Source organism: Malaya genurostris, chromosome 3 (assembly GCF_030247185.1).
Source record: "Malaya genurostris strain Urasoe2022 chromosome 3, Malgen_1.1, whole genome shotgun sequence".
NCBI classification, from domain to species: Eukaryota; Metazoa; Arthropoda; class Insecta; order Diptera; family Culicidae; genus Malaya; species Malaya genurostris.
Window position 1 is genome coordinate 103,091,107 of NC_080572.1, and position 72,089 is coordinate 103,163,195.

The following is a 72,089-nucleotide window of genomic DNA, read 5'->3' on the forward strand; positions in this document are numbered from 1 at the left end:
TATGTAAGCCATATTGTAGTCTTTGATATATTTACTATAGTAATGATTATAAGTATATCATTTGGATGTAAATTATCTGTTAGTACAAAAGATGAGCAGGTTTTATAATTCTCAACTTCAGTAGGCTTTTCCCTGCTAGAAATAAATTAATAAATTGTCAAATAAATAAATAAAACATTACATGAATAAATATTTAAAAAAATAATGAATGCACTACAATTTTTGGTATTCTTATGCTAAAACTTAAGCCTCTACAATATTATAAGGGTAAAAAAAAGTCATCATTTTGTCAGTTGTTCCCACATCTATAAATGATACTGTAAACCAAATACAGAAAGAGTTTGAACATTAGAAGCAGAGCACACTTTCGATTGTAAAAATTTCAATTCATTTTTTCCTAATTAAAGTAGTCTGATATATAAAATCACATTTATGGCTTCATGCAAACTGTTTTTCACTCATTGGAGAGCTGTTTTACCTGAAGTCACATTTTGCCTCTGTCATAAAGAAAGGATATGCAATCACTCTGAAAACCGACTGTTGAGTATCAAACTATGTTTATTAAGGTGAGATAAGGATATGTGGGAAAAAGATGAAAAGGTTTATTTTCGTGCTCCACCAAACTTTTCGTGTTCCTTTTGGGTCCTATAAGAATTATGCAACTGGATCGGTGAAACTAAATTTTCACGCCCAAGGTTTGAAGTTTATATGCGGAAACCGACTTTTTACTAAAAAATCGACTAGAGATCAACATATAAACTCTAAAAGTCAGTGCATATGTTATTTTCGTAGGAAATTCAACGAGAAAGAAAACCTTCGCACACCGCAAAACAAAATGACATTTGTAGAAACAGTTATTAAAGGAAAACGGACACCGGGTCCGAACAAAGACTCATTCAATATATCTAGTACCACTGCTTCTAATGATCGTAGTATGGTTTGACTTATTTTACTATGCTATAACGGATGATCAGAGTTGTTTTCAGTAAAGTAACTCCGCTTGATATATTGATTCATTGTAAGTGACACATCATGCTCCAAAACTTACCTCAAAGCTACAAAAAAGACATGTAAATTATTTTTTTTGTTTGCATAAAATAGCATCGTATATATCTTCTTAACTATATGAGATAGGGAGTTTATGTTCTCGGCAAAGTAATTGGAATTTAGTTCATCTAAAACATCTAAAATGAATCTTGTTTGAGATTATAGCTCAACTAGTCTTTCGAAGTTAGTAATAACCCGGGGATTAGTACCTCACATCTTATTAGCAGTCGTAATGAAAGCTTCCAAAAGCGATCTTTCAATGGAAGAACTCCTGCCAGAACTTCAAGACTCATTGTATGTGTCGAATGCATGCAGCCTAAGGCAATTCGCAAACAACGTTACTGAATTCACTCTAATTTGATAATATGGGAGTTTGCAGCGGATCGAAAACAAACGCATCCATATTTCATCACTGAAATTATCGTTGTCTAAAACAATTTTATAAGATCTTCCGGGTGAGCACCCCACCACGATCCTGTTATTGTCCGAAGAAAATTTGTTGGAATTTTGTTATCAGATCCCCAATGTGTCCTCCTCACGTGCATTTGGAATCAAACCACACCCCGAGATATTCGAAAGTCAAAACCTGCGCGTTTCCTCCGCAGAGAATTCAATACCCAGATGAGCAGTCCAGACGGACAAGTTATCTAAGGTATCTTGCAATGGTTTTTGCAGATCAATAGCTCTGGGTCCAGTAACTGAAACTACGCCATCATCTGTCAATTGTCTTAGTATGCATGGGGTTACTAGACAGTTGTCAATGTCATTCACGTAAAAATTATAGAGGAGCAGTCTGAGGCATGAGCCTTGCGTGAGACCCATGTCGCTAATTCTGAATGTTGCCAAATCGCCATGTGAAAAATACCTACACTTCTCTAACAGAAGGTTGTGCAAATAAATATTTATAACCGCTGGAATTCCATGTTGATGGAGCTTGTCTGAAAGAACATCAATGGAAACTGAATCAAATGCTCCTTTTATGTATAAAAATACAGAAAATGTTTTCTAGGTGCAATCTAGTCGAATTGAAGTCGAGCAAAGAGATAAATCTAATGCACTTGGACGTGCAGGAGGTCTTGGAATCCGTGTCATGCTACCTATATTCAATATTGTCGTGTTGAAATTGTCGCAAATATTATATGTTAAGGATGATCTGTTATCATTGAAAACGGAACCCCACATAATTCCGTGAGAATTGAAATCTCTCAAGGGGACGGGTATAGCGTGATGGGTAAGTCGATGCCTTTCACGTACCCCACCGGGTTTCGATTCCCAACCACGCACATAGGGTCAAAAAGAGGCGAATGACCCTAAGGTTAAAACCCCTCTAATTGAAACAAAAAAAAATCTCCCAGAATCAATCGGGGCATATACCAAAAGTTTGGAAAGAATCGCTGGTGGTTCCTATCCCCAAGGTTACTGGAACGGATAAAGCCGAGGAGTACCGTCCCATTAACATGTTGCACACGATGGAAAAAAAATTGGAACTTGTTGTTGAAGATCAGGTGATTAACTATTTAAACTCTAACAGTTTGCTGATATCGGAATAATCGGGATGTCGGAAAAGTCACTCTTGCGAAACCGCTTTTAACCAAATTTTAGCAAAATGGACGGAGAAAATCGAATTTAAAGAGACTATTTTTGCAGTGTTCTTAGATCTCAAACGCGCTTTCGAAACAATTTCTAGACCTATACTGTTACAAACACTACAACGCTTTGGTATCGAAGGAGTGGCATATAAGTGGTTTGAAAGCTATTTGTTTGATAGAACCCAGAGAACTGTTTTCCACGATGTTGTGTCTAGTTTCCAGGGTAATTCACATGGTGTGCCAAAGGGTAGTGTTTTAGGACCGATTTTATTTATTATGTACATAAATGATATGAAGCGCGTTTTACGGTTTTGTGAAATAAATTTGTTTACTGACGATACTGTCCTGTTCATTACAACTAAGGATTTGGATGAAGCGGTTGCACATTTGAACGAACATTCTCTGGCTCAGTGGTTAAAATTCAAACAGTTAAAATTGAATGTCGCAAAAACTAAATATATGGTTATTTCTTCTTCAAGCACTGGACATGAGGCCAATATTGAAATTGATGGAGAGATTATTGATCGTGTTAGAGAGTTGAAGTATCTTGGAGTCATAATTGATGAAAAGCTAACATTCAAATCTCACGTTAAAAACGTCATCAAGAAGGTTGCCAAAAAGTACGGTGTATTATGCCGCCTAAAAAATGATTTAATGACCAGTAGTAAAATTCTCCTGTATAAATCAATAATCTCTCCTCACATTGACTTCTGCTAATAGATTCTGTTCCTTGCTAACAACACGCAAATATTGAGACTACAGCGATTGCAAAATAAGGTCATGCGATTGATTTTAAAATGTAATAGATATACTTCCTCTAATATTCTATTGAATGCATTACAATGGCTTTCAGTGAAACAGAGAGTATATTATTTAACAATGGTGTTCATTTTAACAGTCTAAAATGGAATGGTGCCTCGATATTTGTGTGATCGGATTGAAAGAGGAAGTGACTTGCATAGGTACAATACTAGAAATGCGTCTGATGCGAGAACACCAAGCTTTTTATCAGTCAGATCGCAAAACTCATTATTGTACAAAGGGATTAGCTTTTTCAATTCGGTGCCAGGACGAATCAAGCGGGCTGAAACATTGAGGGAGTTTAAAAAATTGTGTATTTCACACGTAAAATCGATTCAGTAATTAGATCTTAAATGAATTCGTGCAATTTGATATTTTCGAAAATTGTGTAAAATGACGAAGATTGTATTTATTTTATATATTTATTTTCATTTATTTTTTTTTTCAAATAAGATGCATTAGGTTGTTATGTTCTGTATGATGATGATGGATTTCTATTAGTTTGTTTCAGAGTGAAGAATGAGTGGTCTACAAAAATATGAGCCTCGCGCGCGCAAAGCAGGTAGAGGTAATCTGGAAAATGAATATGGCTGAAACTGGATATGTTCTCTTTTATTTCTGAGAGCTTTAGCATTCTACGTGTCAAGTTTGAATCGTTGTAAGAGTTGAGTATGAACGGGATGGCCTTCGTGGCTAGCTTTCCAGTCGGGAAACGACCCGAAAATTACCTTTGCTATTAGCACCAGCAGTTTAACTACCTGCAGCTTAGAGTAGCAGCCGTTAACTCACGAGCCAGTATAATCGAAACACAACCTCTTCGCTTGAATGGATTTTACTGAATGAGTGGTGCTAAATATATGAGAGGAATGAGCCATTTTTTGGACATTGTATCGGTTTTCATTAATTAATTAAATACTGAATCCCATACAATTTTCAAACCCCGGTGGCGAAAAGTTTCACCAATCGAGCTAAAGTTTTGCATACTTCTTAGGGGAACCCAAAACGAACACGAATAGCTTGGTGGATCTAAAATAAAACTTTTGTCCCACTCTAATGTATATGTTCCGGAATTATCTGTGATCTGTTCAAATAATATTCACCTAATTTTCTCAGAGATGATTCAGCCGATTTTGACCAACTGCATTTTAATGTAATACGACTTACGGTTCCAGAATAACAGGGAGACAAACAGAAAAATTTATTTTCTAGAGCATGTTTATGTATATGGCGATTATATTGCGCGTGTCTTGTCAGTTGATCGCAAAACATTTTGATTTCGGATTAAATTATTTCCAGTTTCCGGTTTCGGAAGTGCCGGAGAGCTCTGAATAGGAATTACTTCATTTCCTCAAATATTCTTAAACCGATTTCGCAAACGAAACACAAATAAATAGTTTTACGGTATTTTAGATAGCTGTTAAATTTCTTTCGAATCCGACAAATTGACAAATCTCACAAATTGAGTTTCATTGGAATCTTGGATAATAATGACTTTGAGTTTAGTTTAGTTCTCAATAAAATGACATTGAATAAAATATTCAAATTGGAAAAAAATGAGTATTTGTTTTTTTTTTCCTTAAAAGTGCTCATCTTGCAATGTAACTGACTGACTGACTGAAAAGTCCCGAGCCCTACACGTATATGGCGCTAGTTTTATTTCAGTCACTTTTTTCAGTTTATACTAACCTTTAAATGACAGCTGTTAAAATTTCATGATATTTTATTCATTAGTTTGTGAGTTATTGTGCTAAAAGTGATACTACTTTTGTTATTTTCAGAACAATGGATCAAAAACAATTTCGTGTTCTAATTTTACACTGGGAAAAATACCGTTCAGAATATGCCTATTATCTCCCGTCATCCGGACTCTTGTCCATCAAAAGTAACGATTTGTCGGTGGTTCGCCGAGTTTAAACGTGGTCGTACCGACACAAATGACGCGGAACGCTCGGGTAGACCTGTGGAAGCCGTTACACCGGAAAATGTGAGTGAAGTGACAAAAATTATAATGAAAGATCGTAAAGTGAAGCTCCGTGAGATTGCTGAGATGACACAAATATCATATGGAAGTGTATTTCCTATCCTTCATGAAAAATTGAGCATGAAAAAGGTTTTTTCCAAGTGGGTGCCGCGATTGCTTTCCATGGAACAAAAACAGCAACGAGTCGATGATTCAGAAAGCAGTTTATCGCTATTTACTCGCAACAAAAAAGATTTCTTGCGTCGTTACGTGACCATGGACGAAACATGGATACATCACTACACTCCAGAGTCGAAGCGGTAGTCATCTGAGTGGCGCACAGCTGACGAAAGCCGTCCGAAGCATCTGAAAACGCAGCAGTCAGCTGGCAAAGTCATGGTGTCAGTTTTTTGGGATACGCATGGCGTGATTTTCATTGACTACCTCGAAAAAGGTAAATCGATCAATAGTGATTTCTATATTGACTTACTGGTGCGTTTGAAGGAGGAAATCTCAAAAAAACGACCGCACATGCAGAGAAAAAAAATCCTTTTTCATTAAGACAATGCACCCTGCCACAAGTCGATGAAATCAATGGCGAAATTGAACGAATTGGGCTTTGATTTGCTTCCCCACACCCCATACTCGCCAGGTTTAGCCTCCAGTGACTACTGGCTCTTTGCTGATCTTAAAAAAATACTCCAGGGAAAAAGATTTGGCTCAAATGAGGAGGTCATCGCTGAAACTGAAGCTTATTTTGAAGCGAAAGATAAATTTTTTTATAAACATGGTATTGAAAAATTGGAAAAACGTTGGAACCATTGTATCACCCTAAAAGGTGATTATGTTGATGAATAAAAAAAAATTAGCAAAAAAAAAGTTGTTTCCATTGTTAGTCTCGGGACTTATTGATCCATGTGTTACAATATTTAACACACTTTTCCATATAACTCCGGGACCGGAAGTGGGATCCAGATGGAATTCAATAATTCCGTATGAGATCGTAAGACTTTTCATTTGTATCTAAGTTTGTGGAAATCGGATGTACTTGGGAAGTAGTAGTTGGTGTTATTAATAATGTTTTGTTTGTCGTTTAATTCGGTACAAGGGTTTAGCATCTTGCGTTAGTTGATGGAGGGAGTGCAAAAACAACGTCAAAATGCAACACAACGCAGCCAATTACAGTTATCTAGTATTTGAACAAATTTATACCTGGGTTGGCGGTTCAATGCATAGGGCACTGGTCTTATAAGCCAGCTGCCTATGTTCATGCCCCGACCTGGAAGGATTTTTAGTATCAGTAGGATCGTAGCATCAAATGGAATAGTTTTATATGCTATGAAATCTGTTGAAATAGAAGGTAAAATTCCACAAAAAGAATGTTATGTCATTTCTTTGCATTACAAAAAATGTAACATTTGTTTTGATAAGTCCTAACATTCTACTTGAAAATTCATAAATTACTTCTAATCCTTGCCGCAATTTTCGTTTACACCAGCTCAGTGTGAACAAGCTCATTTTCCCGCATTCCATAACGGACACAAAACAAACCGGTTATCAGTCATTATTATCGCCATCAACATATGAAAAATATCGCGCGTGGTTTTATTGTTTAAAGCTACTTCCAAGTTATCCTCCATGAATCACAATTGGTGATAGAAAAGAGAAATAACGCGCTGTTGAAGGTTTCACGGTACAATAATTATTCCACCTCTCAGCTGCACTGCAACAAATCGTATCGCAGCTCAAAACATGCGCCCAAGCTACGAGGGGAAACCGCTGAAATGAAAATAATTTCGGTACAAATTGTTATTCCTGTTTAATTCACCGGTGCCCATTCTCGGGTGTTTTGTTTAGTACCTCGTTTCGTGTGTGTGATAGAAAGTAAAGCACACTCGAAAACTAGCTACAATTCAGCAACGATCACACCAAGCCCATCGTCTGAGCTGACAGCTTTGACGAGGAGTGCGCTGTTGGCTTATTCTTTCCTGGATCATGCGTGCATAGGGGAAGCATAGGACAGGCCTGGGACGTGCACGCTGTTTAGGTAAGAAGAAAAGAACTAATTATTGTAATATTAGGGTGAATTACCGGAGCCGGTTGAGTTGTTGAGCATGGTTATGAGATAAATGTTGGTTTCGTTTCACCGCGCAGGACCCTGAAGAGCGCGATCGTAGAGGTGCGGTTGCGTAGCTGGACGTTCTATCATAATTGTACCCGTTGGTAATGGTGTGGTCGATCACCAGGTAAATTGGCTGGGTGTATGTACAAGCGAAAAGACCGAAATTGCGCCGGTTCGTGTCATTTAGACCAGGCTGATGTTCTAAGCGCGCGTGGGTCGGCAAGTTAATGGGTACGTTGTGGTTAACCTTTTATGCAGGCCTTTGTCAGTTGATTGATGCTTAAATTGTTCAAGTCACTGGATATGCCAGTTAATGATTGACCGGACATTCGTTTAAACCAATTTTTTTTTCTCATAACAATACGAGCTTGTTCAAATGTGATGTCCAACGCAGAATACTAACTAGTCTCATTTTCTTTAATGGGAAATTTCAACGGAGATCGATGCCTTGTTGTTTTATTTTATTTCTTCGAATTTCTTTCGAAGTTGAGTTTGACATATTGTTTTTAAAATTTTATCTACATTTTTCTTTTCACTGTTAATGACTGTTAATGTTTATGTTCATGTTAATCATAAGTTAATCACAACCAAAAATAAGTAGGGTGACATGTCGTTGGATTGATATTCATCGTCTAAAAAATCATTCGATCTGTAACGGTTTAAGTGCTCATTGTACAACACTGAAGGAGTTCAATACGCAGTGCGATAAAAACCGGTACAAAGTTGATCACGATAAACTAAACAGCGTCTTTAAAATTCACATATACAGGTATGCCAACTAAATATCATAATAAATTATAATTTCATAATGAAATGTATCACCGGATCAGTTTTAATGGCTCTGGATTTGTGAACTTGAGTATAAATAAAAACAATAATTACTAGAAATTTCATCGAGGTCCTAAATATATTCACAAAATTATGTCTCTGAAAAGGTGAACTTTTCTTAGAAGTAATCAAATAAAATATCCTTCAAAAGTATGTTACATAATACGCCACACTCGAATGTTTGGAGCAACATCAACCTAATACCTTGATTACCGATCGATTAAAATACTTTGTAAAACTTTTAACAAATAATTTACTGCTCTTGGCTCATTGCAACATATTGATCCAGTAGTAAATTAAGTCTTTCTGCAACCTTTTGGCATTTCTCATATAGAAGGACTGTGCAATAAGGCCCGTACCCAGGATTTCAATTCAAGAAGGACCAGTTGACTATACTAGTTCCGGAGGCACTGGAAAAAGTGGTCAGAAAGGTCGGAATGGAACTCACACCGATTTCTCAGATATTGATTGACCAATTTCACGAACTGATATTCAAATGAAAGGTGTTATCATCCCGTATGACATTTAATGTAATCAACATCCAACTTCTAGATCCGAAAATACAAGGTTTAAAATCTTCATAACGATTGAACAAAAACAGAAAAATCTTCTCCACCTAGTTCAAAGCTGTTTCAATTTCAGGGTCTTGTTAGTTGGTTTTTATACAAACTTTGCTTCGCCGGTTTCCGGTTTTCAGATCCGGAAGTAGCGGCCAAAAATTCCAATAGAATTCACATAAATGCACACCTGAAATGACTAGACCGATTTTTGCAAATGGTAGAATGAATTCAAATGAAAGATTTCGTTCGAATCAAGCTCAAGGTTCCAGAAATACAGAATTTCTCAAAATCTCAAATAGTTATACACGTTTATTTTATTCATTGACTTGCATTATAGTTGAAGAAGTATTCGTTTTTTTGTTGAGTCGGTAAGTTGATGAGAGCACAGTGATTCTCGTAACGTGACATTTGAAGAAAACTCGTTACGTGGCATTTGAACAAAACTACGTACTAGTGCAATGTAATGTTTCTCGAGACAATAAACATGGTAAAAACAGAGCTCGCGATCGAGAATGATGCTCACGTTTTTAGCAGACAAAATTTTTATAACTGGAAGTGTCATTAAGTTATTGTTTTACTTTTCTTACCGTTTACTGTCATGCCATTTCTGTCACACATATCTAAGACTTTCTAAATGTTCCTGATTGGCCAAGTGTCATGTATCATTCAAATCAATTAGCCCAGATCGCTAAATGGCTGTGTGTGTACCAGGTATACCGGAAGAAAATGAGCGATTTTTTGTTAAAATGAAACAGAACAGATCAAAATTATTCAATGTATAGGTAAACGGTATGCATTGTAGGGCATCAGGAGTTGATTCTAGAACAAACCATATGTTTGTTTTTCGATTGTTTTTGATTCACACACACACACATTTTGCAGTCTCTAATAAAGAATAATAACTACATAACAATTGAACATTAGGCAACCCATGGTTTTTTTTTGTAATCTTCGCTCGAAATGAAGGAACAAAAATCCTCGTTTACAGGAAAAGCTTTCCTTAATATACTGGTTATAATACATAAATTTTTACGAGATTTTAGCTTCGATTTGATTTTATTAGAAACTTTCAAACAGTTTCTCGGGTTGCATTTGAAAAGTGGTTTCTCCTTATCCCTAGGGTGGCGCTGTTTTAGAACTTGGAATAGATTATCATCCAGTCCCTAGAGAATGATGTTCCGCATTTTATTTTCGGGTTTTTATTCATCAATCGATTGAAATCTGTTTTTTCGGGTAAGAATATGGATATTAAAGGTTTTTTTGTACTAGATTTCGTGCCCGTGGCCCAAAGATACATAGGAAGCAAAATCTGTCACAGGTCCCCCGAGGTCCGGTAGGAGCTCCAGAGGATCCTTTGGCGGATCCATATGGTGATCCTAGCTATGATTTCCAATTCAAAACTCGAAACTACCAGCGTCGGGAAGGTGCCGATAGCAACGAACGGGTTAATGGCTTGTATACCTACGTTGATGACGTTGGGGAACAGCATTCTGTGCGGTATTCAGCTGGTTTTGGAACAGGTTTTGAAGTCGCGAATCCTTTACCGGATGCTCCTAATACCTTGGCATACGAAAGTCCATTGCGTTTTACTCATTTCTACCATCTTTACACCCAATCGTCGACTGCTTCGTAGGAGTTAAAGTGCAACTCAGTCAATGCGTGGTCCATTGATAAGGACAAATGATCGTCGGACGGGGTTTACTTTGCCGTATCTGCTGGCTCAATATTGTCGTTTTTCGATTAATTCATGGTTCAAATTGATTATTTGTTCTCTGTAGCGATTGGTTTTAACAGTTTCACCCGGTTTCGGAAGTTCATGACAGACTACACATAACACCATCAAATAATGAGCATCAATCGAATTTGCAGTCGATGTTAATGTTTGTCCGACGTGCAAAGAAACGGTACCATCATCAATAAGTCTCACATGCTTCTTGGTTTTGCGGACGACATTGATCGTAGAGCTGTGGAAGAGGCTTTTGTGCCCTTCAAGAAAGAAGCTGAAGTCTCGTAGCTTGCACACATGCACCAAACTTGCTCTACACAAATCGTTAATACTACCTGTTGTCCTATACGGCCACGAAGCATGGTCGTTGAAGAAAACAGATGTTCGAGTACTCGGCGTCTTTGAGAGAAAAATCCTGCGCTCAATACTCGGCGGCAAAGAAGAGAATGGAAAATGGCGCAGACGCATGAACCATGAGCTGTAGCAAGTATACAAAGATGCAGACATTGGAAGGCTTATAAAACACGGCAGACTACAGTGGGCCGGGCATGTAGCAAGAATGCCGGAAGAAAGAATGGCTACGTGATGTTCAGCAGAGAACCTGGTCGTCTTCTGGAAAACGGCGGCTCAAGATCGAGTATCCTGGAAATCTACAATTCGTTCGGTCATGTTTCGAAGACGGAATGTGCACAATTAAAGTTAGTAAAGTAAATTAGTCAATGTTTGTCCCGGATTAACCCATGTTTTTTTTCCGTTTAGGATTCTAAAAATAAATCTGTTTTCAATTTCCAGTAATAAATATCATGAGTGTTTTTTCGGTTTTCCTTCGATTTTCCATTCAATTTATGTGGCACCCAATTTCAACACTTTTGAACTTTTCTTATAGCTATTAAACGATCAGAAATTGTTTGTTGTGTCACGTTCAAAATTGCTGCCTTTCACTTTCGCCTACAAGTATCATCTGCATCCTAATTGCTTGCTATTTGGCATCTTCAAACTATTTTGATGATCTTTCATGTCATTATCTCAGAACCTTTTAAACCTTCTTTTCCATATTGCTTCTGATAGAGCATGATCGCCATATGTCTCAACAAGCATTCGATGCGTCTCTGTAGAACCTTTATTCAAATGAAAACAAAAAAAAAATGTTTTCCGCAAATCTTCACTTTCATTTACAAAATTCGACATTTTTAACACGATGAAAAAACATTATGTTATGTGTTCAATGACCTGATGTATATTGAATATTTTTCGCAGATGTCATATTAACCCAACAACAACAAAAATTTGAGCTCTTTCACAGTAAATGTTCATTATCGACACTTTTTTATCTCAACGCTCATTTCATACCGGTATACATGATATGCAACTAATAAAAAGACGGATGGGTAAGATCACAGACATAACTGGAAAACGCGAATACTAATAGAAATTATAATCGTTCGTACAAGTTGATTGTTCGCAACTTTTACTGCTTGGCTTCCAGAATTATAACAATGCATTTGTATTAAAGATTGACTTATTGACGAAAAATATTTTCTACCAAACAATTAAATAACGCGGAACAAATGAGAATAAAAAAAATAGTAACACACATAATGTTAATGTCGATTATTTTATATTGGATTTGCATATTTCAGTGAAAGAAAGTATCGAAATGCCGTACGGGATTAATTTCTGGCATTCAGAAGGGCCAACTGTGGAATTCTCTACGATATTGAATACTTTTCGGAGCAGACAAATGCGAACGATAAGCAGACAAATGCTGGCTTTATTCGCACTCGTTTGGTGCGATTTTGCACTGCGAATAGTACACAAAGCTAATCAGTTTATTCTTGATTTGTACTAATCTGATGTTTTTCATCTCCGATTTGCAAAGAAGCAATCTTTTTAGTGCTCTAAATAACATTTGGAAGGACTGATTTTGCATAATGTTCCCCATCGTTGTCCTCTTTTCATTGCATTTTGCTCCAATGCAGACGACCAGCAGCAGGATGACACCATCGATCTTTTTTTAAGGGAAACTGGCTCTGCGAATGTCCCACAATTGATTCAATACTGAACTAAATTCTTGATACTAGAACTGGAACTTAGCTCTGGACCTGAACCAACCGGAATGATGCACTTGCTACACTTCCTGCTCAGTCAACTGCAAGCTGCAACTGCGAATATTAAGTGTTAACCATACCAGGCATGAGAAAGACGTTAAGAGCTTTTTTCTTAGATACTTGTTAATACCTTAAGATAATACATTATTAATACATTTCAGAAAACTAATTATAAACTATTAGTGATTATGTCATACATCAGAAAATGATATCCTATATTGAAGGTCATATATCCGATGGCATGTAGCAAAAATTATGTTGATACGATAGATACAACAAGAGATATTCACGATCAAAAACTTATCACTCTCTAAGAGGGTAAATTAGGAAAAGGCGGCCCATAGTAAAGTAACTTGTATTCACGACAAAACACTGAATTTTATCGTGATAGTGAGACTGATTTACCGAAACTTAGATTCAAATAGAAGATCTCATAGTCCAATAGGTTGCCTTTGGAGTTCTATCCGGATTTGACTTTAGGTCCCGGAATTAAACAGTAAAAGTAGTGACAAAATGTAGCGTAATTTTTATTTTCCCTATAATAAAACATCCGATTTCGTAATCAATGGGTGATAAAAGCGACAAATATCAATTTTTAGGAAATGTGAGCAACACTATATGGAGTTTTCATTATTTTTACGTTTCGTCTTTGACTCATCAGTGCAGAGCAGTTCAAATTGAACTGCTTAGTGCTAAACTCGGCAGTTCAATTTGAACCGCTAAGCAGACGTAAAGTTTCTGCTATTTACGGAACACTTTTTGTTTTGCATCGAAGTGCAATGTCTTTTCTGACGTGCCGAACGAAAACGTGTTTTCGACTATTTCTGGCCGATGCAGGTATGGTCATTTAGGGGTTAGCCAAATTTTGTGCTAGGGCACAAAAAGTGTTCTGTAAATAGCAGAAACTTTACGTCTGCTTAGCGGTTCAAATTGAACTGCCGAGTTTAGCACTAAGCAGTTCAATTTGAACTGCTCTGCACTGATGAGTCAAAGACGAAACGTAAAAATAATGAAAACGGTTATGTGCCCTAGCACAAAATTTGGCTAACCCCTAAATGACTATATGGAGGATAACTGATTAATAAATCTCTTGATTTCACAAGATTCTTTAGTTAAAGGCCAAAAAAGTCCTTTCCATATATATGACTGTTAAAAACAAGTGACGCCTTCAATAAGAGATGGAATTTTCTATACTGGCTAAATAACTTAGATTTTTCAGTTTTTCTAGTTTATGGCCAAAGTTTATGGCTCTTCGGCTATACCGGTTCTCGATTTCCAGATCAGGAAGTTGTCAAAAGACTCCAGAAAGGACTCATTCCTTCGAGATGGCATAGAGGAATCAATTTACATAAACTTAGATTTAGAAAAAAGGTTGCCATCGGAAATCATTTGAATCCGACTAACTCACGGGCTAATTTGGAGAAACTAGGTCTGTAAAGGGTAAACTTCAACGCATTTTCGACTCTGAATTATCCCATTATAACCCAGGGGTTTTCAAATTTGAACCAAATGAATTGATATTATTCATATTTTGGGTTGTAGCTGCTGGGAAACGCCAAATCACTATTAGACATCTTTTGCAAACGAAATTATCTTTTGTATGATATATCATACGCTGGTTCCATACAGTTGCAAAAAAGTTAAAATAGATATGTCTATATTTTGAGAGAGGTTATTTCTTATTTGTTAAACTATTTTTGGTAAAAAAATGTATGACTCAATGCTATTTAGATAGTACCGGTACTATCAGAGATGAAGGCACAATATAAATAAAAATACTTGGTGCATATCATAAAAAATGTACACATTCGTTTAAGTGTTTATCGGGTTATTATTAATAATATGAATCATGAATAAATAACTTCATTTGGATCCATTTCTTATTTTTTTTTTGGAAAACGTGTTTCAGATATATTACAAATTTTAAAGAATTAACTGTTCAATTTGTCTCAAAATGTGTAGTAAATATATAGATATTGCGAAATAAGGTTATTTCCCGGTTCTACCTAAAGAATCAACTGTTTGAATTTTGTTTCCTTTAAAACACAATAGTCCTATTTACTAGAAACTTTAACATATCCGTTAATCTTGAATCCTTTCTTTGGATTGTGTAGTTATTCGTCTCTCCTATGAAATATACCACGGAATACTAGCGGAACATACTAACTGGAGACTATTAATTTTTATAGCAGGAATCACTTAGATTCGATTACTTTCGGAGGTATACTTTATTTTCGATACACTCCATATTCAAACAAAACAAAATCGCATGAAATTTTAACAAAATCAATTTTGTTTTCTGATGAGATTTTTGAAAGACTTCTTCTAATCGGGAAATTCAGGGTTTATTGGTTGAAGAGTTTCTATGGAAAACATACTATTGTATTATCCCACCGTATGATAACTCATATACTCAAATGCTAACAACAGTTTTTTTTTTATTTTTCCACATATGTTTTTTAATTATCGTAAGATAAATAATTAATTTGAATCGCTGACAATTTTGACAAAGGATGGAAGTATTACCAATGGTTTCAAATATAAGATTCTCAGAAATTTGTTAATTACTATTCCTAGGAAATTTGTGTGAACTATACAAACTATATAAGGTTAACAAAACAAAAGCACTGAGATCTCTTTTTACGCGGGGGGATTCGTAAAAAAAATCGCGTGACTTCAAAAATCCGCATAAAAAACCGCGTAACTTTAGAAATTTGCGTAAAAAAACGTTATACTGAAGAAATATTTTTCTTCTTGCAAAATATCTTGTAAACGTATGAAACTTCCAGATTGAAGTTATCCTAAAAACAATTTGTTTTAAAAATGAACTTGAGGAAAAGTTTTGAGATTTCCGAAACCGAAAATTATTTTTTGATGCCAAATGTCTTAGCAATGCATGAAACGTTGAGATGTGGTGTAATCTAAAAAAAAATATTGCGATAAGAACGTCTTTAGGACTTGAAAAAAATTTGAGATTTCCGAAATCGAAAATTGAAGAGAATTTTTGAGACGCAAATTTGCCTAGAAGTAAAAAGCAATGTTGGAGAAGTTTTTTTATGTCAAATGTCTTAGCAATGCATGAAATGTTCAGATCTGGTGTAATCTAAAAAAAAAAATTATTTGAAAAGTATCGACTCTGGGAATGAAAAAATTGTGAGATTTCCGAAATCGATTTTTTTTTATGCCAAATGTCTTAGAAATGCATGAAACGATGAGATATGATGTCATCTGAAAAAAAAAAGTTTTGGAAAAGAAACCGCCTCTGGAATTTGATACTGCTTAACTTCGGAAATTCGCGTAGAAAAAAACCGCAAAATTGACGAAATTTTGTTTGATGCCAAATGTCCTAGAAATGCATGACACATCCAGATCTGGTGTAAAAAAATTGTGTCAGAGAGTTGTATTAAAAAAATCGAGATAACATCAGAACTCGACGTTTCATGCATTTCTAAGCCAAAACAAGAAAACCGGATAACTTTAGAAATTCGCGTACAAAAATTGCGCAACTACGAAATTCCGCGAAAATCCACTTGAAAAAACCTTGTTACTTCGAGAATCCGCGTAAAAATTCTGCGTAAAAATACCCTATAAAAAAACTTCAGTGTAAAAGGTTGAACTGGAGAGAATTCGTAATACAAAAAAAAGTATAAACTATGGGCGAGTATTCTAGTAAAGCTGTTTGCTATTAAACTTCTATAGTAAGCATGTCTTGAAAGATAGGCAGTTTTGCGTATGATATATCATACGCTAGGGCATAATATGTTAATGATGGTAATCTTCGAATTTATGGATCCCAAATCAGATTTCAATAGCTTTGAAATAGAAAATTTCACATTCCTGGAACTGGGAGATTCTGATTTTTAAAAATCTATTAGTATACAGGGTGCTCCATCTTTTATGTCGGTATGTAAACGCAGGATAACTTTCACATTTACCAACCGAGCGATTGCATCAGATATGTTTTGGAGACGTCAATTCAGTACAATTTTAACTATGGATCGCTTCACACCGAAACAACGCGCTGAAATAGTGACACTTTATACTGAAAACAGTCGTTCCATTGTGTTATCTCAACGTGCATATCGGAAAAAATATCGCAGCAATCACTTTTTTTGTGGGATTATATGAAAAGCCAGGTTTACGCCAACCAGCCTCAAACTAACAACACCTGAGATGCTCGAAAAGATAATGGAAACCAAATTGAATAAAAATACATCACTTAAAGAAATCGGTTATCTTTTCTCAAAGTTATACAATGTTTACATACCGACATAAAAGATGGAGCACCCTGTACTATATTTTTGGTAAAAATTTTCTCAGATTTAAAAATAGTTCACATTTAGATAGGTAGGAAGTCAGTGAAAATTAAATTTCTGAATAAATTACTTTCAGCAAAACAATATTCTATTCTGAGAATTACATAGCACATCAATTCAAATGCTTATTTATTGATATGTTGCCTATAAAAGAGAAATAGAGTTCGTCCGGTAAGCCATTTTTCAAACCCGATCGTAAATAAAAACTGTCCCGGGTTGGCGGTTCAATGCATAGGACGCTGGTGTTACAAGCCAGTTGTCGTATGTTCGAGCCCTGACCTGGAAGGATTCTTAGTGTCAGTAGGATCCATAGTACTAGCCATGCAATGATTCTGTACACTAAGAATCGGCTGCAAAGTCTGTTGAAACAGAAAGGTAAAATTCCACAAAAGGAATGTAATGCCAGGACTTTGCTTTAAATAAAAACTTCCCAAACTCGACCCGTACCCGATCCGAATTTTTTTTCTATTCTCTAATTTGACCCGAGCCAGTCGGATTTATTTTTCGGTTCGGGTATCGTTCCCGAATACTCGAAACCCGATCCGTACCCGTTAGAAAAAATCGTCAGCCATAACTGACTCGAACCTGACAAAACACGAAAACCGACAATCTCTATTAAGAGTACTGCTCGTTACCAGGGATTCTTATCTAGCCGTTAGGTAAGGAGTCGCTCTGTACTCCCGCTGCACGCGCATCTTCTTCCAGCCAGTGCGAGTTCTGCCCCGTAGGTTTTCTGCTGATCATCGCGTAGGTAATTCTTGTTACATGTCCAGCCCACTAAAGTCTACCGTGCTTGACAAACCTCTCAATGTCCGCATGTTTGTATACTTTTTACAGCTCGTGATTCATGCACCTGTATCATTGTCCGTTCTCTCATTTACCTCTAAGTATTTTCCGCAGAATTTTTCTCTTAAAGATGCCGATCTCCTTGCTTCAACGACCAAGTCTCATAGCCGTATAGGGCAACGAGTAGTATAAACGACTTGTATAGAGTAAGTTTTGTACGTATCTGCAAGCTACGGGACCCTGTAATAAAATCTAAAAAGTTCCACAAAATTTGTATAAAGGAAACTTAGTTCTCAGATTGTATGTTCTCTAGAACAATTCACCCAAAATATAAAATTCAGATTTATGAAAGATTTCGACTATTCTAAAAACTCTTTATTTCAGGACAAAAATTTAAGTACATATTAAGCCTAATATCCCACAATATTAATTTTTCGTGATTCGCAGCCTACCGTAGGTATAACCGTCAGACGTCAACCAAATTGCTTCCAGATTACTGAAATCTCAATTTCATCTTATTTATTTCTTTTTCGAAAGCACTGAACACCGCACTTGCTGAGTCATAATTGTGCGCGGCATTGAGTAAAGCTGGTCAGTATGGTGAAGTACAATGAAACAATGAATCCCACTTCGGCCCGGCTCGAATCATCTTTCCCACAGTCGAATTCTCATAACTAGTAAATATCCGATTCCATACCATCCGCAAATTGTGCCGAAACGAGCAGCTAACCAAGAACATACACGCTACTGTTGCAGTAATCTGTCGGAAATTACACCTTTGAGAACAAGTGCTTCCGAATTCTCTCGCCGAAAATATAACGAGAATGAAGGAAAACGGCAAAGCCATTTGCGAGGGAAAAATCATCCACCGTTTCCCTATTTTCCTTGCTGCAACCAGCCAAGCATTGTGAACTAAGCCAACACACAATACAGTATCGCTAATTGCTTTAAAACGATCTTGATCCTCCGAATCAGATAGTGCCGAAATATAGTGGAGCAATTTTTATATTCGAGTGCGCCATCATAATGGAGTAATATACAATCCGCTGAATGGCGGTAACGGTGAAAGGAAGAGCAGGCGTAGGCAAAAGCTAAAAATCAACCACCCTCCGGAAGTGTACTTATGGGAACCATCCACAACAATTTCGCTATCTCTCCCACACTGCCGCGCAAAAAGTGAATTCAACTGTAGCATTCGGAAACATGCAAAACATGAATCAAAGCTGTTCATTCTTTAGCTAAGAGAGAGGATTCATCCGAATAGTTTTAGTAGAGAGGAATATCGGTTCATTCGGGTACTACAGAATGTAAGAGAGAGCGAATGAAGATGGGGAAAGTGTTCATCTGAAATATGCCTCTCAGAATGCAGAAAGACCGTTGGAGCATACTGAATTGAGCAGGTTTCATCAGAGTTTGTCTTCGCTTTGTTTGGGCCACGGAACATAAACAGAGAGTAACCCCCCCGAAAAGATAATTCGATACTCTCACGCTCTTGGAATGCATTTGAGCTTTCTCGCACCGCTGTAGGTTCGCATGTTGTAACGAGGCAACCAGTCACTACCGAACCGTGAACGTGAAAAGACGTTTATTTTTGCCGTGGAGGCGGTATCGAATGAGATACGTGCTACCAACACAGCGATAACTGGACGCTTTCGCTCCTGGGCAGCCAACGCGAGTGTTGTTATTGTGGCAGAGTTGTTGTTGGTGCTGTTATACTGTGTGATCACACTAGATAGAAAGCGAAGAATAAAACCATTATAAAATTAGCCATAAGAAAAGGCAGAACAGAAACAAGGGGTGGTCTGCCAAGCAGGAGGAAAAAAATAGCTATATAAAACAATCCCGTGTGTTAATGTGTTCTCCATCGGCTCCGATCTGTAGTATAGTGTGTAGTTTGATAGTGTGTGGTTATTTAAAAACGGATAGCATCGTCGTTGCCGACAAGAGGAGTGTTCGGTGGAGCCCCGAAAAGGGGATTGAGTTGGATTTGAGCGAAAACAGTAGAACGAGAGGAGAGAAAAAGTGGCAAAGAATTCGAACAACAACCGTCAGTTTTGTATGTTAAAGGTTTCCTCGGCCGACTCTACCTCCCGTCGAAATCCGTGTGTCCTTTCGTCTGATTTTGTATTAGCGGAAACTAACGGCTACTCAGTTGCCGAGTGAATTAGTTTCTTTTGCCGAAGTGGCAGAGAAGATACAACATACTGTTCAACTCCGAGAACTGTGAAGAAACGACAAACAAGTGACATGACCCCCGAGCCGGACGGTGAACGGTGAAATTCGGTGTGTTGAAGAAAAGAGTTAATATTGCAAGAGATGAGTTAATAAAGAAGGCATTTTTATGCTTTTCATTGCCACTTTTGAAACTAGATCAACTGCCAACGAAAGTGATTAATTGAATCAAATGCAGTGGAGCTGAAAAATTGAGTGAACCGTTGACAGTTGCGGTGGAAATGTCATACTGTGCGTTTCGTGGTGATGTGAAGAAAAGTTTCTGTTTCCGGTAGGTTTGTTTTTGTGATTCGAGTTTCGTCGGGCCGGTGCTACCCGGCTATCATAGAAAATCATCAATCTGGCTTCGGCACAAGAAAGTGGGGTTTTGATATTTTGCTTGACGCTAGTGCTTCTACGGCTTTGTGTTCCTGTCGGTGCGGCTCGAAACAACTTCCTTCGGCACGATGATGCTTTACCGAAGGGATGCACTTGGACCGGTGCGGTACTGGAAGTTTCGCAGGAGAAAAGGTCCGATGAGTTGCAATGCAAAATTAAAACCATAACCAAGACCGAAAGTCTGCTGACTAATATAAGTAGTTATCAAATTGATAGGATTAAATCACTGAAACTAGAATGTAACGACATAATGTTCTTTGAAAGTTCCTTAGAATCGACAACAACACCCGGAAACTTTTTGGGTAACCTAAACGGTTTGCTGAGGCTGTCGATTGATTATTGCAAAATTAAATACATCCCAGCAATGGCATTTTCTAACATGAAAGTACTGAAGAGTCTTACCCTAAGTACGCACAACGTGGATTGGTCTGTGATGAACCTAGAACTGCACCCGGAGAGTTTCCGAGGACTAACCGAGCTTAAAGAGATCCACTTGGCGGATAATAATATCTGGAGTCTGCCGAATGAAGTGTTTTGTCCACTGTACACCTTGAAAGTACTCAATTTGACGGGGAACAGGCTCAGCGATATTTCCCAGCTGGGTCTGTCTGACTGGGGCAAAGGACCCATTGCGCCAGGAAAAGCATGCAATACTGGTCTAGAAGTGCTTGATCTTTCCGGCAACGATATTACGTTGATGGCTGATAATGGCCTGTCAGCACTGCGGTCTTTGAACGCACTACATTTGCAGGACAACTTGCTGAAAGAAATAGCTGACCGAGCGTTTGTAGGCCTTGGGACGTTGGAGATTTTAAATCTTTCCAACAATAAACTGACCGCACTCACTCCGGAATTATTCCTATCGTCTAGAAAAATCCGACAAGTGCATCTGCAAAATAATTCTCTCTCAGTGCTAGCACCGGGCGTATTCGAAGGCTTAGACCGACTGGAAACGTTAGACCTTTCCCGGAATCAACTCACCTCGACGTGGATAAAGAGAGACACGTTTGCCGGCCAAGTGCGCCTAGTGGTACTCAATCTGGGTCACAATCACCTATCCAAAGTAGACCAGCACGTGTTTAAGGGTCTGTATAGCTTGCAAATACTGAACTTGGAACATAACGCCATAGAGCTCATAGCGGATGGTGCATTCAGTGATTTGAAAAATTTGCATGCCCTTTTTCTGTCGCACAACCGGTTGCGTCAGATTGAGCCGTACCATTTCAGTGAGCTTTATGTCCTCAACCAGCTCATACTGGAATCGAATCAGATAGCGTACATTCACGAACGTGCCTTCGAAAATCTGACCCACCTGCACGATCTCAGTCTGAACGATAACCGGCTCGAGGAAATACCTTCCGGGATGAAAAGTTTAAAATTTTTGCAATCATTGGATCTCGGAAAAAATCAGATAACGGAAATAAATAATTCCTCCTTCGAGGGTTTGGAGGAACTGATGGGACTGCGGCTGGTGGATAATCAAATAACGGAGATTTCGAGGGATACGTTCTTCGCATTGTCCACAATTCACGTGTTGAATCTCGCCAGCAATCGGATACGGCACGTGGACCAGTCGGCGTTCAGCTCTAATCCCACACTGCGGGCTATTCGGCTCGACAACAACGAACTGGAGGACGTTGCCGGAGTTTTCACATCGCTTACATCGCTGGTATATTTGAATATTTCCGACAACAACATTGGCTGGTTCGATTATTCACACTACCCACAGTCCCTGGAGTGGTTGGATATACACAAGAACAATATCTCGGAGCTGGGAAACCGATATGATGTGGGAAATTGGTTCCAGCTGAAAATGTTGGACGTCTCGCATAATCGCATAAAACACATCAACTCGAGTTCGTTCCCAAAAAACATTGAAACCCTTCTGCTGAACAACAATTTGATCGAAGAAATTACCCCCGAGACATTCGCCAACAAGGAGAACCTGGTGAAGGTGGTACTGTACGGTAATCACTTGCGTCGGCTGGAAATGTCCTCGTTGGCACTGACGCTCGTTCCGGACACACGGACAATGCCGGAGTTTTATATTGGCGATAATTTAGTACACTGCGATTGCAGCATGGAATGGTTACAACGTATCAACGAGTTGAGTTATCTTCGACAGTACCCGCAGGTGAAAGATTTGGACTCGGTTATGTGCACGATGGAACACGAAAGGGGAGAGCTGGTGCGGCCACTGATGGAAATGAAGGCCAGTGAGTTTCTATGCAAATATGAGAGCCATTGTTTTGCTACGTGCCATTGCTGTGATTTCGACGCCTGTGATTGCAAGATGACATGCCCGGATCGGTGCAGTTGCTACCATGACACGGCCTGGGAATCGAACATTGTAGATTGTGGCAGTGCTGGCCTGACATCGGTACCGGCGAAAATCCCTATGGATGCTACAGACATTTATCTTGATGGCAATAACTTTGGCCAACTGGAAAGCCATGTTTTCATTGGAAAGAAGAAGCTCAAGTCGCTTTACTTAAACAACAGCCACGTCGGTGCGGTGAATAATAAGACCTTTGGAGGGATCCCGGCACTTGCTGTGCTTCATCTGGAAAACAATGGGCTGGAGCAAATTAGTGGTGCCGAGTTCGAACAGTTGCGGGAATTGAAGGAGCTCTATCTGGACCATAACGCCATCAGTTCCATCGGTAACAAATCGTTCTATTATCAGAAATCGTTGGAAGTGCTCACGATTAGTGACAATAAACTCGGTGAATTCAAGCCCTGGGAATTGATGCCACTGGGCGGCACGTTCCGGCTAATCTCGTTAAGTGGCAATAAACTGAGCTGTGCTTGTGACTCGTTGGGAAAACTAGTGGAGTGGGCCGAGCGGCAGTTTAACGATACGAATGAGCTAAGTGAATTTCAGTGTTCGAATAATAAATTAGTAAAGGACGCGGCAAAGGAATGCGAGAGCCATAAGAGTGCCCCGATTGCGACACCGACCGTGCAAAGGACGATTATTGATAATGATTTTATAGACTACTTGCCACTGTTGATTGCCGTGCTAGCCGGACTAGTGCTGACGATTCTGATAGTGACGCTAGTGTTCATTTTTCGGAACGACGTTTGCTTGTGGGCACACTCCCGGTACGGGGTGAGAATTTGTAAGGATCCGCTCAGTGCAATGGAACGGTGTGAGGATAATGAGAAACTGTACGACGGCTATCTTATCTACAGCGCCGCCGATGCCGATGTGGTAACTAGTCAGATAGCACAAGAGCTGGAACATAATGGTCATGCCCTTTGTTTACATTATCGTGACATTCATTCTGCCGCATTTTTGGCCGATTCGCTGCAAGGTGCGGCGGATGCTTCTCGTAAACTGATTCTGTTTGTTAGTGTTAAATTTATGCAACTGGAGTGGTCTCAGCCAGAGTTCCGAGCCGGATTGCAAGCGGTTCTGGAACTGATTCGGCCATCTCGGCGGAAACAGAAGCTTATCCTGATCACATCGGTGCCTCAGTCGATGCTCTCGTTGGATCCCATTATGGACATTCTCACACGAACCTGCACCGTGATTGCGTGGGACGACCGTCGTTTCTGGGACAAACTTCGTTTTGCCATGCCGGACATAGGCAAAAATTCTTCTGTGAATAAGGCACCTCATCGCAAAGCCATCAATATCCGGTACACACCGGCACCAACGAATCCCTCAGCACCGATTCCGACGTGGCCGAAGAGGCTTAATTCGGAGGTATGCGTTCAATACCCTCCTCAGCCGCCACGTTCTCCAAACCAGAGTACTTACAACACAGAGGATGAACATTCAACTGCTTCGTCGCCGCAGTACGAGGCACCGTCGCTTCATCACGCAGGAGGTCACGCAATGACCACTCCATTTCACCATCACCATCACCACCACCATCCGGCAATGCCTCACCTGACGGGACCACTGCCGTCACATCACATTCCACTGCAGTCCACGCAGCCGAACCAATCGGCACACCTGCAAACCTATCCCCATCCCATGCATCATCATGGGGGTGGCACAGGAGGTGGCAGTACTACAGGAGCTCCCGTAGGGTACTACCGCACCAGTAAGTCCAACAATACCAACACATTGGGCCACGTGTACTCTACCATCCCGGAGTCCCAGTATAATACGCACCACTCCAACTCCAATCGTAGCGACAGTAATCGACCGTACTTTGTGTAATATTTAATCTACATTTAGCTCATTTCGAAATTTACTTTTTCGCTCTCTGTCTCACTCATTCGTACTCGCTTCAATAGAAATCACTATAAACGTGGAAAATGTGTATAAAAATTGTTCACTACTAGTAGGTTAGGTCAAACAAAACAGAACGAAACAAGAAAGACTTATTTGGTTAGGAACCTACTTCCTCTCGAGCTGCCTCTCTTTCTATTTGACGAATTCATTTGCCAATTTTGAAGTAACTATTTCTTCATCTGCTCGTACTGAAGCAAAACAAAAATTAAGTATAGTTAACCGGCGGCTCAAGTCACCACTAAATAATGCAGATTCTCAACATAATCGGACTGTTTGTTGATTTGTTTTAATTGAAAGTGACTGACCGGCTAGTTGGCTTTCTATCAACAGCACAGAACATCGAAAAGATGCAGGATGGAGCACGCTTCAATTACGCCCAATGCAAAAGGGTCGCGCTCCGAACAAAGGCCCCCATTATGCTGAGACGGCTGCCACTGCTTAAGGCGGCTAAAGTTATTTACTTATCAGCTCCAGCAGCAAACATCAACAGTCCATTGCGTGTAGCGCGGAAAGCACTTACGATTGATTGGGCGGCACTTCTATTTTTAGTTGTTGTTTTGTTTCTGGAGCTGAACATTGATGGGCTGCCAACATTGAGAACGTAAACAATGCTCTATGTAGGACAATAATTTTTGACAGGTTGCAATGAACTGTCATGTTCGGTAGGAAACCAACTGATTACAGTTGGTGATAACATGGACATTTTGATGTCCGAGCTGGTGAGACCTTGGACTCGAATGCGAGTTGATAGCCGATATGATAAGAAACGCGATGTCTTGAGAGCTGTTATGACACTATGGTTTAAGAAACGTACTGCGACAAATTACTGATACATGATGAATTGGTTATTGTTTAGTAGACAGTTATGTTTGTTTGAAGGTGAGGTTCAATTAGCTGCGTAAGGCGAGGTTTGGCAAGTGCGATAAGCTCTAATTGAGTGCAAAGAAATCATCATCGACTGAATACTGTAACTCGGCAAAACTATACTCGTCTGAAGTTGCGTTAATTGAATTTTTTGAAGCCGTTCTTAGTTTAATCAATCAACTACAGAATCATACCACAGAAAAACAAATTAGGATTGCATTATTATTAGGTAACCCAAAATAGTGTTGAACACAAAACGCAGCGTACTGTAAATTAAATTCGTGTGTTAATTTATCTATCAATGGAATTTTTTTTTAAATCAATACTATCGATGCAGGGTCTTTCCAACTGTCCTGAAAAAAGAATTTTTTTGTTTATGAGCCAATGCGACTTGTGGTTTGGGAACAGATAATAGTCCAAGGGAGCCAAATTTGGTGATTAAGGTGGATGGAGAAGATGAAGAAGTCTTGAATTTAGACAAGGTTGCGATGCCGACGAATTGTCTTGTAATAAACACTTTTTGTTCATTTCATGTCAGGTCATTACGCAGTGATTTCGGCTTCCAATCGCTCCAATAACTCGCAGTTAAACTAGCTCTCGATGTTTTCTTTTCTTTTGTGAGGAAGTGTTTATCTGTTACTGACAACGTACTAACGACAATTCCAATGCGAATCAAAATATTAATAAATGATTAACAACGAAAAAGAGTAAAATAAACCAAATTCGAATGCAAATCAAAATATCGGAATAAATCCTGTTCCCCGAGGATTCGTGCACTATTTCTGGCCTTTTTAATCGAAATGGATCTATGAACATAGCATTATTTTTCGTGGTTTTCAACGATTAACGAAAAAATAGACTGAAACAACAGATCGAAGGTTCTGCTAGCTTTGTCTGGAAAGATTCCGTTAGAAACAACGTTGAGTGAAATTTCGTACTGGTCACGGTTGTTACTTTATTTCTAGCCAAAATTTTGACAATCATCTACCCGGTAAAAGTCCAGAGCATCGATGAGTTTTCAACGTAGAATCCACTACAAGTGTTGAATGTTCGAAGTCATACTGGGGAGAGGATATCCCGCATGAAAAATATTGTGGAAAAATTGCAGTGTTTAATGATAAAAACCAACAATACATCGTATTGCATTTGAACCCAATAGTTCTGACAGTTAATCTATTGTATTGAGCTTCAAAAATGTATTACTGTGTATAAAATGTTTCTGCCTCAAAAAGAATAATTTATATTTCATGTTTTGATAACGAAAAAAAAATATTTTCGAAGCATTTTAGCAAAAAGAATTTATGTATTTGTGGTAATTGAAATTATATGTGAACTGCACACATGGCTATTTTCTAAACAAAATGTATTTTTAAGAGAAATAGATATTTACAATTCATTGACCATTTCATATTAATGCATTAAATATGTTTCTGTGTACACTGTGAAATTTTGAATGGTTTTACAATTAAAAAAAAAGCGCGTGAATGATGTCACAGACATAACTGGATGACGTCAATACGATAATCGTTCGTTCAGTTGATTGTGCGAATTTTGCAACTTTTACTTATTTGCTTCCGGAATTGTAACGGGGCAGTTACAATTAAAGATTAACTTATTGGCGACAAATATTTTCTACCACACAGTTAAATAACATGGAACAAATGAGAGCAAAATATAACAACATACAGAATTTGGATGTCGATTTTTTCATTTCGGATTTGCATATTTAAGTGAAAGAAAATGCTGTATGGGATTTATTTCTGGCATTCAGAAGGACCATATGTTCGGAGCATTTTTCTCGAACGCGATGCAAACAAATGCTGGCTTTATTCGCACACGTTTGGTGTGAATTTCGCACAGAGAAAATTGTACAAAGGTAAATATATTGTTCTAGATTTGCATTAATCTGATGGTTTTTACCTCCGATTTGCAAAGAAGCAATATTTATAGTTCTTTCAATAACATTTCGAACCATTAGAAGAGCTGATTTTGCATAACGTTCCCCGTCGTTGTTCAGCTTTTTTTTATTGTATTTTGCTCCAATGCAAAATACCAGCAGCAGAATGACGCAATCGGTCTCCTTTGAAGGGAAACTGTCTCTGCGAACGTCCCGCAATTGATTCAATAGGGAACTGAATTCTTGAAACTGGAACGCAAGTTCTGGACCAGAATCAACCGTTCAAAACATAAACAGGCTCAAAATTCATTTGTAATTTAGTTCTGGAACTGAACTCTCAACTGGAATTCCGAAACTGAATTTAGCTCCGAATTCCAGTTCCAGAATACTGGAACTAGCATGCATGTTCTGAATTGTGGAACTAAATTCTGTAGCAGAATTTTGAAACTGAACTCTAAGTTTGAAATTAAGTATAGAAAAAATTCAGGTGGACTAGATTAGATTCGGAATTCATTCATAGAAATCAATTCAAAATCTAGCTCCCAAATCCAGGTCCAGTATTCAGCAGCTGGGTGTTTGAGGTTTTGCACCACGCATTGCAGGCAAGCGTGATGAATTTTCCTCATCATTTTTTTTCCAAAGTTTTTGAGTTATTTATAGTTATCTCACGCTGTTGAAAATTGAATCACAAATTCCTGATCATATTTCCGATAGCTTGTAGAAAAAATTATGTTGTTGGGTTAGGCACAACCAGTGTTGGTGATTGCCGAAAAATTGACAGAAGCTGCTATATTGCTACACCCAAACCTCCGTTTACGAACACTTTTTATACGTAACCTCTTTTTACGTACCTCTTTTTACGAACCAAATCCCAAATAACGTAAACTTTTTTTACGAACCAAATCCCAAATAACGTAAACTTTTTTTACGAAAGTGATTTCCGACTCCATGGAAACTACTACAATATTGGTATTTTTGGAACGGGTTTAAGGAGTAGATTCCGGAAAATGATGTTTGACATATTTTGGAAATCCAAGATGGCGACTTCCGGTTGATTGATATTCCTTGAAAACCCATACAATATGGGTATTTTCGGAACGGAATTGATGAGTAGATGTCAGAAAACGATGTTTGAGGTAGTTTTGAAATTCAAGATGGCGACTTCCGGTTTGTTAATATTCCTCGAAAACCCTTACGATATGGGTATTTTCGGAACGGGGTTAATGAGTAGATGTCCGAAAATGATGTTTGAGGTGGTTCTGAAATCCAATATGGCGACTTCCGGTTTGTTGATATTCCTTGAAAACCCATACAATATAGGTATTTTCGGAACGGAATTGATGAGTAGATGTCAGAAAATAATGTTTGAGGTAGTTTTGAAATTCAAGATGGCGACTTCCGGTTTGTTAATATTCCTCGAAAACCCTTACGATATGGGTATTTTCGGAACGGGGTTAATGAGTAGATGTCCGAAAATGATGTTTGAGGTGGTTCTGAAATCCAATATGGCGACTTCCGTTTTTTTGATATTCCTTGAAAACCCATACAATATGGGTATTTTCGGAACGGTATAGTGTTTTAAAGGAATAAAGAGTTAAAGGAAAATGGCAAAAACTTTCAAAAGATAATCAACCGGAAGTCACTGTTTTGTATTTCAAGACCACCTCATATATAATTTTCCGACGTCTACTTTTAAATCTCTTTCCGAAAGTACCCATATTGTAAGGGGTTTCAGGGAATATCAACAAATCGGAAGTTACCATCTTGGATTCAAGAACCACCTCAAACATCGTGTTCTGACAACTAATCATCAATCCCGTTCCGAAAATACCCATATTGTATGGGTTTTCAAGGAATATCAAGAAACCGGAAGTTGCCATCTTGGAACTAAGAACCACCTCAAACATTGTTTTCTGACATCTACTCATCAATCCCGTTCTGAAAATACCCATTATGTAAGGGTTTTCAAGGAATATCAAGAAACCGGATGACACCATATTGGATGTCAGAACCACCTCAAACATCGTTTTCTGATATCTACTCATCAATCCCGTTCCGAAAATATCCATATTGTAAGGGTTTTCAAGGAATATCAACAAACCGGAAGTAGCAATCTTGGATTTCAGAACCACTTCAAACATCATTTTCCGACATCTACTCATTAAACCCGTTTAAAAAATACCCATATTGTAAGGGTTTTCAAGGAATATCAACAAACCGGAAGTAGCCATCTTGAATTTCAAAACTACTTCAAACATCGTTTTCTGACATCTACTCATCAATTCCGTTCCGAAAATACCCATAATGCAAGGGTTTTCAAGGAATATCAACAAACCGTCGCCATCTTGAATTTCAAAACTACCTCAAAAATTGTTTTCTGATATCTACTCATTAACCCCGTTCCGAAAATACCCATATTGCAAGTGTTTTGAAGGAATATCAACAAACCGGAAGTCGCCATCTTGAATTTCAAAACTACCTCAAAAATCGTTTTCTGATATCTACTCATTAACCCCGTTCCGAAAATACCCATATTTCAAGGGTTTTCAAGGAATATCAATAAACCGGAAGTCGCCATCTTGAATTTCAAAACCACCTCAAACAACGTTTTCTGACATCTACTCATCAATTCCGTTCCGAAAATACCCATATTGCAAGGGTTTTCAAGAAATATCAACAAACCGGAAGTCGCCATCTTGAATTTCAAAACTACCTCAAACATCGTTTTCAGACATCTACTCATCAATTCCGTTCCGAAAATACCCATATTGCAAGGGTTTTCAAGGAATATCAACAAACCGGAAGTCGCCATCTTGAATTTCAAAACTACCTCAAACATCGTTTTCTGATACATACTCATTAACCCCGTTCCGAAAATACCCATATTGCAAGGGTTTTCAAGGAATATCAATAAACCGGAAGTCGCCATCTTGAATTTCAAAACCACCTCAAACAACGTTTTCTGACATCTACTCATCAATTCCGTTCCGAAAATACCCATATTGCAAGGGTTTTCAAGAAATATCAACAAACCGGAAGTCGCCATCTTGAATTTCAAAACTACCTCAAACATCGTTTTCTGACATCTACTCATCAATTCCGTTCCGAAGATACCCATATTGTTAGGGGTTTTAGGCAATCTCAATAAACCGGAAGCCGCCATCTTGGATTTTGAAACGAACCCAAACATCATTTTCTTGCACTTACTCTTCACATCCGTTCCGAAAATAAACATATGATGCGCGGTTTCCACAATAATCACACAAAACTTTTTTTACGAACCAAATCCCAAATAAAGTAAACTTTTTGTACGAACCAAATCCCAAATAACGTAAACTTTTTTTACGAACCAAATCCCAAATAACGTAAACTTTTTTTACGAACCAAATCCCAAATAACGTAAACTTTTTTTACGAACTACCTCTTTTTACGAACCCCCGTTTAGTTCGTAAATGGAGGTTTCGGTGTATCTATATTGTATACAACATTTTCAATCCGGTAGAAGATGCTACAAGAACTCGAGTCTCTTAATGCATTAAACGGTGAGAGAATTTTGTTACATTTCTTCGCTCCACTTTATACTCTGAGTATTCCACGCCCTTAAAAGAAATTTGCAGTCTGATAATGATCGTTGCTGTGTGGAATTTCCCAAGAGAGTTGACAATTATCGCAGAAAATCGAATCGATAATTCAACTTGATGATTCTCATACTAGGTTGCAATATTTCAAAACCCTTGTGTGGAGCATTCACAGACATTTTCATAGACACAACTTATACAAAGGTTATATGCACACAGTTAGAATAAGCGGCAATAGTAAAATGATTCTATCGCAATTATCAACTGCCTATATAGAATCAGATCGCGAAACGAGAATAAGCGACCGTTTGTTGCTTCAGAGAGGATCCCCACAGCAGCGTGCTAACCTTCGATTCTCAGCCATGCCGGGTATCCGTCTCTCTTTGATGGCACTGATTCAATCATGTGAAGAGTTGCCAGTGAGCGCTCTTTGATACGACAAAAGCCATTCTTGGGCACAACGAAAGATTTTCACGTTTGATTTCTACCCATTCCCATTGTACAGAGTAAATTTTGGAAAGGCGCCTCATAGTAAAGTAAGTCGTATTCACGACAAAACATATTGTTTTTACATCATTTCATTGCTCGGGATGTCAGATACACTGTCTACTTGGATTCAATTTTTAAGCTCCGCTCGTAGGGTCAGGGAAGACAAAAATTTTAATTTTGAATTATTTGTGATTATGTCATACAACTGAAAATGTTCCAGATCGGGGTTCGAAAAAACGACAATTAGCTTGTTAGACCAACTCTCAGAAATGATACCCAAATAATTAATAATCATCACACCAATGTCATATATTTTATTTATATGCAGATAGAGAGTTGTAGCTGAAGACCCATTAGTCATACGTGCTACTATGAAGCTGCAAATTCAGCAGTAATAATGCAGAGACCAATCACTTGACTTCTACATTGATAATGTTAAAGTTTTCTTTCATTGCTTACAACAAATTTGGCTCAAATTCATCTTTTCTCATTTCTCATAACGGAACTGATATGGAAATAAAGGAAAATTAAAACAATTACTGTTCAGAACTGTTATTGTTTATCTGTAATGAGATGATGATTACCATTTGAAGGTATTTATTGCTGATTGTTGTTTTACCCGCGTTTTTTTTTTACGGGGGTAATGTACCTTATTATTTTTGTTGAAATGCTGCTTCTTCCATTTGAACCATACCATACATACCCAAGTGCCGTGAAACTTGTCCAATTTAAATCTCATGCACATTTTGTTCAGGGGCTGTCCATAAAAGACGTCACGTCGCAAGGGGGAGGGGGGTGTTTCATAAAACGTGACCTTTTGTGACAGGGGGGAGGGGGGGAGGTTTTTGGAATGTGACGTCCAATATTTTCAATGAGCGCATTTTTGAAATACCTGATTATATTACTACTTTGCCCTATTCCCTGAAAAAATCTCGACAATAAACGTTTACATTCTATAGGAAAACGTGTATTTGTTGATGTAAAAGCTTCTTCTTGTAAATTCGGAAATGAGTGATGCAGGAAATCATTTCTGTTGTGATCAGCAAAAGTGCACGGAGGAGCGAGTAAATTAGCGAAATTAATAAATTTTGCCAAATATGAGTAAAAAAGAAAAAGATGCCTTCAAACGGTTTAACTTAAGTTAGGCACGGACAATTTTTTCAGTAATTTGATTTTCTAGCATTGATAATAGTATATCATAAGAATTTCTCTTATCTGATTCTGATGCAGTTTATTCAATTGTACTCCATTTGAAAAAGGGCGGAAGATCAACGATTTCAGATGTAGATCATGTCATGTCTTATCTTGATCATATGTGATTTTCCTCCACCAACATCAAAGCTTATCGAATCATCCAATGATTGAACTTACATAAATCAAGAATCATTTTAGCTCAAAATCACTACCCATTGTGTGACGGAAGTAGTACCGATATTGATCGATGTGATTTAAATTTCACTGATCAACTGATAATGAAAAGATTCTCTGGCAGTGATCTCGTTTTGATGAGGTTTTGGTCTTTATTTTCTCAGCCCTGTATGCTACACTAAGGAAATATTATTCTTTACCTAAAACAATAATATATCTATATCGATTTTTCCCTCATATTTATATGGTTTGTCATACATATTGAATGTATTGAGATGAATTTTATTTATTTTGAATTCGTGACATGTGACATAGGGGGAGTGGGGGGTCTTGCAGCGCTGTATGTATCATATAAAGCTAAACTATAATGTTACGTAACGGCTGTGCTTTTTATGTACTCAAATATACGGCTTAAACTCAGCTAATAATCGCCAGCTGGCATTTCAATAGCTTTTGAGGCTGTTATTGAGACGATTTTTGAAAAATATACAGCTGTTAATAGATAATACTTATATATGGCTAATGAAAGCCGAATTCTGATTGATTTATTACAGATGAGTATTCAGATTGTAGATATAAGAATTTTCGGTGCTAATAAAAGACTATTTTACAGACATTATTAGTGCTTGCTGGTTGCCTGGGTATGATTAAATTACAGCGTTGAAAATAGTTTGAACAATTAAATTAACACAACCCTTTGATAACTCCAATCGCATAACCTTCAAACCACTCACTCGTCGGTTTTATTTCTTTGATGGTTCGTTTATTTTTTTTCAATTAGATTTGTGCTACTGGTAACCTGTTGCTGGTACTGCGAGAACTTTGTGCTCGATTTATTGTGACCATATGACCCCACCTGAAATTGCGTGATTCAAAATAAATGCGTGACTAACCACATAAATGAGTTTGGTTTTTGAATAATCGTTGCGGTTGAAGTAAAAGCAAAACCGTGGATAATGGACTATTCAGAATTGACGTGATAGGGTAACCCGAATCCCTAGGGTTTAGAATGAAATGTAAATCAGGAATAGTAAATAGTATAATTGGGTTTTGCTTGGATCAATATTTTCAAAAGTGGGTTTATTAAAATTCGTTTAGAAGTTCAGTTCGTTGTCATTTGCTTCGTCGACGCTGAAATGCATTTTCTAATTGTTCATGACTAATTAATGAGTAGTTTAGTTTGGATTCAAACATCTACGCTGTATGTGTTTTTTGTTTATTTAAGGCATGGATGTGTGGTAATATCATATAACCTGTTGCCAGCAAATGCGGCTGCTGGCTGGTTCGAAACTCAACCAAACCTAAACAACGACCTCATCATTTTGGTTAACCGGAGTGGTGACCGGCACCGGCCCAAAAAAAAAAGAGACCACCAAACCGGACGGACGGTGTTCTGTCAGCATCCCAAACCAGTTTGAATATTTTCGTTCCGCCGATCATTACATCGGTCACAACTAGTAATCATCTTCCAGCTTTCCCCAGTCGTGCATCAAAATGGGTCGAAAGTCGCAGCGTCGGGCGGTGGTCGGTGATCTTCTGTATCGTCACGGCACCGACAGCCGCAGAGAGATATCAAGATCGGTATTCTCTAGGCACCGAGCGACTGGTATCTTGCCAAGCCGCCATTCGACCCAGCTCACCAGAGTCTCGTACCCGCACACTGTGGAACGAGTTGGTTTAGGTACAATGCGACCGGCGAACGACGGGGAGAAGAACAATTATTGTTACTGCGATTAAGTAGAAATTGAGTGTGCTGTGACTGGGCCTCCGTGGAGATGCTCGGCTGTTTGGGCTTGATTTCCCGCTTTGTACGATACACGCTCTGTCACACCCCTTCAAAGCGAGAAGTAAGTCTTTTGTTGTGGCTGAACGGTTCTAATGGTTGCTTCATTTATTAAAACCGTTTAGGATTTATTTATTTTTCAATTAACCATTGATTATTTTGAACACGATGGGTGTAAATTAAGAGGTGGGGAATGAAGTTTTTTGGCTTTGTTCTAGAAGAATACTGTTATATTGCCATGTGGCTGTTCGTGGCGAGAAGTTATAAGGGGACTAAAATTTTGCAGTCTTTTTGCTACACTTACGTGACCTATGCTTATTTTCAAAACAATCTGGGAAGTAATTATAATGATAGCATACAATGTGTTTAATACTGACAGTGGATTGAGATGCCTTTATGTTAAAAGTAATACAGCTCACTTGGTTTTGTTTTACTTTTCAAAACTAACTCTGCTGGATTTAGTTCAAACTATCTGTCGTATTCTGTCAATTAAAAGTGAAAGATTATGAAACATTTTGAATTATGAACAGTTCAAAAATGCAAGCGAGAATTTTAAAGTTTATATTGATGTTGTGTAAAAAAATTTATATATCGAGTCGGTAATGACACTTTTATGAAGTGAAATGATGTTGCACATATACATAGTCGTTGTAAAATCAAAGCATTATAGCACTATTCATCTGTGACAAAAAATATCAATTCGATGAAGTCGAGTGACGAATGCTTGAGATTCAACCAGTTTGACGTGAATATGAATCAAATGTGCATGACTGAGATTAGATGATTAGCTATGTAAATTTCCTAATAGTTTATCTCTAAGCTTGCCAAATTTCGAACGATGTTCCTAAGCTAAAGTATGAATTAATGACGTCAATATTGATGCTGGTTGCAAAAAATACTCCTTTTAAATCTCATCATCATTACATATTTTCATCCAAAAGGCAGAACTAATACAAGCAAAAATCCAAAATTTCTTGATTGATTATTTTACTAGAGAACTGTTCATTCCCACTTTTCAACTAAACTGCTATTCAGAATCAATATATTGATCCTGATAAAAGACGAATAATTGAACTACTTTTATGCAAAAAAATCAATGATAAATAACGACGAAAATTGCATGCAGAGGTGCTAAAAATGCTCCATACTTTCATGCGATTTCTTTCTGTTTGAAACTACCCGAAAACAAAAGCAATGGATATGCATATACACCCAAACCTCCATTTACGAACACTTTTTTTACGTTACCTCTTTTTACGAACCAAATCCCAAATAACGTAATCTTTTTTTACGAACCAAATCCCAAATAACGTAAACTTTTTTTACGAACCAACTTCGCAAAAAAAGAGGTTTTTGCATCCAATGAAAACAATTTCCGGCTCCATGGAAATTACTACAGTATGGGTATTTTCGGAACGGGATTGATGAGTAGATGACGGAAAACGATGTTTGAAGTGATTCGGAAATCCAAGATGGCGACTTCCGGTTTATCGATATTCATTAAAAACACTTGCAATGTGGGTATTTTCAGAACGAAATTGACGTGTAGATGACGGAAAACGATGTTTGAAGTGGTTTGGAAATCCAAGATGGCGACTTCCGGTTTATCGATACTCATTAAAAACACTTGCAATGTGGGTATTTTCAGAACGAAATTGACGTGTAGATGACGGAAAACGATGTTTGAAGTGGTTTGGAAACCCAAGATGGCGACTTCCGGTTTATCGATACTCATTAAAAACACTTGCAATGTGGGTATTTTCAGAACGGGATTGATGAGTAGATGACGGAAAACGATGTTTAAAGTGGTTTGGAAATCCAAGATGGCGACTTCCGGCTTATCGATATTCCTTAAAAACCCTTACAATATTGGATTGGATGAGTATATATTGGGAAATTTTTTTTTTATTTATTTATTTATTTATTATCATCGGACATTTCAGTCTAAATGATAAAGCGCTTCAAAACCCAAAATGGTGAGTTCAGTTGCATCGGTAGTTTTGACGATCATTACTCTATGATTATATATCGTTTAAAAAGATGTTATGCTTCTGACAACGGTGTTTCCTGCTAATCATTGTTGTTTGAATATCAATAGTTAATTTTGTCACTGCTTTATTTTAGTTGCATTACATTTATAAAAGTCAATGTAAAATAGAAAATTTCTAATGGGATCCAATTGTAAAATCATAGGCGGAGCTACATAAAAGAAGTACCATTATATTGTTATTATGAATTTTTTTTTAACTATGACTTGAACGAATCAATTTGAAGCGTATTTTGCACCAAATCGTTAAATTCCATTTTGATCTGCGAGAGGCATTCCTTGCTTCATTTGAATTTACGCGTAAAAATGTACCCGGATGAACTCACGAATACCAAATCGAAACGCACCACTTACGAATATCACATCGAAGGAATTTTTCATCTTTTTAAGCAATCCAGTCGAGAAGTCATTTTTTACATCTTCATAGCTACTCAACAAGTGCGTGGAATATTGACGACAACGAATGATAGCCAGAAGGGGTCAAGTCCGGGGATTATTGCCGGTGGAACAAAAGTTTCTGAAATTCTGTTTTTGATAGCTTTGCTATGGGTGTTTGGACGTTGTCTTGCTGCAAATGATTTTCTCAAGTCTTGTGGAGCATTCTGATAGTTTTTCGAGCAATTCTGGATTCAACTTCATTGTTTACCTTCGATAGCGAATCATATTTACAGTTTAGCCTAGTTTGAGAAGATTGTAGTTCTAGATACCTGCTCAATTGCAACAAATACACAGCATCGCCTTCTTCCAAACGCGATTAGGTTTTGCAGTTAATGTCGATGGTTGGCCAGCATTAATCCATTATTTTCTGCGCATGGAATTTTCAAAATAAATCCAACCCAGACAGACTTCATACAGTTTCATAAATAGAAAGTTAAACCATTTTTCACTTTTCCTGCTCTCTATCATTCAGCTCATGGGGAACCTATTTTCCTATCTTCCGAATCTTTATTATGCCGCGCAGACGATTAGAAATGGTTTAAAAGTTTACCAGTTTTGTTCGTTTAATGTTAGCAACTGTACTATTTATAGCAATGGATAGTTAGATCACGTCATAGTTATTCCTGTTTTATTGCATAATGTTTTGAAATTCCAACAGCGAACACAATTGACGCATCAGATCCAATCGTGCCAACAAACTAAACTAAAGTAATGCCGACAATAAGATCAAGGTTTTCGTTTTGCGCTTGTGGGTTGTGTATTTTTGGGGTTTTGGAATAAAATTGCTCCAGTCGCTCAGTACAATATTATATAACCACGTCGACAGCGAAAACGCTATAAGATAACTCGAAATTCCTTACTTCTAGTGCTGACCTGTTTCAAACTGAAGGGTGTCCTTTTATTTACTAGCCACCCATCTGTCCCCTCTTCGCACGCGATGGTATTCGCTAGATTAGGTGGTCAAAAAGCAACTAAATTAACCTCACCAGAATACCCAATAAACAATTTTCAGCCCATTAAATTTGCTTGTCCGGTTCTTTGCACATTTGCGGGAACAGGCAGAGCTCGGTTCCGTCACTATCGTAACGTGTAACAAAAGTACCCATTTTTATGGTTTTACGTGACAACGACACACGAAAACTTTGTTGAAGGAACGGGCGACTCGGTTTGCACGTCACGTCACCTAGATGGCACTTCCAGTTGCTAAGTTGCAGCACACCAAACGGATGCTTGTTTCGAAACGAAGCGGTTTTATTTCCCGAAATAAAACGCAATTTGCGCCCAACACGGGTTGTAGGTGTGAGCGATCCTTGGACGGAGGGAAGATTAATGGCTCGATTTTTTTTATCGCTAAATGCCAATGATTCCTTCTCCTGGCACGTGAAATTCTGACCAAATACTCGAACTTGATGGTGATGTGAAATAACGAGTTTGTTTTAGTTTTGTGTCGACCAGTCGCATACCGTAATTAGTCGATCAACACCCTTGCGGGTCAAATATGACTTCCGTGGAACGTCGAGGTAGCCAACGCACTGCAGATTAATGCATTTGCTTTGCAAACCATATCACCTTGAGTGTTGATTTGAATTATTAGCTGCCATTATTCAGCACACAAACCTGTCAGTGAAACAGAACTGACCGTACAAGTGCAGCAACAGTCCAGTTTGGTTCACACTGTCTGCGTTGGAAATTGACGCCCGTGGGTTTGTCCTTCTAGGTGTGACCTCGAATATCGAGAACCTGATTGATGGCTTTCCGTTTATTTTATTAATTACCATTGTGTGGCCCGTGAGGGGCTGTAGTGGTTTGAGGGAATGCTTTGCTTTCGCAAGTGGCTAACAGCTCACAGAGAAATCATACAAGTCGCCCGGACTAAGCTCCTTCTAGCGTGAAGGTCCCTGTCTAAGACCACACTCTAAGAAAAAAATCAAATTTACGCTTGAATTATATTGAAGTATGCCGTAATGTCTTCGGTGATGACAAAATATTACATCTATTGACAAAAAAAAATGTATCTGTATCGAAGTAACTTCAGCTAAATTAACTGTGAAGTTAAAGATATGACTAATCTTTACATGCTTTGAATTGTAAAGTTAAGTGAATTATAACGCTCCGCTTTATGTGCATCTATGACGACGTAAATTTACATGATTAATTGCCTTTTGGTTGATTGGTTGTTTCGCATTGGTTGTTCCTCTACTTTCGAGATTGAATTTCCGAAATTCAGGAAGAAGCTTGTCCTACACTCTTAGTAAAAATTAAAATTATACAAGGCATAATTCCAAACATGCACTCTCCGAAAAAATGAAATTTACGATTGACGTAAATTTCCGTAATTTCTTCGGTGATGCCATAATAGTATATCTACTAACATGTAAAAATAAATGTTGCGTCTGTATCGATATAAACTTCAGCTAAATGAACTGTGAAGTTAATTTTATGACTTATATTTACATGCTTTGAATTGTGAATGTAAGTGAACCGCGATGCTCCGTTTATGTGCATCTATTAAGATGTAAATTTTTCTAAGCGTGTGCCGTATTTTAGGAACTGAAGTCTTGACATCACATCAATTAGCATTTCAATTTGAATTTTCTGTCTTCGTCGACGTTCCAATTCAAGTCAATTAGGTGTGAAATTGTGACGCTCCTTTTGTGTGCATCGATCGGAACGTAAATTTACATGATTTTTTCGTGCTTTATACCTACATTAAATGAGTGAAAACCTGTATTATTTCTAATAATACGTACTAATAATATCTAAACTAGTGCGTTTTATGTAACATTTACCAACATCTCAAATTCCAAACACTAGTGCTAGCATACTTCGAGGGGTGTACCAATTTACTTTTTCTTTGGTATGTTGGTTGAAATCATGTCCTTGGGTTCATCTGGGCGTTGTTAGCGGTTCACCTCTACATAGCTTTTGTTCCGTAAAAAGCAAGATGCCAAATCCTACAAAAAAACGGAACGTAACAATTCCATTGGTTGAGGAAAGGCAGCAGTGGTTTTTCTCGGCACTCCTTAACATATTTTTTTTTGGTTGATGGTCCCGGTTGTAATGTAAAGTAGAATAAGCTGAGATTCGGGTATTTATAGCCAAAACCCGACCCGAACCCGACGAGTACGACCCGTTTGGGTTTGGGTTCGAAAGAACGGGCACTGGTGACGATTTGTTAATTTTTTTTCTCGGATACACTCGGATACTCGGATTTTCTCTTCAAGCTACAGAAACAAATGTTATGAACTTAGACCGCCTAATGAGTTTTACCTTTCCTTTCCTCAATCTCTTTCACCGTTTCTCTTCCAGTTGCCGTAAACTTCGTCTTTGACAGTACGGCTCATTTCTATTCTCCGTGCATCGGTTGTATACAACACGTTTCGGACGGAGAGGTTTGGGCTCCACTTGAAACAGTTGGCCATATGGTGGCTTACGGCTCTCCCTGTTGCCCAGATTCAGTGCACTTGGCCTTCGAGAAACGTTTTCCGAATACGTTTATTACGTAGGTGACAGTTGATTTGGCCTCATTAATCTATTCCATTGCCAACTTATTGTACGAGTAGCTCGGATATTCGCAATGTGCGAGCAAAAATTTGGCTTGATGCTTTTTTTGCTTCAATGCCGCTTTCACAACTGAAAAAAATGTCAAAATTGAAAACCAAATGTGAAATCATAGATGTAGAAATTTTTCTTAGGAACGATGAATAATATTCTTTAAGTTGAAGTTTGGTTTCTGGACGCAACATGTTGTGGGTATTTCCGATGAATATTGTCCACTGTCGTCATTGCAGTACTTTTCGTACCCTTTTGAGTAATTTTTGAAACACTAACATTTATCTATATCAGTCACCATTATCTGTCTCACCGATCTGATGATGGTGAACATTCTAGTTTACTGTCAAAACGAAGAGTTGTACCATCAGCTTTAGAAGTTATTAAGGAATATACTCTCAAAACTTTATTTGCGCAGCTATAATCGGAGTTAGAAGCTTTGCGACGTAAGTATTTAAAGCATTTAACGGTTCAGAGTCATATTGTATCAATAAATTTGTTGAATTGCAATTGATTACTTTCATTTGAATAAGTCTACCATATCAAAGAACTAAACCGATATTATGATTGTGTAACCTCATTTTGCACCAAATGTTGCCCCGATCGTAAACCTGATTCGTCAAGGTAAATCATCTGGGCCGCGATTCCATTCATTGGTGAGAATCAAAGCTAGAAATCTTAAATTGAGCATGGCGGATTCAATATGCAAGCTTCGCTCTCCCTATCGTTTAGGTTCAATTAAAGCCTCGAGCACTCGAGTCAATTTACGGAATTATTCGCTTCATAAAAATCTCAAGAAGTCAACCTCAAGAATGACTTACAGTTATTAACCGCCGGTCGGAAGGCCGGTCAGTCAGCGCTCAATTTCAATTGCGGGTGTGTTCACCATCGGCTCCATAGCCATCGTCAACGCGCTATAAAATTCAATTAAAATCAATCAACACATTCTAGCTCGTTGAGCAGTACGTCTATTTTCCGAATGAGTGTAAATACAAAATCGGTCCGAACTTGGCATCGGCTGAGAAAGGGACACACCGTTCAACCTATCAACCTAAATGAATTAGATAATGAGCCGCTCCAATCAAGTGGAAGCACAAAAACTGGTCATTAAAATCACTAAATATAATAAATTACTACTTAGTCACACCCATACTCGAACAAAAAGCCGACACCGTAGACAATAGTGAAATTTGATAAGACTTTAGACGTGATCGCTAGCTCTTTAAAATAAATCTAGAAAACGGCTGTCTGTCATTAAGTATCATCTGCCCTAGTAATGTCAGCCGTCAATACGGAAATGTAGTAGTGGCTCAGCCATAGGAATATAGACATCTTTACCTTTTCATTTAGTTCAAACAGCGTCCGAAAATCGAACCGTACAAAAATTACACCTAGCCCCCATCCCCCTCAGAACATTCAGTACATGAAAGTCGAATGAAAGAGAGAGCATAAGGCAGAGAATTACACGCATAAAAAATAACTGTGAGTAATAATTTCTCGGTTTCAATGAAACAAATATAATGCAAATTTAGTTTATTAGAGTTATTAATCGTTTGACGTTTTTTAAATAAATGTGTAAGTTGAACAGAACAAACTACAACCGCACACAAAACAAAAACATACGAAATAGAAAAAAAAATTAAAAGTCTACAGAATAAACCCAAATTGAAATCAAAGAAAATTCGCATGTCTATTTCACGTACAATGTCAACATGGTTAGTCACCGAAAGCTGTTTTAATTGGTAAAGATTAGAAACTTTCGTCACCATTTTGACTGCATTGAAATTCAAAACATGATTCGCAGATTTGTGTAGAAACATAAGCACCGCCATCTATGGCGCAGCATTTTAAACCTATAAATATTTGTAAATGTGAATATATTGTATATTGTACAAAGACAAGTGAACAAATTATGTATAACTATAGGCATTTGAAATATTCTTTATTTTATGAATGATGAAAAATAATAATTTTTCGAAAATTTAAATCTCCCGTGTTTCAATTTCCTCCATGATGACATTTTTGTTGTTTTCAGCTGTCGAACGCACGAGGAAACAAGGTTAGTATGATTCCCGGGATGGCATCTAAAAGAACGAAATGATTCAGTTAGCTTCCGAGCAGCGTACCGACTGAATAAGGATATTTCTTGCTTCAATCAATCAACTTTTCTTCTCAGGATACCGTGCTAATTCGGGTGGCATCTGTTCCTAGCGCGTGACTGCTTGGGAGAGCTCATCAGCAGCTCTCTTCAAATTTCGGATACCTTAGCGCAATCATACTGCGGTGAAAAACTTTTCCTTTTTTTTGCCGTAATGCCATGCAAAAGGTAAAGTATGTTCCATAAAGTAGATGAAAGTTATTTTTAGACTGATTTGTACATGACTGTTGCACTCACGTAGGAGTTTACGGTGCGGTATATTTATTATAGTTAGAGAAAATTGCAGAACGGGTTACGACAACGAACGAGTTTTGCCTTTCTCATGAAGAAATGTTAGGATTCGTTTTGAAAACAAACTTTTGAAGTGTCATATGTCATTCGATTTAGTTCATACAAAATTCCTGAATATAATTTGAATATGGCTTCCGATTCCGAAATTAAAGTGTGATATTTTTAAAACCAATGAAAATATGTGCACTAACATTTCTCGGAGGTGACTGAACCGATTTTTACAAATTTGCACTCAAATGAAAAACCTTAGGATTCCATGCGAAATTCCTGAATTTCGTTCGGATCCGACTTCCAGTTATGGAACAACAGGATGATTAGTGCAAAAAGTTCAAATTTAAACTACTTGCTCACTTTCCATAGGATGGCGTGAACGATTTCCAGACTCTTAGATTTAAAAACTCCTCATCTCGATCCGAAACTCCGGTTCCGAAACTGCAGAATGGAGAGTATTTAACATTTTACACTGCTATTTAAAGTGGTGAGACAAAAAACGTAAGAAATATCTAAACTGTGTTCCAAAAAAAATAATCCAATAATAATTGTTGACATTGTTAGTAGACGAATAATTAAACCGATTCACAGTGGTCCAGAACTGCAATTTCATGCCTTTAACTATTTGGCGACCTTACCATAAACTTTTCCATGTTGGTGACTTCTGCAAAGTTGTAGGGGTTATTGACGCGGTCTTATGTGAATGAACAACCATGTTCCAGTATGCGTGTAAAGACAAATAGGAAAATTAACTTTTTACTGGAGGCAGATAGAGAGTTTTTGTCCTCGACAATATTGTAACCATAGTAATTTTTGGTAACTGAAGAAACTATTTCGCTAACTATAACCGTTAATATTAATACAAGGTTTTTAAAAATCAGTGTTTTCGTTCTAATTTTTTTCGCATTAGTTCTAGAAAAATGATTATTTCAACAAAATGTAAGATTTTGTAAAAATACGTGGAATTGTAGAAAACTTCAAAGGTCTATGACAATTTTTGAAATAGTTATGGATAGTTTGATATAAAAAATGGTCATATTTCGTACTTAATTATTTCAGAAAGTTGCAGATCAAACTACTCTAGTTTAAAAATACCTTTGATTTACATCGTATTTAAAAAGGTTGCCAAATAATTAAAGGCATGAAATTGCAGTTTTGAACCATTGTGCGATTCCGGGTAACCTGGTTCCCGATTTCTGATTCCGGAAGCTAATGAAATTGTGATTCAAATGCTCCAAAATGGAACTTACTCAGATTTCTCAGAGATAGTTTGACCGATTTTCACAAACTTGAGTTCAAATGGTCCCATACTAAACTCCTGAATTACAGATTTACAGGGTGAGAGTGTTAATAAATTTCATACTAACGGATTGTTATGGAATTACAGGGTGAAGAGTGTTTGAACATTTCATACTATCACTTAAAGGGCGGAGCAAAATAGGGAAAAATTGTTCTTGATTAAGCTTAAAACTGTACCAATTCTTACACCATATTTGTTGCTGACCATACGAGCCAACTTCCCCTATACCGGTCCTCGCAATCCGGTTTCGAAAGTACCAGAAACAGTGGTTAGATACTGCAATACTCACTCACTTTTCTCCAAGATGGCTGAACTGGTTTTCACGAACTTAGATTTAACTAAAAATGGTGAAAACCGGGTATAAATAAGCGATATAAATTAATTAATTTAAACTAAATAGACGTTTAAATGGTAAAGTAATATTTATGGTAAGAGTTATACGAGAGAAGCATCATTACACAACTATAGGTTTATAAAAAACAGGTGTTTTGATATAACTCTAAATATCATAGCAAAATAATCGATTTTCAACGAAAAGCGAAGTTAAGTATTTAAAGAAATGACTTTATTAACATTTACATCTTTGTTTTTTACCACAATTTAGAATTTCCCAGCAGACTCGAAAGTGGCGTCATTCTTTTGATATTTTCTTCAAAATTTAAATTAGTATATAACTTTTTATGTTTTAAATGTGTTACTAAAGCACAACTTTTAATATGTGGAGATATTTTTTTGTTAATCAGAATTTTCGTTCCGGCTTCTTTGCGTTAGATTTTGATGGTCGATTGTACATGTTCAGTAAAAAAAGAGATTATATTATTTCATTACTCAATCTTGTTTTTTCTTATTCTTTTGAGAGAGTTACTATTTTTGTTATCCAGGAAATAAAGTCGCTGTTGTAGGGTTCGATGTGATCTGAATCAGGTGTAGCTTGTAGCTTGATTGCAGATGATGGTTTTGTGGTTGAGTTTTTTTTGTGTTGCTACACAGAAAAAATTATGAATTTTACAGGTAACATAATTCTACCAACGATACAATTCATAACTAATTTGCATTCGGCTACCAAGTGCCGCTGTATAGATTTATATGTTTCAATTATTCAATAAGCAGATATGTGTTTCTGTGGCTCAGTCGATTGACGGTGTGCTTTGTGATTCAATGTTTCTCGGTTCAAGTCGCGCTGTTGCTATCGATCTTTTGTAATTTTCAAATCACACAATTTCACAATCCCTCAGAGGGGAGTGCGTCTTGTCCAGTTTCTCACAGGGTTTATCATAATGAAAGGATGTATGACAACACTGACATGTGAATAGCTGATTGTGCTAGGTTACCAGCGATATAACTGGGTAGCTTGTGTGTTGACCAACAATCACACAAGAAGGTATAGACATCTCTGGGCGCATATGTAAAAACGTACGCCATTCAGGACACCGGTTGAAAGTTTTTTCGATAGAGATTCAGTTGTTTTCAATTCCTAGTAAAATTAAATGTTTACTTCTTTAATCGTTTGGTTCAGTTGTATCCAATGCACTTATATTAGATCGAGATGCATTTGCTATTTATACAAAGTTTCAAGTTCCTGTATCTATGCATTCCTGTGGGGGGACACCAAAAATTATTACCACAGATCATAAAATTTTGCAATGTATGTATGTTTATAAGGGAACGGTGAGGTTAGAGCAAATAAAAAGCAACCAAGTAAGCAAGTTTAGTTTCTCTTCCGAATGTTGTGACACGATAACAAACATTTTCCTTACTTTTCCAATAATAACCAATATTCGAAAGTGGTAATGTGTGAACTGTGCTCACATTCTAGTAAATTGTAGTAACTTAGTGAGAAATATGAACGATTATGGAACGAACGATCTCCCGCGTAAAAAATGACCTTAGTGTATTTCAACAAGTCAAACATGATTCTGCACATACAAGAACAGTAATTCCATATCAGCAAAAAACCAAACGATTAAATCCCAGGTAAAATAAATTTATAATCTATCAATCAGCAGTTATTTCAAACGAAATATGCGATTGTTAAATCGTTGCAAATTAACAAACACATGAGCGATTCCAGAATTCTATAGCAGAAAAAGTGGCAAAATCAGGACCGATTTACTTTGATTCGATCCAATTTTTGTGTATTCAATTGTGACTGGTGACGAAACATGGTGTTTTGAAAATGAGCCTAAAACCAAGCGTTAACGTGCGAAGTGGAAGTCTTAACCCTTAATGGCATGATTTTTCAAAAACAGCCGGAAATTTTTTTTCGATAGTTTAAGTAGTCCATACTCGGGAAAATACTAAAAATATCCCCCGACAAAACTAATCCTCCAGGGGTGAAAAAACAGTCTGTCCCATATATGGTACGTTGCGCACTAAATAATCTGAAAATCACGAAAATCAAAAGTTTATTTTTTAAATTATTGGAATGGTAATTTACAAAACAACAAAGAAAAATTTTTTCAGGTTATTTCATAAGTATAGCGTGCTAATGATTTTTTTAAAATAGCAGAAATCTGTGCAGCAGCTGTGTGCGAGATTCTCGTTCTTGTGTTAGGTAGATGCCGCTAACTTCTCTCCATATGAAGGGAGTTCTATGAAATTTGTTTTGTGAGTTGAGATTGCGTACTGAATATGGAACATCATGCAAACGGTGAATGATATATATTACAACGCTTTGTAGAGTTTTTTGAAGTGTGTGTCACATATTTGAGACTCAATGCAATTAAGAGTTAATGTTGGCTCTTTGTTCGATGCTCATTTTCCGACACTACAAATATGTACTGTCACATCTAGCAGGATATCTCAGCTCCATACGTTCAAATGTCATGAAAATTTTATACGACAACACTCGAGGATACACAATTGACGGATAAAAATTTCAGACAGATGGCGACACTTGGAGCCGCGCTGTTTAAAAAGTCCTGGAACTTTTTAACTGTTCCTTGTGAATCTAGCAGTCAAAACAAAAGATGAATGATTCTTCAAAATGTTATTACTAGAAAATTTCACTATTCCTCTGCGACGGATGCATGTCCATGGATATGCAGTGAGATCAGATCGACCAATACTTAATACATTCAAACATCTAGAATCCAAAATTCAATAAATGAATGCCTAAAGATCAATTGTTGAGAATCAGGTGAACAATTACCGAAATAGTTTTTAAACGAAGCCACAACATTTGGTCGTGTGTTGTCGTGATGAAAAATGACGAACTTGTTCCTAATTCCTTCTAGTTGTCCGTACACTTTTGATTGCGTTTTTAATAATCGTAACATTAATTTTTTACATAACCAGTGTTAATACCGTGGCTTGTTTTTATACCGCTTCAGAACAAAATTGAATACTACCGTTTGATATCTTTCGGCTTCAACTATGTATATTGAATTGAATTAGTGCGAGAAAAAAAAGTTTACCGTTTTTCAACCACGGTTGTTTTCCTAAGATTGTAAGTAGAACCTTAAAGCTTTGCGTAGCAAATTAACATCTTCCGTGTCATCCTGGGGACAACGGTAAGTGAAAGGAAGGAAGTAAAGGTGTGTAGTTCTCGTTTTTTTACCCGATCTGCGTTTGTAACGCAACGCGACAGGACCCGTTGAGGACAAAATTAAAGCTGCCATGCGCTTGTTTGTTTGGCAATAACATATGCTGCTTCCCGATCGATTTGTGGCAATACTTAGTATTCCATTCGAACTAACAAAGAAGCGGTAAGAGAGAGGCACACGCACACCGGCCGGCTCCGCCTGCATCCTTACGCCAGTTGGTTTCTCTTTGAACAACAAATAACGTGTGTAAATTGGCAGAAAACTAAAGAGCCTGGTGCCACGTGCACGGTGTGCCGCTGTGTCGTCCTTGTTTTGATCTCGGGAGACAGACTGCGCTGTCAGACAGAGAGGAAATTAAGCACCCTTATGTTGCCAATTTGCGCTACTTGATACCGAAGGGGCGCGCTCCGTTTGTGTTTGGTTTGCACTCTGCTGGTCGGATGTCTAGCGGGGTTTGAGCGGCGATGAGATGAGCCCAAGGGGACTTCTAACGGGATCCGATGAAACCGAAACACATCCTATCTGATCTGTGATGTGTTGCTGGGGATGTTGAATGTAGAAAGTTTTTGCTGAATTGAGCTCTTTTCCACTGCCAAGCTGATGTGTAGCGCTGTCGATGGCCAGGAATAAACAGGACGGTTCGTGAGTGGCTCGATTACATAAAAAGCAAGGCAAAGTTGTAATATAAGCTAACAGAGTCCAGCGGACACAGCTGGTTGAGGTAATCAAATTGTTATCATTTGATGATGCCTATTTCCACTGCTCGGGGTTGCCGTCAGTTTCGGTGCAGTCACATATACGGGATTTAGGATACGACCACCAATCAAATATCAATTAAAATTATATTTTGATGGACAAAAATTGTATCAAACGCATGAAGCAATCAAACTATATAAGTATTTCAGACACAGGCAACATGATAAAAGAGGTATTCGGTGACTGGAAAATTTTGGTCGTCAAATGGTGAGATAACTAAGTCCTCACAAGTCCCTATCTCATGCCTCCCCGAGCGTCTATGATGACATTTGATCAATAGAACGGCGTCGACTGGGTGCTATCGCCTTCTGCGTTAGTAGCAGAATGAGAGGGTGCGAAATGGCTTGTAGGTTGAAGCCCATCCTAAAGTGCAGTGTTTATCATAGTATATTACAACATATAATTCTGTTGTTTATTACATCATGTATTATTATTATTATTATTATTATTATTATTATTGTTATTATTATTATTATTATTATTATTATTATTATTATTAGAAGAGCGTAACTTACACTGCGACATTAACTGTTATATTGTATCATAGCATATAATTTCACATATTATCGGCTTACACTATTTTATGTTATTATATACTATGTTGTATGGTATTATACTGCATTGCATTATATCATATTATATGGTATTATATTATAATATATTATATTATATTGTATTCTATTATATTATGTTATATTGTATTGCATTATGTTGTATTATATTATATTATATTATATTATATTATATTATATTATATTATATTATATTATATTATATTATATTATAGGGTTTATTATGAGTAGTACTACGTACCTCTGCGCAAAATATAAATTTGTTTTCCTTATAAGTTATCATTTTTAAAGTATATTTTAACTAAAGATCAAGGTCATCACAAGGTGAGCTTGGTCCTCACTGGTTCCTGTTGTGTTTTATTCATTCTATTATTTATTATATAATTCATTGTACTATATTATGTTGTTTTTTTTATTATTTTCATTATTATATTTATTGTTAGTATTATTAATTTGTCATCAATAATAATAACATATATTATTTTTATAGATGTGGATATTATTATTCTTATTAGAAGAGAAATATTCTACTTCCTGCAGTACTGCGAAGATAGAAGAGCATAACTGACACTCTACAGTAACTGTTATTTTATATATTGATTTATAATATATTATATTGTATGACATTGTATTATATTATATTAAATTAAAATATATTTTACTATATTATGTTATATTATATTATTTTGTAGTATATAAGTATTATTATTATTATTATTATTATTATTATTATTGTTAGTATTATTATTATTATTATTATTATTATTATTATTATTATTATTATTATTATTATTATTATTATTATTATTATTATTATTATTATTATTATTATTATTATTATTATTATTATTATTATTATTATTATTATTATTATTATTATTATTATTATTATTAGTATTATTATTATTATTATTATTATTATTATTATTATTATTAGTATTATTATTATTATTATTATTATTATTATTATTATTATTATTATTATTATTACTATTATTATTATTATTATTATTTTTATTACTATTATTATTATTATTACTATTGTTACCATTATTATAATCTTTATCATTATCAGCTACATTTTCATTTCCATACTAAACATTTCACTTTACACATATATTATTAAATTGTATCATATTATATTACGTCATATTTTGTGGTATTATATTATATTACATTGTACTATATTATACTATATTATGGTACAATGTTTGGTATTGTTTTATATAGTATTGTAATGCATTTTTTAATACACAATTATAAGTGTATTATATTGCATTGTGATGTATTACATTTTTATATTTTATGCATAATAATATTTTATTATATTCAGTGTCGTATAGTGACCAAACTATATTATAATATATTATGGTATATTTTACTATATTATGTCACATAACATTATGATACTATTATATTCATCATAAAATATTATAGTAGACTATAATACACTGTACCATACGATTTTGCACCGTTTTATACTATATTGTGTTTTATTGTATTATACTGCCGGAAATTATATTAAAGTGTATTATGTTACATTATATAATACTATGCTCAAGTACATTGTAAGGGAAGAGGGATGGGAGTGCATCAGGGTATCTTACAAGTGAATGACTGGATGAAGGAGTGAAATGTCAACCCGATTCACAGGGGAAAGCTGTGTGTTTTCCCCAGAAGGTCTGAAATGAGTAAGACGCACCCTTCTAACAAACAAACCATCAGGCAGGTTTAAGCTGGTACAGCGAATTCTTTTATTATATGGCCGGATGTTATTGCTGGAAGGCGCCGGGTCCTCAAAGTCCATTTTGGCCTTCTTAACAGCAGTAATATGAAAGTTATCTGATAATCAAATTCGGATCTACTGTAAGTCTACCTGCATCCACTGGTAATGCCTTGAACTGATGGTGGCTTCACACATACATACATATTCGGTGACTGGAAAATTTTAACCCGAAAAATCTACTGGACTGTTTCGGATTAGAACAATGATGTAAGTTCGCATGTAGTATTCAATTCTTTTGAAAACATGTTATTCGGACTGGATGGTTTCAGGATCAGAGCCGGTGAAACATATTAAGCCCAGGTGGGTAATTATTCGTACCGGGGAGAGCGACCCACTATTTTCAAGTATTATTTAGTCGATTTTTAAATAATAATTTGTTTCGATATAACTTTGCATGAGACGCGTAAATTCGAAGCTCGATATTTTGTTGTAAAACAAAATTGCGCATTTAAGGGTTTAATACAATATCAAACTTTAAAATTTCTGCCAATATTTGTTTGGAATATTAAGTCAGCAGTCTTTTTTAGGTTCCGTATAAACTAATTTGTGTTTGCAAATTTTCGAAATTATTTCTTTGAGAATTTTGGTTACCCTGATCGTTTAGTTGGTTGGGGTTAATGGTGAAAGATGTCTCGCATGAATCGAAAGCAATGTCTTGGCATTACATTCCTTTTGTGGAATTTGGCGTTTTTCTGTTTCAACAGACTTCGCCGATTCTTAGCGTACAGAATCATTTTATGGCTAGTACTACGATCCTACTGACACTATGAATCATTCCACGTAGGGGCTCGAATATATGACAACTGGCTTATAACACCAGTGCCATATGCATTGAACCGCAAACCCGGGCGAATCGAACGGTGCACAAAACAAATCCAGCAGCTGATGTGCATAGCACATTGTTAAAAAAAAGGCCCAGGACCGACTGATATGACTTTTGTAATGTCAAACTATCATCGTCGTTCAGAAGACAAGTGTCAAATTTTCACGTCAGTCGCACCACAAACACTAATCTTACCGACATATATGACGTTACTTTTTGATTTACGAAAACTTTAAAATAACGAATTCCGTTTATTGATAAAAGGAAAAACCGTGCAAGTCCAGCAATGGTTTAAGAAGTATTACCCGCACTCATATTAAAAACAAAGATTTGTGGTAGCAGTCATCCGGAAAAATTGTGAGCAAGTTTTGATAATCGTTATGGATGAACACAAAATCAAAGTTCGGCTGAACTGGAAGTGCTTTTATGATCGTATGCGAAAATCTGGGCATGAAAAAAATCTTTTCCAAATTGGTGCCTCGTTTGCTCTCAATCTATCAAAAACAACAACGCATCAACAATCCAGAGAGCTGGTCGGCACTGTTTAGTCGCAATAAAAAGGATTTCTTGCGTTGGTATGAAACAGTGGACGAAAAATGGATCTATCTTTTTACTTCGGAGTTGTTTCAAAATTTAGACGGGGAAAACGCAACAGGTAGCTACAACAAGTGTGGCGTCAGTTTTTAGATGCTCAAGGTACAATTAACGTCGACTATCTTGAAAAGGAAGTACCAACAAAAATTTTTAGTTATTGATGCGTTTGAAGTATGGAATCGTAAAAAACGGCCTTATATGGAGCAGAAAAAATCATCTTTAACCGAGACAATGCACCGTGCCACAAGTCAATGGAAATAATGGCCAAATTGAACGTATCGGGCACCGATCTGTTTCTTCACCCACCATATTCTCAATAACCTAGCCCCCAGCGACTACTTGTGATTTGATGATCTGAGAGAGTCATCACCGCAACTGAAGCCTATTTTAAGGCCATGGACAAATCATTCTATAAACTTTTTGGAAGATGTGGAAGCAACCTTCTCTACAGCAGTATCGAACCGCACGGAGTGCAAGTCGATTCGACACTAAATTTGGTTTTCTGTGAGTAATTTTCTCAAATGCGAACGCACTCATTGAAGAGAAAAAATTATGTGGAAATCGTGAACTTATGTATACGAAACCGTCATATCAATTAGAGGACTAACAATGGCTTGAAAAACAGGGAGAGTTAGACATTGTTCGTGGTTGAGTTGTAGATGTTCAAAACCTAACCACTGTTCATATGGTTTTACTTCTATATTTTGAATTTGTACCTCGGTATGGAAAACAAAGACGCAATCCTACGTCAAAAGATTTTGAGTGATTTCATTTATGTGAATATAAAAAAAGGAAAGGCGAGACTCGACAAGCTTGATTTTAGCAAGCAGAAATCTTTTACTAACTTAACTTTCGCAAGAGGAATTGATCTTAAGCATCACTGCAAATCACTCGAGTCTCTGGTATGCCGGAAAGTACCGATAAAGGTCTTTTACCACCCACTATTCGAACCGACAAAAGAATAGTTATCAGAAGTTGTTACTTTGTACTTGCGGCTGCATTCTCGTACACAATTAATTCTTCACTATCTCTAATAATGAAAAAGTAAAAATAGCATGATGGGTTTCCATCATGTAGCGGTGAGTGCAGCGCTACTGAATATTGCTTACAACCTAGGCTAAACAGCCAGCACGCTGTGACTCTGGGGGCATAAACAATAGTTCGAACAAACCTTTCATTCTGATGTTCCATACAGTGAAGAACTCTATGTGTATAAGAATGCTGGCGCAAGTAGAAATTGACTACTTCTGGTAACTTTTCTTTTACCGGTTCGTATAGTAAATGGTAAAAGACCTTCTTCGGTACTTTCCGGCATACCAGAGACTCGAGTGATTTGCATGAATGAGATGCTTGAACTCGACCCCTATATACAATTTATGTGTTAAATACTTTGTGTCTTTGACTCGGCAGGCACTATTGTAAACTAAAGATACTCAAGTAGAGCCGATTTTACGTCTGCTTAGAGGTACTGATAAGTCAGACGAAACGTAAAATAATCAATGACAACAGTCATGTGTGCTTAGCTAGGGTTGCTGAATATTAGCTTCAAGCGACCAGTATATCGTAAATTTATTTATGATCGGAACTTCAGCATTGTAGGCACGGTACTTTGGTAAAACTTAAGCGTCTCAAGTAGAGATAACTTTTATAATGTGTTGCTCAAAGCCGCTTGACTTCGATAATTCTCGTAAAAAACCGCATAACTTAGAGAATTCGCATAAAAATGATCGCAAAACCAAGGAAAATTTTTTGTTCGGATGTCTAAAATTAACAAAACATCATCGTGATCTGATTCAGTAATAGCCGTTCAACCGAGAAGGTTGTGTATAGAAGCGTACAGTTTAATAACGCTGGTTAGTTTACACGCGTTAAATACGACAACGGTTGAACTACAGGTAGAGACCTGTTGGCAGCAGCCGTTAAAACGTAAAATCGTGCTGCATAAGAGAGCCCTAGTGCTGGGCCAAGCTGGTGAAGGAAACAACAAAGGGCGTTTCCCAAGCTCTACCCAGGCCACAATATACAGCCACAAGTGCTGAGCAGGAGAGTGCAAAGGCACATTGAAGAAGAAGAGTGCAAAGGCACACAGAAGCAGGAGAGTGCAAAGGCACGCCGGTGCGAAGGCACTTCGGGGCAGAAGCATATCGGTGCGGAGCACAAGGAAGAAGGAGACAAGACAACTCGGTATTTCCACAGCCATACAACACGCAGGTATACACCGGTGACCTGCGCTGGTTACAGCTGGCGAAGACAAAAGTAAATCGGAAATCGAGTGGTGCTGGATGTCAGGTAGCAGTAGCATCACATCCAACAATCAGCAACCAACAAGAACATCTAGAGCAACGAGGATCTACACGGCAGTGCAACGGAGATAGACAACAATTTCAAGGTAGAAGTTTTTTCTTTTCCTTTTGATTGAGTACTGTGTAGTGTTGGTTTCATTTTTTATTTTAAAGTTTGATTAAAAATTTTAATGTAATGGATGAATCCATGGACGTAAATCCTAGCATGAATCCGATACCCCCACGAACGAAAAAATATCAGGAGAGCTCTTCTGGGCCTTGGATAGTCTTTTTTAGACGTATATCAAAGCCATTAAACATTTACCAAATTTCTAAAGGTTTGACATCACGATACTCTTCAATCAAAGAGATCATAAAAGTAAATAACGATAAAATTCGTGTTGTGGTAAATAATTTGAAACACGCGAATGATATTGTCTCTTCGAAACATTTCATTAAAGAGTATAAAGTTTACATACCCTCCAAAGATGTCGAAATTGACGGTGTTGTTACCGAAGCGAGTCTTTCGGTAGATGATTTACTCAAGCATGGTGTTGGTCGTTTCAAGAACTCTATGCTTGAGAGTGTGAAAATACTGGAGTGCAAACAACTGTACTCAGTAGTTTATGAAGAGGGAAAAAAAGTTTATCGCCCATCAGACTCGTTTCGAGTGACATTTGCCGGATCTGCGTTGCCGTCCCATGTCTATGTCGATAAAATTCGCCTCCCTGTTCGGCTTTTTGTTCCAAATGTAATGAATTGTACGAACTGCAAAAAATTCGGACACACAGCTACTTACTGTAGCAATAAACCAAAATGTATTAAGTGTGAAGGACCTCATAAAGATAATGATTGCAACAAGGAAATTGAAAAATGTATTTATTGTGGGGAAAGTCCTCATGAGGATATTTCAGTATGCACTGCATTTAAAGTGCACAAAGACAAAATTAAGCTTTCTTTAAAAGCACGGTCTAAGCGCACATATGCAGAAATGCTTAAAACGGTCATTGATGTCCCCCCTTTGGAAACCGAAAACGGGTTTTCAAATCTAGAGGAAACAGAGGACTCTGACTCTGACGAAAATAGTGAAGGTAATTCGTTTATCACTACCCAAGGGTCAGTTAAGAGAAAGAAGTCTTCTTCCAAATTACCAAAGAAGACACCTAAAGTTTCATCTTCAAAAAAAGATCCCCGTGTTAAACAAAAAAAGTCAAAACCAAAGACTGTGCCTCCTGGTTTGTCAAATTCACAAACCAATCCAGGATCTAGCACAGAAAAAGGTAATAATCCTGTGGGCTCCATTTCACAGCCACCAACAGGATTACTGAAGTTTTCGGAAATTGTTGAATGGATTTTCTCAGCATTCAATATATCTGAACCCTTAAAGACCCTCATAATGGCATTCCTTCCAATAGCTAGAAATTTTTTGAAGCAGTTATCAGCTCAATGGCCAATTGTCTCAGGTTTTGTATCTTTTGATGGATAATTTATCACCCGCCGCAAATGATACAATCACTGTCCTGCAGTGGAATTGTCGAAGCATCATGCCAAAACTTGATTCATTTAAAATGTTATTGCATAGTCAAAAATGTGATGTATTTGCTTTATGCGAAACATGGCTTACTTCAAACATAGCTTTAAATTTTAATGATTTTAACATTATACGTCTCGATAGAGACTCTCCGTATGGTGGAGTGCTTTTGGGAATTAAGAAATGCTGTTCCTTTTATAGATTAAACATCCCTTCAACTTCTAGTATAGAAGTTGTTGCTTGCCAAATAAACATTAAAGGCAAAGATATTTGCATAGCTTCGGTTTATATTCCTCCAAAAGCACAAGTTGGACAGCGACAGCTTAATGAAATGGTTGAAGCCCTTCCTGCTCCACGATTGATTCTGGGGGATTTAAATTCGCACGGAATGATGTGGGGTTCCGTTTACAATGATAGCAGATCATCTTTAATACAAAACATTTGTGACAATTTTAGCATGACGGTATTAAATATGGGTAGCATGACACGGATCCCAAGACCTCCTGCACGCCCAAGTGCATTAGATCTATCTCTTTGCTCAACATCAATTCGACTAGATTGCACCTGGAAAATATTGCCTGATTTACACGGTAGCGATCATTTACCAATCATCATCTCAATTAGCTGTAACAAATGTATTGCTAATTCAGCTAGTATTCCATATGATTTGACAAAAAATATCGACTGGATTAAATACCAAAGTAGAATCTCTAGTATTTTGAATTCAATGGAAGAGCTCCCTCCACTTGAAGAATATGACTTCCTCATTTGTTCGATTCAGGAGGCAGCAGAACAATCCCAAACTAAACGCTTTCCTGGGCCAACGACTAACAGAAGGCCTCCCAACCCCTGGTGGGACAAAGAGTGCTCAGAGGCTAAACTCGCAAAACAAAATGCTTGCAAGACGTTTCTAAAACGGGGAGGAGGAACTCCTCAGAATTTTGAAAAACTTATGGTTTTAGAAACCAAGTACAAGAGCATACTTCGAGCCAAAAAATGTAGCTATTGGAGACATTTTGTCGAAGGTTTGTCAAGAGAAACCTCAATGAGCACTCTTTGGAATACGGCCAGACGAATGAGGAATCGTAACGTGGGCAATGAGAGTGATGAATACTCGAACCGATGGATATTTGACTTTGCTAGGAAAGTTTGCCCAGATTCTGTTCCTACGCAAAGCATTATACGGGAATCTCCTCCAAATAATGGTTTTATTAATAACCCATTTTCAATGATGGAATTTTCTATAGCACTCTTGTCTTGTAACAATAACGCCCCTGGGTTGGACAGAATTAAATTCAACTTGGTGAAGAATCTGCCCGACCTCGCAAAAAGACGTTTGTTGGAATTGTTCAACAAGTTTCTTGAGCAAAATATTGTTCCGCCTGACTGGAGACAAGTGAAAGTTATCGCCATTCAAAAGCCGGGGAAACCAGCTTCCAATCACAACTCATATAGACCCATTGCGATGTTGTCCTGCATCAGAAAATTGTTCGAAAAAATTATTCTACGACGTCTTGACACTTGGGTCGAGACGAACGGTTTGTTGTCAGATACTCAGTTTGGCTTTCGTAGAAATAAAGGGACGAATGATTGCCTTGCATTACTTTCGTCTGACATCCAAATTGCCTTCGCTCAAAAGCAACAAATGGCATCTGTATTTTTAGACATTAAAGGAGCATTTGATTCAGTTTCCATTGATGTTCTTTCAGACAAGCTCCACCAACATGGACTTCCAGCGGTTATAAATAATTATTTGCACAACCTTTTGTCAGAGAAGTGCATGTATTTTTCACATGGCGATTTGGCAACATTCAGAATTAGCTACATGGGTCTCCCGCAAGGCTCATGCCTCAGTCCGCTCCTCTATAATTTTTACGTGAATGACATTGACAGCTGTCTAGTAACCCCATGTACACTAAGGCAATTGGCAGATGATGGCGTGGTTTCAGTTACTGGGCCCAAAGCTATTGATCTGCATAAACCATTGCAAGATACCTTAGATAACTTGTCCGTTTGGGCTGTTCATCTTGGTATCGAATTCTCTGCGGAGAAAACAGAGTTAGTCGTCTTTTCAAGAAAGCATGATCCCGCGCAGCTTCAGCTCCATATGATGGGAAGAATGATCCAACAGGTTTTAACTTTTAAATACCTCGGGGTGTGGTTCGATTCCAAATGCACGTGGGGAGGACACATTAGGTTTCTGATAACAAAATGCCAACAAAGAGTAAATTTTCTTCGAACAATAACAGGATCTTGGTGGGGTTCTCATCCGCAAGATCTAATAAAATTGTATCAAACAACGATACTTTCAGTGATGGAATATGGATGCGTTTGTTTTCGTTCCGCTGCAAACTCTCATTTTATCAAACTTGAGCGAATTCAGTACCGTTGTTTGCGAATTGCCTTAGGCTGCATGCACTCGACACATACAATGAGTCTTGAAGTTCTGGCGGGAGTTCTTCCATTAAAAGATCGATTTTGGGAGCTTTCATCACGCCTGCTAATAAGATGTGAGGTGCTGAATCCCATGGTAATTAATAATTTCGAACGACTAGTCGAGCTTCGATCTCAAACAAAATTTATGACAGTATATTTTAACCATATGTCACAGGAAATCAACCCTTCAAGATATATTCCTATCCGTGTCAGCATCCTAAGTGCCCCTGACTCAACTTTATTTTTCGATACATCCATGCAGCGTGAAGTGCGTGGAATCCCGGATCATCTACGCTCGACGGAAATCCCAAAAATATTTTCAAGTAAGTTCAGGCATATTGACTCTGAGAAAATGTTTTACACGGACGGATCGCGAATTGAAGAAGCGACAGGGTTTGGTATGTTCAACAATAATGTTTCGGCCTCATTTAGGCTTCAAGAACCTGCATCTGTTTATATAGCAGAGCTAGCAGCAGTTCATTATAGTTTGAGTGTAATCGTCACATTATCTCCAAACCATTATTTCCTCTTCACAGATAGTCTGAGTGCAATTGAAGCCATTCGCTCAATCGCTGCTGGCAAAAATGAACCGTTTTTCTTGGGTAAAATAAAACAGTGTCTGAACGACATATTGAATAATAATTATCTAATCACTATAGTCTGGGTCCCGGCTCATTGCTCCATTCCAGGCAATGAAAGAGCCGATAATTTAGCCAAACGTGGTGCTATTGAGGGTGAAATTTATGAGCGACCGATTGCTTTCAACGAATTCTATAGTTCGTCTCGCCAAAGAACACTTGCCAGCTGGCAAGCATCTTGGGATAGAGATGATCTGGGTCGGTGGATGCACTCAATTATTCCGAAAATATCGACAAAGGCATGGTTCAGGGGACTGGATGTGAGTAGGGATTTCATTCGTGTGATGTCCAGACTCATGTCCAATCACTACACGTTAGATGCACATCTCCTTCGAATTGGGCTCTCCGAGACTAATCATTGTGCTTGCGGAGAAGGTTATCGGGATATTGATCATGTCGTTTGGACATGCGTGGAGTATCGTGATGTCAGATCTCAACTAATAAATTCTTTGCGTACCCAAGGTAAACTATCCAATATCCCAGTTCGAGACATTCTTGCTTGTCGTGACCTTTCATACATGAAACTTATTTATCATTTCATAAAGAAAATTGGAGTTTCAATTTAATAAAGGCCCCTTTTAAGACTTAGTTCTGATCCCAGCTGCGTCCATGAGTTCAACCAATAGCTAAATTAGAATAAAAATTATGTAATGATACAAACAAACTCGAAACAGTTTATGAAATTATCAACAAAATGTCTGAAAATAACAGCTTATTTTATAATTTATAGAAGTTAATCGTTTGGTTCAAATAATATTTCCGAGTAGATTTCATAATTAATGACGAGTTACCTAAGATGATATTTAAGCTATAAGAGAATATGTTTTAATAAATTCAAAACGTTGTGACTATGTTAGAATTAAATTAGGATAAGAATATTATGTAAAAGTGATGCTACGGCGAAGAAAAACTTATGTAAACTGCCTTAAGAAATAAACGTATTTATGGAAAAAAAAAATCATCGTGATCTGGTGTTATCTACATAATTTTTGTTTGGAAAATATCGAATTTTGGAATTTAGTTTGAAAAATATCGACATTAACTTTGTTTTTTGGAGAATGCTTTATTGCACCAAATTTAAATTTCAACGACGTTCAATTTTAAACGAAATGACTGGGCAGTAGATGTACACTTTTGTCTTCTAAACTTTCGTTTGATTTAACTCTCATGTGAATATATATATATATATATATATATATATATATATATATATATATATATATATATATATATATATATATATATATATATATATATATATATATATATATATATATATATATATATATATATATATATATATATATATATATATATATATATATATATATTACATTTCTTTTTTTTAAAGTTTCTTATAAATACATACAAACCCTTATATTATTCCTTCCTTGCTTCTTTATAATGGCTCTTATCATTCTCAGCTCTCATCGCGTGTTAGCAAATCACGAAACAATCGGGCGCCTTTTTGTTCACGCGCAGATGCCGTCATATAATAATAATGAATCGGCCAGCAAAGATGCTACTGCGAAATGTTATTAGTCGCGATTAATTCTCGTACATGTTGATAGCATTAGCAAAATTCAATTGTGTTCATCAGACAAATCAGGGAGACATATTTTTCACTAAACTAACTAAAGTATCCAATAGAAAGAATGTATGAATAGATTTTGACACTTGCACCAAAATATGAGCCTTGTTATGAAACCCTTATATTAGTTATATACATTATATTGGTTAAAAACACGATATGTTTCGTAATAAATGAAGTTTCATGTACTTTGAATATTTTGGTTAAGTGTCAGAGTTTGACGTTTTATCGAAAATATACATTTCAGCTAGCATTCATCTCTTTGCTGTGGATCATAAAACGATCCTTCATTCAATGTTTGGGATCCTTTATTCCACTGTTTTCTTCACTTTATTCGAAAGGCGTGTTTAGTTTCCGTATTAAAAATAGCATTGTCTTATCATTTTCAACATCTGAAATGCAGTAAAAAACTTGCTACGACCATGGTACAGTAAAATAATTTTTTAAACATTTCTGAAGGTGTACATACTTTACTGAGCTACTTTTTTGATTGATATTTGAGGGTTGATTTTCTATAAAACTATATTCACCGATTATATCTTCACAGCTTTTATCAACCAGTTAAACAAGTTCGGCACGCATTTTTGCTACTAAATTTTCAATTGCCGCAATACTCTGCTTGGTTGAATCTCCGAGTTTCTTCATTAGAGTAATTTTATAATATAATCGAGTATTTGCTTCACTTTCGACATCTACATTTGATTAATTCATGCAATAACTTGATAATAGTCGTTTGTAAACTCTAAAATAATCATCACTTTTTTGTTTATGATAATGCATGTTGATTGTCATAACTATTAGAAATTTGAGTAATTTCTTCAGATGGCAAAACTGATATTGGGATGAGAACATTTAAACAGGTCATGCAATAAATATAAACAAAATTTTATATTCTAGCAGAATTAGATGGAAGCATTGTATGGCAAGTTGAATTTTATTTTCACTAGTAGGATTGAACGTATCAAGACTATTCATGTTACATACTAAAAATAATAACATTTACTACTTTATTATTATTTTTACGTTTCGTCTTTGACTCATCAGTGCAGAGCAGTTCAAATTTAACTGCTTAGTGCTAAACTCGGCAGTTCAATTTGAACCACTAAGCAGACGTAACGTTGAAAAAAGGTTCTAGCAGTCTGCTAGTTCCATTATCGATATTATTTAACAACTCCTTAAGAGAAGGAATTTTACCCGACTTATGGAAAGAATCATACATCTTCCCAGTTTTTAAAAAAGGACACAAAAACGAAATTTCCAATTACCGCGGAATAGCGGCGTTATGTGCAGTATCTAAATTATTCGAACTGATTGTCTTGGACTTTATTACGCATAACTGCTCTAATTGTATATCCGAGAGCCAACACGGTTTTATGCCGAAACGATCTACATCTACAAATCTTGTATCAAATACTTCGTTTATCATTCAATCCTTACAAGCACGACTACAAGTAGATGCCATATACACCGATTTCTCTGCGGCTTTTGATAAGATAAATCATCAGATTACCATTTCCAAACTAAGTAGACTTGGTTTCAATGGCTCTTTTCTGAGCTGGCTTAGCTCATACCTAATAGGGGGCAAAATGTCAGTGAACATCAACGTTTGCTGTCAGCTCCGGAGTTCCACAGGGTAGTCATCTAGGACCATTCATATTTTTGCTCTACTTAAATGATTTAAATACTTTGCTGAAATGCAGGAAATCATCTTTTGCTGACGATTTCAAACTCTTCCATCTAATCAAAACTACCAATGATGCTATATTTCTGCAGTCACAATTAGACATCTTTACAAATTGGTGCAGAGTAAATAGAATGACTATAAACGCCTCGAAATGTTCAATTATGTCGTTCACACGAAAACAAAATTCGACTACTCTATTTCACAAACCGTTCTTAAAAGAAAATCGTTCGTTAAAGACTTAGGAGTTATCCTGGATTCAAAAATGAACTTCAAGCAGCATGTGGATTACACAATCAACAAAACTTCTAAGTTACTCGGATTTATTTTTCGTGTTACGAGATGCTTCGAGAATATACATTGCCTAAAAGCGCTATATTGTGCTCTGGTTCGTTCTACACTCGAATACGCAGGTGTTGTTTGGTCACCATATTATCAAAATGATATTCAGCGTACAGAAGCCAACCCAACATAAATTCATTCGTTTCGCGCTTCGTAAACTTCCTTGGAGAGATCCTCTGAACCTTCCGACTTACTCAAACCGTTGCAAGCTCATAGGTCTCGATCTATTGTCTGTTCGTAGAGACGTGTTTAAGGCAACTTTCGTCGCAGATCTGCTTCAATCTCGAATCGATTGTTCTGAACTCTTACGCTCACTAGACTTCAATATTCGCCGTCGTGTTCATCGAACTCATACTTTTCTCCGTCTTCCTTTCGCTAGAACCAATTACGGTCACAACGAGCCTTTCGTTGGTATGTGCCGTCTATTTAATCGTTGCTCAAATGTTTTCGATTTTCACTTAACTCATAACAGCATAAAGAATTTGTTTCTAAGATTTTTGTCTCGCTAGCTATTAGTATTGTATTAGTATTAGTATTAGTGATAAGAATGGTGCTGTGTGTAGTAGTAACCAATGTAATTTAAGCAAATGTATCATTTGGATAAAAATAATCTGTTAGTACAAAAGATGGGAGGTTTTATGCCTGCTGGAGAGAGAGCTAAAATTTGGTGATGCTCAGCTCCAGTGGGCTTTTCCCTGCTCCAAAAAACAAATAAACTAAACGTAAAGTTTCTACTATTTACAGAACACTATTTGTTTTGCAACGGAGTGCCATGTCTTTTCTGACGTGCCGAACTACTACTACTAAACTACTACTTTGTTTATATAGTTACTAGTGCGTTACGTTTTAATTTCAGCGAAATCAGTCCGAATGGATCATGATCCGAGAAGTTTTAATCATGGTGTATTATCATAACATGAACATATATTATTTTCCCTAAATCATGACTCGTTTTACTCATTTCTAGGAACGGAATTTTGCCCGTGTAGTATTTTAACAACTATCCATAGTGAATTTATATCAAATTAAGATAGGTTTGGTGTTGTTTATAATATCAAAAGTTGATACAATTTTGATAAACACATCTGATCGGGTAGGCACCTGAGTGTAGAGTTCAAAGTCTTGGCATTACATTCCTTTTGTGGAATTTGGCCTTTCTGTTTCAACAGACTTCGCAGCCGATTCTTAGTGTACAGAATCATTGCATGGCTAGTACTATGGATCCTACTGACACTAAGAATCCTTCCAGGTCGGGGCTCGAACATACGACAACCGTCTTGTGGAACCAGCGTCCTATGCATTGAACCGCCAACCTGGGCACCTGATTGTAACAAATCATAATTTTTTACTTTTTACTTTTTTATTTATGACTTCTGGTCAGTCAGTAATTTTTTACTTTTTTCGGTTTTTTAACGATATCAAACTAACTGGAGATTATAAGAGGAGAAAGAATATGAAATCATAGAGCCATAGTACTCAAGGAAGAGCAAGGATGTGAAGAATAAAGTGCGGAAAAGTGAGACGTGACAAGGGTCATTTAAGTAAGCAGAAGGCTTCTCGTATCTAAACTTTTACCTTCTACCAGAGGAGTCGAACTTAGGCATCTTAGCGATACGAGTTATCCGAGTCTCTGATATGTCAGAAAGTAAAGGCAAAGGTCATTTGCCATTTACTGTCCGAACCGGCAAAAGTAAAGTTACGAGAAGTTGTCACATTCTGCCCACGACGGTTTCTCACACAATGTGTTTTTCATTGTGTAGATATTTTTCTCATACAGTTAGTTATAACACCGGAATGGAAGATTTGTCCGAAACTTATTGCTTGAGAGCCTGGAGTTGTAGCGTATGGCTATGCGTCCCAGGGTGCAAGCGGCGCACGGACAGCGCTCCACTCATCGCTGTGTGTGATGGAATCCCATCAAATCTTTTTTTTTTTTTACTTTTTACTTTTTTATTTATGACTTCTGGTCAGTCAGTAATTTTTTACTTTTTTCGGTTTTTTAACGATATCAAACTAACTGGAGATTATAAGAGGAGAAAGAATATGAAATCATAGAGCCATAGTACTCAAGGAAGAGCAAGGATGTGAAGAATAAAGTGCGGAAAAGTGAGACGTGACAAGGGTCATTTAAGTAAGCAGAAGGCTTCTCGTATCTAAACTTTTACCTTCTACCAGAGGAGTCGAACTTAGGCATCTTAGCGATACGAGTTATCCGAGTCTCTGATATGTCAGAAAGTAAAGGCAAAGGTCATTTGCCATTTACTGTCCGAACCGGCAAAAGTAAAGTTACGAGAAGTTGTCACATTCTGCCCACGACGGTTTCTCACACAATGTGTTTTTCATTGTGTAGATATTTTTCTCATACAGTTAGTTATAACACCGGAATGGAAGATTTGTCCGAAACTTATTGCTTGAGAGCCTGGAGTTGTAGCGTATGGCTATGCGTCCCAGGGTGCAAGCGGCGCACGGACAGCGCTCCACTCATCGCTGTGTGTGATGGAATCCCATCAAATCTTTTTTTTTTTTTTTACTTTTTAGTTTTTTATTTATGACTTCTGGTCAGTCAGTAATTTTTTACTTTTTTCGGTTTTTTAACGATATCAAACTAACTGGAGATTATAAGAGGAGAAAGAATATGAAATCATAGAGCCATAGTACTCAAGGAAGAGCAAGGATGTGAAGAATAAAGTGCGGAAAAGTGAGACGTGACAAGGGTCATTTAAGTAAGCAGAAGGCTTCTCGTATCTAAACTTTTACCTTCTACCAGAGGAGTCGAACTTAGGCATCTTAGCGATACGAGTTATCCGAGTCTCTGATATGTCAGAAAGTAAAGGCAAAGGTCATTTGCCATTTACTGTCCGAACCGGCAAAAGTAAAGTTACGAGAAGTTGTCACATTCTGCCCACGACGGTTTCTCACACAATGTGTTTTTCATTGTGTAGATATTTTTCTCATACAGTTAGTTATAACACCGGAATGGAAGATTTGTCCGAAACTTATTGCTTGAGAGCCTGGAGTTGTAGCGTATGGCTATGCGTCCCAGGGTGCAAGCGGCGCACGGACAGCGCTCCACTCATCGCTGTGTGTGATGGAATCCCATCAAATCTTTTTTTTTTTTACTTTTTACTTTTTTATTTATGACTTCTGGTCAGTCAGTAATTTTTTACTTTTTTCGGTTTTTTAACGATATCAAACTAACTGGAGATTATAAGAGGAGAAAGAATATGAAATCATAGAGCCATAGTACTCAAGGAAGAGCAAGGATGTGAAGAATAAAGTGCGGAAAAGTGAGACGTGACAAGGGTCATTTAAGTAAGCAGAAGGCTTCTCGTATCTAAACTTTTACCTTCTACCAGAGGAGTCGAACTTAGGCATCTTAGCGATACGAGTTATCCGAGTCTCTGATATGTCAGAAAGTAAAGGCAAAGGTCATTTGCCATTTACTGTCCGAACCGGCAAAAGTAAAGTTACGAGAAGTTGTCACATTCTGCCCACGACGGTTTCTCACACAATGTGTTTTTCATTGTGTAGATATTTTTCTCATACAGTTAGTTATAACACCGGAATGGAAGATTTGTCCGAAACTTATTGCTTGAGAGCCTGGAGTTGTAGCGTATGGCTATGCGTCCCAGGGTGCAAGCGGCGCACGGACAGCGCTCCACTCATCGCTGTGTGTGATGGAATCCCATCAAATCTTTTTTTTTTTTTACTTTTTACTTTTTTATTTATGACTTCTGGTCAGTCAGTAATTTTTTACTTTTTTCGGTTTTTTAACGATATCAAACTAACTGGAGATTATAAGAGGAGAAAGAATATGAAATCATAGAGCCATAGTACTCAAGGAAGAGCAAGGATGTGAAGAATAAAGTGCGGAAAAGTGAGACGTGACAAGGGTCATTTAAGTAAGCAGAAGGCTTCTCGTATCTAAACTTTTACCTTCTACCAGAGGAGTCGAACTTAGGCATCTTAGCGATACGAGTTATCCGAGTCTCTGATATGTCAGAAAGTAAAGGCAAAGGTCATTTGCCATTTACTGTCCGAACCGGCAAAAGTAAAGTTACGAGAAGTTGTCACATTCTGCCCACGACGGTTTCTCACACAATGTGTTTTTCATTGTGTAGATATTTTTCTCATACAGTTAGTTATAACACCGGAATGGAAGATTTGTCCGAAACTTATTGCTTGAGAGCCTGGAGTTGTAGCGTATGGCTATGCGTCCCAGGGTGCAAGCGGCGCACGGACAGCGCTCCACTCATCGCTGTGTGTGATGGAATCCCATCAAATCTTTTTTTTTTTTTACTTTTTACTTTTTTATTTATGACTTCTGGTCAGTCAGTAATTTTTTACTTTTTTCGGTTTTTTAACGATATCAAACTAACTGGAGATTATAAGAGGAGAAAGAATATGAAATCATAGAGCCATAGTACTCAAGGAAGAGCAAGGATGTGAAGAATAAAGTGCGGAAAAGTGAGACGTGACAAGGGTCATTTAAGTAAGCAGAAGGCTTCTCGTATCTAAACTTTTACCTTCTACCAGAGGAGTCGAACTTAGGCATCTTAGCGATACGAGTTATCCGAGTCTCTGATATGTCAGAAAGTAAAGGCAAAGGTCATTTGCCATTTACTGTCCGAACCGGCAAAAGTAAAGTTACGAGAAGTTGTCACATTCTGCCCACGACGGTTTCTCACACAATGTGTTTTTCATTGTGTAGATATTTTTCTCATACAGTTAGTTATAACACCGGAATGGAAGATTTGTCCGAAACTTATTGCTTGAGAGCCTGGAGTTGTAGCGTATGGCTATGCGTCCCAGGGTGCAAGCGGCGCACGGACAGCGCTCCACTCATCGCTGTGTGTGATGGAATCCCATCAAATCTTTTTTTTTTTTTTTACTTTTTACTTTTTTATTTATGACTTCTGGTCAGTCAGTAATTTTTTACTTTTTTCGGTTTTTTAACGATATCAAACTAACTGGAGATTATAAGAGGAGAAAGAATATGAAATCATAGAGCCATAGTACTCAAGGAAGAGCAAGGATGTGAAGAATAAAGTGCGGAAAAGTGAGACGTGACAAGGGTCATTTAAGTAAGCAGAAGGCTTCTCGTATCTAAACTTTTACCTTCTACCAGAGGAGTCGAACTTAGGCATCTTAGCGATACGAGTTATCCGAGTCTCTGATATGTCAGAAAGTAAAGGCAAAGGTCATTTGCCATTTACTGTCCGAACCGGCAAAAGTAAAGTTACGAGAAGTTGTCACATTCTGCCCACGACGGTTTCTCACACAATGTGTTTTTCATTGTGTAGATATTTTTCTCATACAGTTAGTTATAACACCGGAATGGAAGATTTGTCCGAAACTTATTGCTTGAGAGCCTGGAGTTGTAGCGTATGGCTATGCGTCCCAGGGTGCAAGCGGCGCACGGACAGCGCTCCACTCATCGCTGTGTGTGATGGAATCCCATCAAATCTTTTTTTTTTTTTTTACTTTTTACTTTTTTATTTATGACTTCTGGTCAGTCAGTAATTTTTTACTTTTTTCGGTTTTTTAACGATATCAAACTAACTGGAGATTATAAGAGGAGAAAGAATATGAAATCATAGAGCCATAGTACTCAAGGAAGAGCAAGGATGTGAAGAATAAAGTGCGGAAAAGTGAGACGTGACAAGGGTCATTTAAGTAAGCAGAAGGCTTCTCGTATCTAAACTTTTACCTTCTACCAGAGGAGTCGAACTTAGGCATCTTAGCGATACGAGTTATCCGAGTCTCTGATATGTCAGAAAGTAAAGGCAAAGGTCATTTGCCATTTACTGTCCGAACCGGCAAAAGTAAAGTTACGAGAAGTTGTCACATTCTGCCCACGACGGTTTCTCACACAATGTGTTTTTCATTGTGTAGATATTTTTCTCATACAGTTAGTTATAACACCGGAATGGAAGATTTGTCCGAAACTTATTGCTTGAGAGCCTGGAGTTGTAGCGTATGGCTATGCGTCCCAGGGTGCAAGCGGCGCACGGACAGCGCTCCACTCATCGCTGTGTGTGATGGAATCCCATCAAATCTTTTTTTTTTTTTTTACTTTTTACTTTTTTATTTATGACTTCTGGTCAGTCAGTAATTTTTTACTTTTTTCGGTTTTTTAACGATATCAAACTAACTGGAGATTATAAGAGGAGAAAGAATATGAAATCATAGAGCCATAGTACTCAAGGAAGAGCAAGGATGTGAAGAATAAAGTGCGGAAAAGTGAGACGTGACAAGGGTCATTTAAGTAAGCAGAAGGCTTCTCGTATCTAAACTTTTACCTTCTACCAGAGGAGTCGAACTTAGGCATCTTAGCGATACGAGTTATCCGAGTCTCTGATGTCGTTTTCGTTTTTAAATTGCACTACACTGGTGTAGCGAAAGCTGCACTGAAACCGTTCGTTTTTACCAATTGCACTACACCAGTGCTACACTTTTTCTGCACCGATACCACTGGTGTAGCACTCATCAAAAGTTTGGTGTAGCTCTGTGCAATGGAATCGTGTATTGTAGTCAATGGTTACTGTTTATGTTTTCGTCATTTTTGTTCGTTTATTCATGCCTCAGTGTAGCACTGCACCGGTGTAGTGCAAATTAAAAACGAAAACGCCATGATATGTCAGAAAGTAAAGGCAAAGGTCATTTGCCATTTACTGTCCGAACCGGCAAAAGTAAAGTTACGAGAAGTTGTCACATTCTGCCCACGACGGTTTCTCACACAATGTGTTTTTCATTGTGTAGATATTTTTCTCATACAGTTAGTTATAACACCGGAATGGAAGATTTGTCCGAAACTTATTGCTTGAGAGCCTGGAGTTGTAGCGTATGGCTATGCGTCCCAGGGTGCAAGCGGCGCACGGACAGCGCTCCACTCATCGCTGTGTGTGATGGAATCCCATCAAATCTTTTTTTTTTTTTACTTTTTACTTTTTTATTTATGACTTCTGGTCAGTCAGTAATTTTTTACTTTTTTCGGTTTTTTAACGATATCAAACTAACTGGAGATTATAAGAGGAGAAAGAATATGAAATCATAGAGCCATAGTACTCAAGGAAGAGCAAGGATGTGAAGAATAAAGTGCGGAAAAGTGAGACGTGACAAGGGTCATTTAAGTAAGCAGAAGGCTTCTCGTATCTAAACTTTTACCTTCTACCAGAGGAGTCGAACTTAGGCATCTTAGCGATACGAGTTATCCGAGTCTCTGATATGTCAGAAAGTAAAGGCAAAGGTCATTTGCCATTTACTGTCCGAACCGGCAAAAGTAAAGTTACGAGAAGTTGTCACATTCTGCCCACGACGGTTTCTCACACAATGTGTTTTTCATTGTGTAGATATTTTTCTCATACAGTTAGTTATAACACCGGAATGGAAGATTTGTCCGAAACTTATTGCTTGAGAGCCTGGAGTTGTAGCGTATGGCTATGCGTCCCAGGGTGCAAGCGGCGCACGGACAGCGCTCCACTCATCGCTGTGTGTGATGGAATCCCATCAAATCTTTTTTTTTTTTTACTTTTTACTTTTTTATTTATGACTTCTGGTCAGTCAGTAATTTTTTACTTTTTTCGGTTTTTTAACGATATCAAACTAACTGGAGATTATAAGAGGAGAAAGAATATGAAATCATAGAGCCATAGTACTCAAGGAAGAGCAAGGATGTGAAGAATAAAGTGCGGAAAAGTGAGACGTGACAAGGGTCATTTAAGTAAGCAGAAGGCTTCTCGTATCTAAACTTTTACCTTCTACCAGAGGAGTCGAACTTAGGCATCTTAGCGATACGAGTTATCCGAGTCTCTGATATGTCAGAAAGTAAAGGCAAAGGTCATTTGCCATTTACTGTCCGAACCGGCAAAAGTAAAGTTACGAGAAGTTGTCACATTCTGCCCACGACGGTTTCTCACACAATGTGTTTTTCATTGTGTAGATATTTTTCTCATACAGTTAGTTATAACACCGGAATGGAAGATTTGTCCGAAACTTATTGCTTGAGAGCCTGGAGTTGTAGCGTATGGCTATGCGTCCCAGGGTGCAAGCGGCGCACGGACAGCGCTCCACTCATCGCTGTGTGTGATGGAATCCCATCAAATCTTTTTTTTTTTTTTACTTTTTACTTTTTTATTTATGACTTCTGGTCAGTCAGTAATTTTTTACTTTTTTCGGTTTTTTAACGATATCAAACTAACTGGAGATTATAAGAGGAGAAAGAATATGAAATCATAGAGCCATAGTACTCAAGGAAGAGCAAGGATGTGAAGAATAAAGTGCGGAAAAGTGAGACGTGACAAGGGTCATTTAAGTAAGCAGAAGGCTTCTCGTATCTAAACTTTTACCTTCTACCAGAGGAGTCGAACTTAGGCATCTTAGCGATACGAGTTATCCGAGTCTCTGATATGTCAGAAAGTAAAGGCAAAGGTCATTTGCCATTTACTGTCCGAACCGGCAAAAGTAAAGTTACGAGAAGTTGTCACATTCTGCCCACGACGGTTTCTCACACAATGTGTTTTTCATTGTGTAGATATTTTTCTCATACAGTTAGTTATAACACCGGAATGGAAGATTTGTCCGAAACTTATTGCTTGAGAGCCTGGAGTTGTAGCGTATGGCTATGCGTCCCAGGGTGCAAGCGGCGCACGGACAGCGCTCCACTCATCGCTGTGTGTGATGGAATCCCATCAAATCTTTTTTTTTTTTTACTTTTTACTTTTTTATTTATGACTTCTGGTCAGTCAGTAATTTTTTACTTTTTTCGGTTTTTTAACGATATCAAACTAACTGGAGATTATAAGAGGAGAAAGAATATGAAATCATAGAGCCATAGTACTCAAGGAAGAGCAAGGATGTGAAGAATAAAGTGCGGAAAAGTGAGACGTGACAAGGGTCATTTAAGTAAGCAGAAGGCTTCTCGTATCTAAACTTTTACCTTCTACCAGAGGAGTCGAACTTAGGCATCTTAGCGATACGAGTTATCCGAGTCTCTGATATGTCAGAAAGTAAAGGCAAAGGTCATTTGCCATTTACTGTCCGAACCGGCAAAAG

The 72,089-nt window shown here is 37.4% G+C and overlaps 1 protein-coding gene across 1 annotated transcript; it reads left to right on the forward strand.

The window, feature by feature from the left end:
* The first annotated feature begins 20,410 nt into the window (after positions 1-20,410).
* On the forward strand, positions 20,411-42,705 carry LOC131439658 (toll-like receptor 6). Its single transcript, XM_058610952.1, has one exon. The coding sequence runs from the start codon at positions 20,704-20,706 to the stop codon at positions 24,625-24,627; it is 3,924 nt and encodes a 1,307-aa protein (XP_058466935.1). The 5' UTR covers positions 20,411-20,703; the 3' UTR covers positions 24,628-42,705.
* Positions 42,706-72,089: the final 29,384 nt, after the last annotated feature.

Excerpts from the sequence above, each read along its gene's own strand:
- LOC131439658 (XM_058610952.1), top strand. The coding sequence starts at position 20,704 with ATGTTCTTTGAAAGTTCCTTAGAATCGACAACAACACCCGGAAACTTT.